The sequence below is a fragment of the Lactuca serriola genome, chromosome 9, assembly GCF_051521515.1.
Source record: "Lactuca serriola cultivar US96UC23 chromosome 9, Lser_US96UC23_V15, whole genome shotgun sequence".
In the NCBI taxonomy this organism is placed as follows: domain Eukaryota; kingdom Viridiplantae; phylum Streptophyta; class Magnoliopsida; order Asterales; family Asteraceae; genus Lactuca; species Lactuca serriola.
This window is the reverse complement of record NC_136416.1, coordinates 13,870,233-13,942,321: the sequence shown is the minus strand read 5'-3', so window position 1 is coordinate 13,942,321 and position 72,089 is coordinate 13,870,233. Positions and strand designations below refer to the sequence as shown.

The following is a 72,089-nucleotide window of genomic DNA, read 5'->3' as shown; positions in this document are numbered from 1 at the left end:
ATGAATCTAGGAAATGTGTAGTGTGTGAGATCCCTCGATTTATGATGAGTATTATGATGATTGTGATGGTATATTATTGATTATAGTGATGCTACATGGTAGACCAGATGGTAGTTCTAGTGCCGGCAAGGGATCAGGTTCGAACTCTCGAGTCGGGAAGCTCGATGATCAGATGAGGGAGTTCAATCCATCTGAGAATACGCACAATATCATTGATCAGACTCCTGTGATCTTCGGTATGATTAAGGAGGGCATTTTAGAGATTTGTGATGAGAGGCTAAGTGCGTTCTGCACTGAGATAGCAGCCATGATATGGACGCGTACGTTGATATTTCAAGAGTTCAGAGATTGTGAAGCTCCAGATTATCATGGGGCTAAGGACCCCATTGCTAGCAGCAGATGGTTGGCAGATGTCACCAACACTTTTCGTACCAGTCGTAGTCTTGACATGGGACAAGGTATGACTTACTTGTTGACTCTTGAAGGATAGGGTACATGATTGATGGGAAGAGGTTGGTAGTGAGTTAGGTGATGATGTGGTCGGTGCTATGTCATGGGATGACTTTTCGACCAGATTTGGGGCAGAGTGCCCAGGCGATTGACGCGCAACAGTTGGCGCAAGAGTTGTTAGATCTCCGCCAGACTACTGAGACTGTGGTAGAGATCGCTGCCAAGTCTTGGGAGAGAGCTTAGTTGGTACCACTGTATGCAGCAGATGAGGAAATGAAGAAGGTAAGGTATTAGGACATACTTCAGAATGATAGCAGGGGGATCGTGAATATCTCGGGGTGTGAGACCCTAAATGATATGACTTCTAGAGCTCGAGAACGAGATATTGACTTGGAGCACATTGAAAAGAGGGAACCATATCATTTGCTTATATTGAAGGGTCTCAGGAGGAGACCCATGATTTTAGACCAGCTTTTTTAAAAGGCCAGCAGGGCCAAATTCGGTGTAGCACTTGCGTGAAACTGCATAGTGGAGCCTTTCGTTCCAAGAGTTTGAGTAAGTGTAACTATGGGTTATCCTCTATTTGTGTTTGAATTACATTTCCAAGAGATGTCATATGCCAATTTCATGTCGAGAATTATTAGTGGGTATTAGAAGGTCATTTCCCTAATTGTGGATTTGGGAAGTTGTCATCGGGTTCTTAGGAGTTGTGTGATCTTTTGGATTGGATAGTATTGGAACACTAGCAATGGTAAGCGTTGGTTTCCAACAGATTGGTCATGGGATGGTAAGAAGAATTGAAAATCCTTCTAGTATTGTGTGATGTAAGATGTTTGATGAGTTCAAAACTCTTAGATCGTTTAGATCTTTCACAAGTAAGACAAAAGAATTCTAACAGTTTAAGAATAAATTAAGAACGAACACAGAATAGAATCAAAATGAGCTTATGATTCAAAACTGAGTCACGCCTCAGCAGAGCTCGATGAAGAACTTCCGCTATAGAGGCGAGCTAGGGTTTACAAAATAGTGAATATGAAAACAATCAAAGCGCTAACTTCTAAGTCTGAATGCATGCAACTTATATACTAAACCCTAATGCAAAATAATGCATGGCTGGATAGGCCCAATACCGACAACTAAACTAGGCTATGGACCGAGCCCATGACGCAATCCACTAGACTCTACAATCTCCCCCTTTGCGTCAAATGAGGCGAGAGATTATTTCTTCTAAGCAGGTCTCACCGTCTTTATAACTTTAAACAGTTTAGGAATAATGGCGAGAAGAGTCTGTCGGAATAGAATGTACCACCTCAGCATGTCGACGAACAACTTTTTATCAGCAGCACTGTTCTGGTCGCACCTTTATATGATCTCCAATATATGCTCGATACAGGACGTCGAGAAAACGTGTTTGTCAACAAGAGTGAACATACACTTTTGACCTTCGCCCCTGAGAAACATTACTGTGTGATACATGGAATCAATCTTCCCCTTGATCATGGAATTAACATTGCCAGCTCTACCCACTGGTTTGATCGTTGGTCGCTTGTGTATGGCAGATGCAATTTCCTGGTCCATCTTTGCTACCTCATGTATGTAGCAAACGAGCATACGCTTGACATGATCGATAATTGTCTGATACTCCTGAGGATTTAACAAAAAAATATTTTTGAGGAGTATCCAGTCATGGGGGTTGAGGTTCGGTAGATCAGCAAGGGAAAAATGGTGAACTGAGCCTTCGGTTCCTCTAGTCACCTTGAATTTGAAATTGATGAATTTCCCTGCTGAATAGGGCTTCATCACCTTGATGGTGGTTATCTTCTTTGAGCTCCAAGTCTGATATTGAGGTTGAGAAAACTCCAAGTAAAACTCTAACAGATCCCTATCTACCTTCGGGTCTGGAGATGGAATGGCAGCAGTGGAGTTGAAACAATGGAAGATGAATGCCTTTCTAGTGATTGGCATATCGAACTGTGCATCCTTGGAGTTGTCAAGGCTGAATGACATTATCGGCTCGAGCCATAGCACAGCTGGCTCGTCAATCGCACACCTCTGAATCGAATCTTTAGTCCATTCAGGGAACATGGCCTTTTTCTTTTCTAGGATCTCTTCCTCCTTTCGCTTCTGTTCTATCTCAGCTAGCTCCTTCATAGAAATTTCTTCAGTTTGTTTTTCTGAAGAATCAACCTTTGGGACAGGCTTCTTGGGAACTTCAACGTAGACATCATCTTCGTTGTCTGTATCATGTTCACCGATTTTCTTCTTTTTCTTATCCTTATTACTGACCGAAGCTTCATTACCCTTCGGTTCAGCAGTTGGCTTGGAGGTAGAAGGAGGAGGTTGATTCGTCTCTTGCTTTTCTTGCTTCAAGTCTTTCTCTCCCCCTTGTTTCGGTTGGACAGAGGAACACCCTCGATACGGCTGAGAACGTCCAGTGCCGGTCGAAGCTTGTCTGCCAAATGCCTACGGATGGTGATAGTGACAAGTGGGTCATGACCTTCAATAAGATGAAGAAGGATGGAGTGAACGTCTGCAGCAGAACTCCGTATAACCTCCCTCTCTGACTTGAGGTCATCAATCTCAGTAAGAGCAGTTTGCAGCTTGAGTGATTGCAGTTTGAGCTTATTTGTGCATCTGGAAAGCTCATCCATAACACCATTTTCCATAGCTAAGTCCGCTTATAGTTGAGATAAGCGTTCGTTGACATTAGCATTGAACGCGTCATTTTCCTGTTCAATACCAAGGCGTGCTGCTTCAACCTTCGAGCATTCAGACTGAAGAGTCTGTTGAAGAGTCCGTACAGAAGAAGTAATTGTAGCAGCATTCTTAGCAGCATCAGCCTGCAAAGAATCTAAAAACAGGTGAGCATGGTAAACTAGTTTATCGACTTTCGTGGTCGCTTCCTTGCACTCCTTTGTAGAGGCATCAACAGCATGAGAGGCCTGTTGACAATGGGAAGTGGAGGCTTCAATACCCTTGGCTGCAACAGATAAGGAGGCTGAATGTTCAGCAACAACTGAAGAGAACAGGGCCTTCAATGCAACATTTGAATAAGCTCCAGAGGAAGAGGAGGAAAGCAGTTGATCTAGCTTGTCGTTTACCGCTTTGAGATTACGTTTGGTGATAGGCTCATCGTCATCATCCTCACTCTATACTCGATAAGGACTGAAGTATGTGGAGTCAAACTCCAAGTCCTCACCGCCCAAAATTGGGGTTGTTTCTGTAGAAGGTGTTGGAGATAAGGGTTTGGAAGAAGTTGGAGGTTCGGTTGTTGGTGGAGGTTCGGTTGTAAAAGTAGGTTCGGTTACTGGTGGTTTGGGAATAGTGAAGGTAGGTTTTATGGAGGTGGTAGAGGTTGTATCTGTGAAAATGGGAGTGGGAATGGGTATGGAAGTGAATGGCTGAGAGGTTGATATGGGAGGGATAGAAACGGGAATTGTAACAGGTGGAGGTGAAGGAGGCAAAGAACGAACCATAATTTCTGGAGTAGGGGAGCGAGGTGGAGTATCCCCTCGGCCCGAAGCCTTTTCATCAGAACTTTCGTTCTTAGAGTCTGAAGATGGAGCGTTCTTCTGCATAGGAGGAACATATTCTGAATCTGAATCGCTTGAGGATTGAAGAATAAGTTTCCTAGCAGGCTTCTTCTGCTTTTTGGGTTGTGGTTGAGAAGGAGCAGCTTTATCAGTTTTCCTCTTCTTGGGGGTCTGCGCCTTGGATGGTTTTGTTACCGATCTCTCCTTCTGTGATTCAGGTTTCTTGCCCCTTTTGGCTGGTTTGTCAGCTTCTTCAACTGAGCGAAGCATCGCAGGCGTAAGTTCATGTGGACCAACAGCTTTACGTTTCCTGTACTGTTGAAGTACGTTACTTGTTGCGGAGATACAACCAAGCATGGTTTCAGGAATAGAGCCGATGTACGAAAACTTTGTGGGGTCAGTGACGATGATCTTCGTCGTATGAAAAGTGGCGATTAAAGAAAGCAAGGAATCCGCCATAACTGGGACACGATTGCGATCCATTGCCCACTTGGTGATAATGGTCCAGAAACGTCCGCATGAAATTTCCGAATGCTTGGACAAAGAGAGTAGGCTTTGAACCAGCTGTTGCCAAATGATGGACCCATAGTCAAGGTTGAGCCCGCTGTACAACCCATACAGCACCGTCATGAAGGCTTTGCTAGCACCGTCAGAACCAGCACTCCGCTCAGACAAACCCTTGAATAAGAGTGTGAAAAGGCCATTCCATTGAGGAGGAAGGCAGGACTTCTTGAACTTGGCGACTTTTGTTAGGGTTTCAGTATACCCCATTTGATAAAACATGGTAAACAGTTGGCCAGTTGTAATAGAATCAGGGTTTACCAGAGACGGATCTTGAGAAAGACCGATTAGGGCACAAAATCGGCTCTTGGAGATAGAACCTTCTCATCGTGAAGCTCGAAGTGGATACGTTCATTGGCCTTGTCATAGAACGCCGTAGAGTAGACATGGGACAAGAACAACATTGGCACAATTTCAACCTTTGTCAGTGCATTGACAAGTGGAGAGTGTTTGAGACACTCAACCACATACAACATGTACGACTCATAAACGAAGGGAGTGAGATCGATGATTAGGTTTTGTTGGGGTTTTATAGTGAGTAGTGGTTGACGAACTGAGGTATCATGAACAGATGAAGATTCTGCCATTGTAGGAGCTTGAGAATGACGATGAACAGTTGCAGAAAATAGCTAGGTTTCTTTGAGAGCTTTTTGGAAGTGATAAAGGTTGAGAGAGTACCGTTCCAATTCCTTTTATACGTACAAGTAAGAGAGAGAAAAATCCGGCTGAAATCTTGGATTATCTCTAAAATCACGCCTGAGTTGATGTGTGAACAGTTGACGTGCCGAAGATGACGCAGGAGAGAGAAAAACGTTTCCCCTTTTTCATGCCTTTTCATAAAATCACCTTTTTCAAATCGTCAAACCGTTTGAATTTCTGCTGAGTCAGCTACCTTTTCACCCTAATCGTTTCACCTGATGACGCTTGAGTGTTTGTGCCTTAATAATCTGTGTAAAATTTAGAGTTTTGGAAAATTGAAAATTTTCGTGCAAAGGGTGTAAAAGATAAAGAAATAAAACAAATATTTTGGGATTATATGTGATGTCGTATTTAGACATAAACCAATTGATTCTGGGCAAAAATCACTTCCTTCAACTTCAAGAGAGACATTGAAGTGCTTGCTTGGTTTCCCATGAAATAACGATCAAAAACTTGCTGAGAAGTTTTGAAAGGCATCTTTTAAAGGTTAAAGTGGGTGGCTTTCGCTTCAATTCATAATTTTGATACTTAACATAAGATCAAAAGAGAATGAAGTACTTGTGAGATCATTGTGATCTGTTGAACAAGTAGGTGAGAAATAATTTATAGTGACGAGAGAATTTAAGAAATCTAAAAAAAATAAACTAGATCTTTTAGGGTTAGAGAAACCTTGGTGAAAGGCAATCTCATAAAGATCACTCAAAAAGAAAAAGAGATTCCATTGGGTAACAAGTAAGATCTTGAATTGTTGAATTCACCGTTAATTCATTAGTGGTGTTGAATTTTGGGTTTCACTTAGTACATAGTGACATGAAACTAAGATCATGAACACAGATTTTGTATAACCATAAACCTCAGTGGTTAAAACTGAGAGTCTTAGGGGTTATAGTGATGAAACGAAATATAATGGAGAAAGATGATGGAGATGCTATAAGAAGCGAATGTACCTCTGCTTATAAAAGAAAAGATGGTCAAAGCAGACAACTCTAAACTCAGTTTGAGTAGAGTAAGGTAGCTCATGATTAGAGTGAACTTGATAGCCTGTATTGGGAAACATGATTGGTGTAGATCATGTTATTAAGGCTTCACTCAGAATCAGTTGAGGCTTGAGTCTACATACAACAGCATGCTTCTAGGGACATCTAACTAACGAAAAAAAATTACCTGCCGTAGAGGTGCCATCGAGAATCACACTTAGATAAACAGAAAAACGTTAGAAATATGGAAAATAGTAAAAACATAGAAAATATTTTTGGGTTTTTGTGAAAATTGACCAATTGAACAGAAAAAAAATATTTTTGGGATTTTAGAAGTGGAAAAGAAGTAATAATAAAAAATATACAAAAGAATAGATTTGAAACGCCTTAAAAAATGAGCAAGTTTAGAAGGACCGAACCCGAAATAGACCGAGCGCTCGGTTCATTTCGGTTCATGGACCAACTTCACCCGAAATAGACCGAACCCGAAATGGACCGAACCCGAAATAGACCGAACGCTCGGTTCATTTCGGTTCATGGACCAACTTCACCTGAAATAGACCGAACCCGAAATGGACCGAACCCGAAATAGACCGAACGCTCGGTTCAGTTCGGTTCATATAGGTTCGCTCTATTTCGCTTGTTACCTTTATGGGAGCGAAGGCGATTTCGGTACTGAATCGGCTTGCATCATTCCTAGGCCTTGTAAGATCTTATTGAAGCTTGCTTCAGGTAAGGCCTTTGTGAATATGTCTGCCAGTTGATCAGTCGTTTTCGACGTTGCCATCTTCGACGTGATCCTTGATGAAATGGTACCTAAGTGTGATATGCTTAGTCTTCGAGTGTTGCACTGGGTTGTGACAAATTCTGATTGCGCTTTCAGAGTCACAGTATAAGGGGATTTTCTACATGTTTAAGCCATAATCCAGGAGTTGACTCTGTATCCATACGACTTGAGATGTACAAGATGCTGCAGCAATGTATTCGACTTCTGAAGTGGATAACGACACGCAAGTTTGTTTCTTTGATTGCCAACTGCCTAATTTTCCATCCAGAAATTGACATCCTCCTATGGTGCTTTTACAATCTAATCCACAGCCACCTAGATCAGCATCTGAAAAGGCTTGCACAAAAAATCCGAAATTGGCTGGATACCATAGACCGAGAGAGGAGGTTCGCTTCAGATAGCGAAAGATGTTCTTCGCTGCTTGAAGATGAGGTTCTCGAGGGTTGGCTTGAAATCGAGCACAATAACAGACAGAGAACATGATATCAGATCTACTGGCTGTAAGATACATCAAAGACCCGATCATCTGTCGATAAAGCGTTGTATCAGCTGTTGGTTTCTCCAATGATGGTGTGAGTTTCATTCCAAAAGCCATCGGCACTTTTACTTTGGAGTCTCCTATCATTCCAAACTTGGTGAGAAAAGTCTTGGTATATGCTTCCTGATTAATAAAAATGCCTTCGGGTCCCTGTCTAATGTTCAATCCAAGAAAGAAATTAATAGGACCCATTGAGCTCATCTCAAACTTAGTTTCCATCAACTTTCGGAATTCAGCTGTTAAGCTAGGATTCGTGGAGCCAAAGATGATGTCATCAACGTAAATTTGGACTATCATAAGGTGGTTACCTTCTCGCTTACGAAAGAAGGTTGGGTCAACCGAACCTTGTTTGAATTTAGACAATTTTAAGAAACGAGTAAGAGTTTCATACCATGCTCTGGGAGCTTGTTTCAAGCCATATACAGCTTTGTCGAGGATATAGCAATGATCAGGATACTTTTCGTTTACAAATCCCGGTGGTTGCTCAACATATACGGTTTCTTCAAGTTCACCGTTGAGGAAGACACATTTGACGTCCATTTAATAGACTTCAAAGTTCTTGTAAGCAGTGTACGCTAGAAAGATCCGAACAAATTCCAATCTAGCCACTGGAGCGAAGGTTTCTTCATAATCAATTCCCTCTTCTTGACAATATCCTTTGACCACCAGCCTTGCTTTATTACGAATGACATCCCCTTCTTTGTCCATCTTGTTTCTGAATACCCATTTGAGACCAACAACCGAAGCATCCTTTGGTGTTGGAATAAGACGCCATACCTTGTTTCGTTCAAACTCATTTAGCTCATCCTGCATAGCTTGAACCCAGTCTGAATGATCAAGAGCTGAATTAACAGTCTTTGGCTCAATCTTGGACACGAATGAATTGAACAAGCAAAACTCGACTTTTGAAAATAGAGCAGCCTGTTTCGCTTTGATTTGAGAGCGAGTCAACACCTTTTCAGAGGATTCCCCAATGATTTGAGTCTGGGGATGATCTTTGGTCCATTTCACAAGTGGAGGAAATTTTGGATCATAGATGGGATCCAATTCAGCATTAATTTCTTCTTTGAGTTCAGACAAATTGTCATCTTTACTAACTGTTTTCTCCCCCTCGAAGAAAGATTCTTGTTCAGAACCAGCATTTGTACGTTCTTCATTGGTTGGAATTTTAGTGGAGACTGTTGTATTTGGCGATGATTTCTCCCCCTAGAAAGAAGAACCTTGCTCATGATGAGGAGAAGAACCCTCCCTCTCGACAGTAGGATGGTCATCAGAAGGTTCACTTCCAGCTGTATCTTTGGTTCCTTTGGATTGATCATCAACTATTTTTCTAGCAGCATCATCTATAACTTGTTTCATATTGTCAACTTTGTTGTCTTTAGCAGTTGACTCTGAGTCAATCGCTTTCTGAGGTTCATCAAACAAGAGCATGAATTGGTCGAAAAGATTTGAGATGGAGACAGTAACCTGACCATTCTTTTGAAAAATTTCTTGTGATGCATCTTCGGTTGCTCTTAAATTCTTAACATAGCTATCGTCAAAAGTGACATAGTATCTTTCTTCAATTTTCTTCGAGCGTTTATTGAGAACTCTATATGCCTTGGAGTTCAAGGAGTAGCCTAAGAAAATTCCTTCATCCGCCTTAGCATCGAACTTGTTGCGATTCTCTTTGGAGTTGAAAATGAAGCATCTAGAACCGAACACATGAAAGAATTTCACGTTTGGCTTTCGATTGTTCAGGATCTTGTAAGGAGTAATGGAGAATCGTTTATTCAAATAAGATCGATTCTGAGTATAACATGCAGCTGCAATTGCATCAACCCAGAAGTATAATGGCAAGGATGCGAAGCATAACATGGTGCGAGCAGCTTCACACAGGGATCGATTTCTCCTTTCGACAATGCCGTTTTGTTGTGGAGTATAAGGAGCTGAGAAATTGTGAGTCGTCCCCTTTTCAGCGAGAAAACTTTCAAAATCTTTGTTTTTGAATTCCAGGCCATTATCGCTCCGTATATTACGAACAATCTTTCTGAGTTGCGTCTCTATCTGTTTAATGAAGAGCTTGAGCTTTGTTACAGGTTCAGACTTTTGCTTGAGAAAGAAGGTCCATGTGAACCTTGAGAAATCGTCTACTATAACCATAATATATTTGTTTCCTCCAATGCTTTCGATGGACGATGGGCCACATAAATCAATATGTAGTAACTCCAATGGTTCTATTACCTTAGTGTTGATTATTGAAGGATGGCTCTGCTGACTCTGCTTTCCCATTTCACACGCTGCACAAAGATGTTCTTTATCGAATTTTAGAACTGGCAGCCCTCGAACATGATCACCTAAAACTAATTTGTTGATGTCCTTGAAGTTCAGATGAGAGAGTCTCCTGTTCCATAACCAGCTTTCATCGGAGTGAGCCTTTGTGAGTAAACAGATTGCTGGTTTTCCCTTTATCGGATTGAGGTTCAGTGGATACATTTCTCCTTTTCGCTTAGACTTTAACAGAACGTTGCTTGACTTCTTCTCGACTATTTCTGAGCCTTCATCGTCAAATGATACTTTTAACCCGGTACCAACCACCAGCTGTGATACACTGATGAGATTGTGTTGGAGCCCTTCAACATATGCAACCTTCCTTATGGAGAATTCGCCGTTAGTGATCATTCCGTAGCCTTTAATAGTTCCAAAAGAGTTGTTGCCATACTTTACAATATTGCCATCTTTTAGAGAGCGAAACTCCCTTAGTTCCTCCTTCCTTCCTGTCATGTGACGCGAGCAACCACTGTCAATGTACCATTCTTCGTCAAACTGCTCGTCACGTATAGTAAGAGAAATGTGAATCATATATGTGCATTTAATTAAAGTGGTTTCATCTTTTCTTTTAATGGTGAAAACTTTAATTTTTGTTGACTTAGGAGAACTAGGGTTTTTGACAGAAGGACTAGAATTTTGAGATTGGAATTAGGAGAGACGTTAGGTTCTTGATTTTTGAGATCAGACTTGTAGGCTTGAGGACCGAAACTTTTCTTTCGGTTGGAGTTGGATGAGGGACCGAAACTCTCCTTTCGGTTGTTCAAGGATGAAGAACCAAAACTTCCCTTTCGGTTGTTTAGGGATGAGGGACCGAAACACTCCTTACGGTTGTAGTTGGAAGATGAACCGAAACCACCCTTTCGGTTGTAGTTGGAAGATGGACCGAAACTGCTCTTTCGGTTGTATTCACTTGAGGGACCAAAACTACCCTTTCGGTTCCAATCTTTTAAAGGACCGAAACCGCTCTTTTGGTTCCTATCTTAACTGTGCTTCTGGTTCTTTGAGTTTTCCTCCAATTTAGACTTTCTTTCAATCCTTACAAAATCAGGATTTTGAGAGTTCCAAAATTGTTTTCTTTCGGAGAGATTCTTCTTGTATCTTACGTTCCGTTGATGCTTTCGATCGGCGACCTATTTGGGATTTCTATGAATGTTGGCCTTTCTTTTAGAAGCATGAGCACAACATTCACTCTTTGTTGAAGAAGTGTCACTCGTAGTTTGCATCGGTTCATCCACATATGCTTTAGTTCCACTTGTGCTCGGCACCTCGTACTTTGTAGGCTCATTTAGTGGTTCAGGTATATATCTACCTTTCACTCTCCATGAGGTTTTCTGAGAGAGACCCTTTGTCTTGTCTGTGTTGTCGATTGGGGTTGACCAAAAGTATTCATCACATCCACCAACATTGACTTCTTCTACCATCGCAGTTAACTCTGCAGTTTGTTGTGGAGTGACTCCCGGCACAGTGTAAACTTGATTTGGGGTAGTTTGAACCTTTTGGTACACAACAGCTTTAGCTTTGAGAGTTTTGGACTTGTCGGTAGTGGAGCGAGCAAACTCAACAGAGTTTTCAGAAATGAGGTTCTTATTGGACTTTGGTTCATTCTTGGCTAATTCGGAACAATCTACCAAATCTTCTACAGAAATTTCACTCATATCATCGTCTTCATTAAGTTCAGATGTATTTTCAACATCAATTTTGTTATATGAACTTAAGTTGGCATTCAATGAGTCAAATTTTTGTATAGTTTCGGCTCTCAGTTTTAATCCGTCATTTTCATCTAGTAGATTTTTGAGCATGTCCTTGTGGTCCTTGGACTTTATGTAAGATTCAATTTTGTCCAGACCAATCTTATATGCTGGAGACACTTCGTTTGAAGATACAACGCTTTCACAGTTGTATGCTTCTACATCGATTTCATCTTCCTTTAATTCAAGGAAAGGTAAAATCATACGATGAATTTTCTTCCCTATTTCACAATCAAGATGCAACTGAGTAATGTTAAAATAAAGCCTCTTAGCAATTAAACAAAAAACATTTCTCTGTTTAAGAAGTTTAAGATTGTCTCTTTGCAAATAAATAGAATCATCTTTTGATCTAATTAATTCATTTTCCTTTTGCTCGATCCACATTCTTCGTTCCTCACTCTTTGATGAAATCCTGCTGATTTGATCAGTTAGGTTAGAATTCGTGACACGGGTTTGGGTGAGACTGCTACTTATGCTAGAGAATTTTGACTTCAAATTATTTAATTCCTTTTCATAGTTATTAGCAGGTAATTTTAGAGAAGCAAGAATATCTTGTACCTTTTTGATCAACTCATCACATTCGTTGATCTGAGTACTGACAGGCTTGGCAGCAAAACATTTGTCCTCTCGCTCTCTTTCTTCTTCAACTCCCCCATCAGTTGTGTATCCTCTCATTTGGGACACACCCTTGGTCACTGCAAAGCATCTTCCCATAATTGACTTCTCTGCCTTTGCCATCATAGATTTTCCGTGAGTAGGCTTCCTAACTTCATCATCCTCCGAATCTGTGGACCAGACTTCCACACCTCCAAACTCATCACTGTTGGTTGAACCCTGCACAATTAAAGCATTCATAGTAGAGTTATTAACAACAGACTTTCTTTTCTTTATCTCCTCCAATCTTCTCAGGAGGCTCGCTTCGTCATCATCTTCGCCTGTCTTCTCTTCTTTCTTTCTCAGCATGCAGTCTTTGGCAAAATAATTTTTGCCTCCATAGTAATGACAGTCAAATCTTGAGTCGCCTCCAGTCTTAGTCTTCTTATTTGACTCTTCAGATTTTGATCCCATCTTCGGTTCCTCCTTGACCCGTTCGACGCTATAACTTCCCTGCCAATTTTGGTTTTTGTTGGTTGGGAATTTCTTCTTGATGAATTTTCTGGGGTTTGACACCATCATTGCATATTTTTTGCCGGTTAGATCAAAATCAGCAAGATCTAATTCCTCTTCTTCTTCGATCGAACTCTTTCCTTTAGAGACAAGAGCTAGAGAACCAAGACCCGAAACAACATTTGTTTCCTTCGATAAGGCATTCTTATGGGATTTTAAAATACCCACAAGTTTTGCCAAAGAGTATGACTTGAACTGTTCATGAGCTATGACAATTGACACAACGGCCATCCATTCAGATCTGAGACCATTCATGAAAGTGACCTTTTGTTTAACCACCTTTCTTTCAATCCCATGCTTTATCATCTTGCTCATAAGATGATTGAAACGATCAAAAGTTTGGACAAGCTTTTCTTCAGGCTTTTGCTTAAAATCACCAAACTTTGATAATAGGAGCGTTTGAATAGAATGTTCCAGATCTTCATATGTGGAATATAATTCCTTCAATCTATCCCAGATCTCCTTAGCTGTAGCAAGGAACTTACCAGACGAAACGTATCCGATTGCAACACAAACCTTATCATCCTTAGAGCTTTGATGTTGCACTGAAACTTCTCTTTTTCATCCTGAGGAATGTCTTTGACATCATTAAAAGACTGATTGTATTCCTTCTGCGTAACAATCTTTGATGTGCTAGAATGAGCGAATGGGCCTGAAGTGATTGCTTCCCAGATTAGATGCCCATTGGCCTCCGATCCAATCACGTAGTCTTCAAAGTGATGCGTCCAGACTTCATAGTCTTGCGTATAAAAGATCGGTATTCTTGTTGTAGACCCTATGATGTTGGAGATATTGATCGGATTGGTTTGAGAATCGTCCATAGACATCGTGAATACTTTTGATCGAAAACCTATAAAAGATCAGACTTGTAATTTTTCAATTAGGGTCGGATTAACAATTAATGAGATACGTCAATAAAGAGTGACGGCTCAATAAATATCAATCAATGCGGAATAAAATCCTACGAACTTCTTCGATAGAAGAGGTGTGTATAGATTATACAGTCTCCTGCTCTGATACCAATTGATGAGTTCAAAACTCTTAGATCGTTTAGATCTTTCACAAGTACGACAAAAGAATTCTAACAGTTTAAGAATAAATTAAGAACGAACACAGAACATAATCAAATATGAGCTTATGATTCAAAACTGAGTCACGCCTTAGCAGAGCTCGATGAAGAACTTCCGTTGTAGAGGTGAGCTAGGGTTTACAAAACAGTGAATACGAAAACAATCAAAGCGCTAACTTCTAAGTCTGCATGCATGCAACTTATATACTAAACCCTAATGCAAAATAATGCACGGCTGGACAGTCCCAATACCGGCAACTAAACTAGGCTATGGACCGAGCCCATGATGCAATCCACTAGACTCTACAATGTTATTTGAATCAAAGTGGGGGGGGGGGAGAATCGTCTAGGGATTCAGAAGCAGGAGCAATTTTGACACTAGGATAAGTTTCGCGTCCTTGTCAGGAAGAAAGACAGCCCTAGAGGCTGTATAGAATGAGAGTAGTGTGAGTTGGAAGTTCGGAAAACTTGCCAATGATGAGATCGCGTTCTCGGACTATTTGATAGCCGACTTCAGGGAATCAGGTTGGGGATTCCAGTCAGGACATGGGTTCAGTTTTGGATGTTAGTCTGTATGTATGCTTGACGTTGGATGTGTTTGGATTAGTAATCAGTGATTGAGACAACATGGAAAGTGTTGTAAGTATGTGGGGTGTAGCCGTAGCATTCATATGGTTAGCAGATAGTGCTAGAAGTGTTGTAAGTCTGCAGGTGTAGGCGTAGCATTCAAAAGGTTGGCAGATAGTGCTAAAGTGTCGTAAGTCTGCGGGTGTAGTCGTAGCATTCAATAGGTTAGTAGATAGCATGAGCGTGTTGTTAGAATGCGGAATGAACAACAATACCCACTAGTTTGGGTACAGCAGTGAGGGCGTGGCGAATCCACAGATTGGTTTACAGATTTCCCCGGATGAATTAGACATGGTTGAGCTAGTGATACGATCGTAAGAATGCCACTACAGTTACAAGATCAAGGAAACAATGGATCTTTAGGGTTATTTGTGATATAAGGCTACCCTTATTCAGGTAGCAATTATTTTTAGCCTTGGATTTGGTGATGTCGGGATTCGATGTATGGACTTGATCGGTTGGAGCAGGAGGTCGTTATAGCCACAATGGCAAAATAACTAAGGATACCTATTGATAGAAAAGGATTTCGTTCGGAAGTCGTGTGGGGCGACTGTATGAGAGCCTTTGGCTTAGCAACTGGGTCGAACCCAGTATTGCAGGTGACTGGCAAACCAATTGAGACCAGGGAGGTCTTGATAGATTTTGGAAACCAGCCATGTGGCAGCATGCGGTTTCGGGCAGTTTCAATGTTTTGGAAATATTAGTATTTGTGTTTTAGAATTTCAGGTATGGATGGGTAATAGATTGCTTGGGTTATGCTAAGTCACTCACAACGGGACTATCTGAGCCTTGGCCAAGTATAAGTGATTTGCAGGGACAATTGGGTATGTGATTTTGTTTTCTAGTGGGAAGCTCGAGTCATCAAAAGCGGAGTAGTCAGTAAAGAGATAAGTGGACTAGGTTCAACAATAATGATTCAGTATGGGCGGTCTGTCAGGGAGTCAAGTCATATCAAGACTTTGGATTTTAGATTAAGTAAACGTGATCATGATACAAGAATTCATTCATCTTCAGGTAGTAGGGCCCTGCAAGGGTTGGTACCAGTTACCTGGGGAAGAATGGGGTATACTCGGGATTATGGCCATGACGCTCAAGTTGTTTGGCGTGACAGGAAAGGGTAAGGAATGATTTCGAGGACAAAATCTTATTCAAGTGGGGGAGAGTTGTAACGTCCCGTTTATTAATAAATAAATAGATAAAATTAATAAATGAATAGTGGCCCTAAATGTGGAATAATTTAGCAAAGTGTTGTTTTGGGGGGTTAAAAAGTCATAATTGAGAATTTGAGGGTTAAAATGTAATTCCAGATTAGTTTGTAAAGAATTTTGGAGGTTGGTGGTGGTTTGAAAATTTCTGGATTTAAATTGAAATAAAATCTTGAAGAGAGGGTTGAATGGTAAATATTGGATTGAAGTTGAAAAGATTTTCTAGAGGCGGGGGCTAAAGTGTAAGTTTTGGGTTTAAATTGAAAGCAAATATTGTGGGGGAGGGACTTATCTTGGATAAACGAATTGAAGTTTGAAAGATCACGGGATATACCTGGTGACCCTTCTTTCCCGTCACCTTATTACTCCCAAACCCTAACCCTAACGTTCAATACAACCGCCACCACCTCATGTGAGCATCTCAGCCGCCATGCATGACTCTCCAGCCGCCATTGCCATTTGTTCACGTTTCTCCGACCAGTCATGCCTCCGAGCGATCGCCACTATCAGCCGACGCCCTTGACATCACAGTGAAACGTCATTCAACTCCTTTGATGCTCTGTTGCCGACGATAGCGAGGACCCGAGAGGACATTCATTAGGCTGCTACTATCACTCGCAGTCTTAGCCTCATCTCTGATCGTTGGTGCAACGTTCTAACCCACGATTCCATCGTCACCACCATTCAGAAGGTTGTTCCATTACCGTTCTTTTCTCTAACTGCCTTATGCTGCCACCCAAAGTGACCGAGGTGGGTGCGTGATTTACGGTTGGGCTTGTGTTCATGTGTGTGTGTTGCTGCTGCAACCGAGCAATGTTGGTGGGTGTTTGTTGGCTAGAAAACGAGAAAAACCACCATGGATGCTAACCATGGTCGCTGTCGCCACTCTTTTCCTTTCTGTCACCACCAGCCACCATGGAAGGTGGCTGATTGTGTGTTTTATGGCGTATTCAAGTGTATATTATATGATGTGAAGTTGTATATTCAATGTTTCGCCGCAACACCCACCACCACCACTGTGAGGTGGTGGTTGCTGCCACCAACCGTCGTGTTCGGTGGCGGTGTGCATTTAAGTGTGTATGGATTGTTATTTGACATATGCTTATACATGTTTTCGATTTAGAATCATAACCACCACCACCACGAGGTGGTGGCTGCCGCCGTTGACTATCACTACCTAAGGTGGTAGTGGGTGGTGCTCGACTTAATGAAACCCTAATTGACCCAATGAAGCCCTAATGGACCTAAAAACTTAATCTTGGACTTGGTTGGTTTGTGTTTGGGCTGGAAACCCTAATTAGGGTTTAGAAAACCCTAATTTTGGAAGATCTTACTTTTGGATTGTCGGGACCTGCGTTTGGACTGTTAGACTGGAATTTTGGTTTTTGTGTTCAACTACATTGTACGAATAGCTTAATGGAGTAATGGACTTAATGGATTTAGTCCTTAATGGGTTAAGTAAGAACACTTAACCCTAATCGTTATTTCATGTGAGAAACCCTTATTTTGGTTGGGCCTTCCTATTGGGTTTTAGTGATTGGTGTGACATCCCCATTTTCATGGCCAAAAAAGACCGATTTTGTTTATGCTTTATTTAAAAATCAGAATAACATTTTAAATAAAAGTGTTGCGGAATTTGTCCCAAAACAAAATATGATAAAGATTTATCAAAAGCATTTCCATAAAAATGTATTTCATTAAAAAGACTCGGGATGTCATGTTCGATACAGATCATAAGCATAAACAATACAGCATAGGCCTTACTACATTATTCCGTATTTACAGGCCTAAAATCCCATAATCTCTCATCCCAAGACATCACATCTATGCTCATGCGCCACTACCTGTAATACAAGAAACTGAGTGGGTCAGGCTTGCGAGCCTGGTGAGCACATAGGGTTTTCAACCCACAATAAATAAGTTTATTAATTTCATTAATCAACAATAACCCGATTACCCGTTCCCGTTATCCTCACTCTACGTCCCTAAACACCTATCATAAGGGACCTAGCCTAAGGATCATCATCAGGATGGACACTACTGCTAAGGGGATTCCTCAGCAATAAATGTCCTTAAGGCAACCATGTGTGGGATGGAGTACACCAGTGAACACATCGTTCACAAATATCTACAGGTTGCGAGCCTGCTAACGTTCCACTGGAGTGTCTAGAAGAGTCTGTGGTTATCATCCATACTCCGCTAGATGACAGAATCAACAACATCAACATCGAGGTCTCTCATCATTTTATCACACATCACCTATTACATCTACCCATATTTTACCCCAACATTTTCGTAGATATAAAATACATATACAGTTTAAATCATTGAAAACATGTATAAAAACGTTCATCCGGCATAGATAGCAAGTATTTAGGTAATATGCACACATAGCACGTAATTTATATAAAATACTTCATATCTATGAGTAAGCTGAAAGTGACTATGCACTCACCTGAAAGGTGGTGACTCAGCACTCGGACAGCGCTTCGATACTCTCATTTTCCTTCGATAAAACCTAGTATCAATACCACTAGGGTTTAATCTAACGATAACCGCGACAAATTAATAGTCTGACTAATATTACTATTATATAAGCATTAAATAACACTCAATATAACTCATAATAATAGCCCAAATAATTATTTTAAGGACCTAATAACATTACTATAATTATTTGAAAACTATATTAAAAATTGCATAAGCGTAGCTCACTTACAGCGGATTTTAAAGAAAACCGGGCTTTGCTCGGAGCAGCGTTTCCCGAAAGACCCTTTTCTCGGGACTCCGGGAGCCTCGGGGCTTCCTTCGGGTGCTTGGGGATCACCTAGGCTTAGGGGAGGGTTCAAAACCCTAGAGAGAGGAAGTTTAGAGAGAAGAAATGAAGAAAGGTGTGAAATTTTCGGAAGAGTTCGGACCCCTTTTATAGGCGCCAACAGCCTCGGACTACGCTGCGCGTCCAGCAGCTACGCTGGGCGTAGTTCGGATAAGGTGCCAAGAGGATCCAGCTGGCTCGCACTTGGTCTCGGATGGATAAGGGCGAGGGTACGCGGGGCGTATGCAAGGGCAACGTGTCTCCATCCGGTGCGACTTCAGCGATCATCATCGGACGACTGGGAAAGCGCCACGTCAGCACTTTCACATCAGGTCTCGCAAATTCGACTACAAACTTTAAAAATTCGTAACTTTTGTGTACGAGCTCCGTTTTCGACGTTCTTTATATCCACACGAAGGCAGGAACGTACTCTACAACTTTCTTTTAGACTCTATCGGCTAATTTAGACATTATTTTAAAAGTTATATTCTTAACAGGACGAGATTGGATTGGTCCGTTAAATTCTCATAACTTCTTCATCCGACATCCGTTTTCGTCCAATTTTTTTCTCGTTATCCTACAATTAACGACATCTTCGATTCTCGTTTAGGTTATGTCGGCTATAAACCGCTCGATCTAATATTCAAACTTCGGGTTGTACACTGCTAAGCCGAAACTTCAAAAAATCATAGCTTCCTCATACGAAGTCAGATTTGGGCATTTTTTATGGAAGCTCTCGGTTTAACGTTATCTACGACTTTCGTTTAGATCGCGAAGGCTAAAACTCGCTTCATCGTAAATTCACTATTTATGCTTCCCGGTATCGTGCCGGTTCCGTCGCGAAACTTCGACGGGTCATAACTTCTTCGTTATAACTCGGATTTCAGCGTTCTTTATATCCTCGGAATCCTTGTTTCAACCACTACAAATTTATGTAAATATATCGGGCATATCTCACACTTTAATTTTGACGCTTATTTTTATCTTTTGTTAATTATACATTTATAAATAAGCACACAAATACACATAATTCATAAAATATTTCATCTTTATTACTTCAAAAAGAGTTACAATAGTTGACCTAGACTATTACATCGTCTAAAATGCTTAGCCCCGAAACCCGGTCGTTACAATTGGGCTTTGGATGGTCCATCCAAGAACCAATATATGGACTAGAATATTTGAATTGGGCTTTAGGATAAGGCCCATTAGACATGCTTGGGCCCAATTTGGAAAATAAGGCCATAGATGGGTCGTAACTGGGCCTTGATGATTATGAGATATTGGACCATTGGACTGCCAAGTGTTTGGACCATAATAAATGGTTGGGCCTTAAGGTAAGACCATGTAGGGGTTTGGGCGCAATTTGGAAAATTGGGCCATATGTTGGGCTTTGGTTCATTATTAGACTTTTGGGCCTTTGGATTCGGCTTTGGGCTTGAATCAAGCTAAGTTAGGGAAAAATTAGTCTTTTACCCCAAGCATGGACTTATGGATATGTGTTGGGACCCAATTATTAATTTGGTGTTATTTTGATGTTGACAGATTTGGGAATCTGTCATCCAGCAGCTAGGGTTTTGTCCGCGGGACTTCAGCAGTGTGAGGTGAGTCCTCTTCAAGTAGGAACGAGTCTAAGACACCAATGTTGGCCCGTTTATGTATGCTAGCGTATGTCAGGGTTAGCCCAATGTAGATTATAAGATTCTGGGCTTCGGTCCGATGTCGGGGCAAGCCCGAGGAATGTTTATATGCTTGATGTCTTTGTGATTCTTGCATGTGTTTGTTATGTGTTTTGGACTACGGTCCAATGTTGGGGCTGGCTCGAGGAATGTTTAGCTTATATGTTATATGTTATGTGTTCCGGACTTCGGTTCGATGCCGGGGCAAGCCCCGAGGAATGTTTATTTGTTTATGATATACGCTTACTGATATGTTATATGTATACCAGACTTCGGACCGATGTCGGGTGGGGCCTGATGTCGGGCGGGCCCCGATGTAGTGGGCTAGGCCCAAGTTATTTTTATGTTATACACATTGTTGATATGTTTATATGTATACCGGATTTCAGTCCGATGTCGGGCGGGGACCGATGCCGAACTTGTCCGATGTCGGGCGGGTACCGATGTAGCGAGCAAGGCCCAAGTTATGTGATTATGTGTGTGGTATGTGGTAGTTTTGGGAGACTCACTAAGCTTCGTGCTTACAATTTTCAGTTTTGGTTTCAGGTACTTTCGGTAGCAAAGGGAAGAGCTCGGGATGATTGCAGTGCACACACCATTTATTCAGCCTGGGATGTTTATACTTTGATATATTTGACAGATGTTATGATATCTTGAGATACACGATTTATGATTTTTATATGTTGAATGATGATTATGGTTTTATTAATGATTTAAAATGAAATTTTTAGACTATATTTTTGGGATGTTTCACCATCGTTCTTCTTGACGAATAAAATGATGGGTTATGTGCATATCATCAATCCTATGGTGTTCATGCAAACCTAATTGCTTGGATCTAGTTTTTCTACTTTAAACATGCAATAAACTTCCAAGACTTACAAACCCTAGATCTAGCATGCTAGTAATCAAATTAACATATGAATTAGGGTTTAGATCTTACCTTGATTGTTATGTAACAATAACAATCAATTCCTTGGCTTCAGAAATCTTAGTGCCTTAAGTGTTACACCTCTAATTGAGTCACAAACACCACTAAGCCACTTGGATGAAGAGGGAAGAGAAGAGAGGCACCAAAAATGGTTGGAAACCCTAAAGGAAGTGTTCACCATGTTTATTGGTCTCTAGGGGTCTTTATATAGGTAGGCAATTAGGGTTATCTAACAAGGAAACCCTAATTTGACTGCTTAAGCCCTAAGCAGCCCATGGACCCCTTCTGGAACATGCCTTGGACGATTTCTAATGGGCTTCCCCATAGAATTCGTCCAACCTATTATTCCAAGGTGATCCATAGCCCAATTGTAATTATCTTATAATTACAATTCCAGTCCCCTAAGTTTAATTAATCTCTCTTAGCCACAAAATTAATTCTTAATTAATTATTGACTAATATTAATTAAACAATATGATTTCTCCTTTAATATATTATTATCATAATATATTAATAAATCATAATTAAACATTTCTCTCCTTAATTCATCCTATATATTGCAATGGTGAAGGCAACCCAAAAGGATCATGCTCATAATCGGGTCAAGTACATACCAAAATAGTTATGGACTTAGACACCAATCCAACAGTCTCCCACTTGGATAAGTCTAATAACTATTTTGTATAACTTCAGAACCTGATCAGCAATCGTAGCTTTCAAAAGTCGTTGTCAACTCTGATCTAATCAGATACGCGTGTCCTTTAAATAAGGGATCATATATTCCTCCATTCTTAAGATATCGTATAGACATAAGACATGAATTTTAATCATTCTCTTTATACTATTTCCCGACTTCCGATTTATGACGACTGACAACAGACTACAATTAAACACATCAACTTAGTCTCGGCTTGGCCAAGCGCTTAGGTGTCATTACTAAATCATTGAAAGGCCCACAGATATCACTTTTATCCCGCTTTGGGTAAAAGGAATGTATAAAATTCGACTCAAATGCTCGTTTGTACTCACTAATCGAATCACACACAACAATAAGTTTTATAACACCAAGTTACTGGTGCGTTTACTTATCATCAATGTGCAACCGACCAACAAATAACAACTCACACGTCTCGGTTTCAAAATATACAATATTATCGACTCACAATCACTCGTGATAAAATCCATGAAGTGATTCTTGTGAACGTGGGTTTAATTCAATACTCTAATCTTATCAAAGCACTCATGAACCCTGCAGCAAACTTGTGCTATGTCTAAACTCTTAAGACAATCTACAAACTATTCATGACAGTCTTCCTTCATACCTACTTCCAACGTATGATCGACTGTGGAGGTTCTAATAACCCAGTTATTCTGGAAGTCAAAACATGCAAACTGAAACACAACAATAATACTTAATCCTATATGGCCCCAAACTTGTCGGAGTAAATAAAACACTTTTGTTTAAACACCATATTGATTACTCATTATTTATCGATTACTGTTTCAGAAAATCAACTTATTACTCAAATTACAACAATAGTTGTCCCATGCACAAAGCATGCACACTATGTTTCCTATGGTCCTTACTTTGTGAAATAGATCAATTGAAAAACTTTTCCAATGATGCTCATTTCACAATTCCCAATCCTTATCATTAGTGTTAGAACACAAGGTTCTTGCCACTACTAGAATATGCTAGATTCTAACATTTTATACAACGATCCTTTCGTAAAGTCATAGCACAAAAGTCACCAAGACTTGGCCAATGAAATTACAAAGTACTCTATCGGAAATTGTTACAATACAATTCCATAGACTTGAAGTCTCATATTCAAAGTACATTCTTTTGAACATCCTTCTTGCATAAAATTTTCTAATCTAGACATAGACTCTCAATATCCAACTCCCAATATGGAAACATTTCCATATTTGCCATATGACAACTCATTCTTAATAGAATCTTGTCTATTCATAATAATGTCGATATGGTCCATCCAATACCATACTTCCAACTACTCACAAGCGACCAATCCTCAGCGAACTTTGGATCATCCTTTGATAGTTGTTTAATTATTTTAGTCAAAACCGATTCTAGTCCTTTTTCCCTCTTAATGCGCTAGACATTTGGAAAATTTTAGAATGGTCAAATATTATAGCATTTGCAATCGATCATATACCCGAAGCGTATGGGACACGATGCAGAATGTCTTACATAAAGATATGATACTTTATCAATCTTCTGCCATAATATTTTATGTGTCACGTTCTCACAATTCGAACTATGAAGAGGGATGCGGTAATCATAATCGAAATTTGAGAACACAGTATGTATCCTTTGACTATATTTATTAAAATTTCTCAATCTAAGCTTTAGATTTTTAAATGAAGTATAATATTCTCTCCCTTAATTATAGCAAAACAACTTTTCAACCTTTGCGACTTTGCAAAGTGAATCTTTGTTTTCTATAATTAATATTGCTAACTTGCAATACTTGCCATAATAATCATACAAGCATAACACTTATGCTCCCACTATCATGATGATTATTATCATATAAGCATAACACTTATGCTCCCACTAGCTTTGACATGTATTCAGAAAATAGCTGAACTTCCAGAAAACAATACCTATTGAATTTCTGAAGTTCATATTTCTAATACCAGATGCTTCGATAAGCCTTTATCTAAGCTTCTTAAACTTATACACCTTTTCCCTAGATAGCTCATATGTGTGTCTTAACTAATTCATAACTTATATTAATAGGTCCCAAATGTTAGACTAATTGCCAAATCTCACAATTCGAACTATGGAAAGGGATGTCGTAACCATAATCGAATTTGAGAATACAATTTTCACAATTGCTATCTTCTTAAAATCTCTCTTAGTGAAAGCATTTCCTCACAGTCATTTTCATGAAGGAGAGAATCTTATGACACTTAGATTTTATGGTGTATGTGTTCCTATCCATGTGAATTTTCCAAAACCAAGTTTGTGAAAAATCCAAACTCATATGGACTGAACTTTCTTGATTTCTAGCCTTATGGTAACACGAGTGCCCACCATGTCTTCCAAGTAGTTTAGAAACCTATCCTTACATATCAATGTACTTTCCATCGATCAAGGCGCTTTATCTTTATGCATTCAAATGAGAACTCATAGAACTCGCATGCATAATTAACTCAATTGGAATGGCACAGAAACAAAATAATGTCAACACGATAGGTTGTAAACCTCAAGTCATGTGCTAGTGATGATCGATAAGGTTTATTATTGATTTGTTCTTGAAACCCTTTTCAAGATCATTAAGACTCCCACCGACTCCTTGACATATAAGATTCTCTTGTCAAGAAACATTCCTTGACAAAACAAATATTCAAGAGTTAGTGTAGTTTTATCAAGACTATCACTTCACATAATTGGTTCTAGTTTGTCTTTGTCTTATCCAAGACATCACAACTTACCAATCTCAAATGTGCAGGAATAAGAAGACTTTTTCCAATTCCACATTTGTTGAGTGTTATTAACCTACTAAAGACGTGTCACACAATTCACAATCTTGGAGTATAACTCTAAGACTTGATATTGGAATGAAGTATGATTGACTTCTTGATTTAACCATTTCTACAATTCTCGATCCCTCTTCTTAGACATACAAATGAACTAAGACTCACTTAGAGGATCAATTGAGATATGGTTCTTAATCATTAAGAATTATCATAAAACACAATAAAAGGTACTCTCCCTTCTTCTTAGAATGGAGAAACTTTTATCTTTCTGCCTACTTGATTCTTCTTTATTCGTTCTGCTATTCATTGAAACTCTTTCAACCAACTCAGAATTACACTTAAGTATAATCATATTTACTAAACTTTAGTAAATCATGACGAATATCTTTATCACTTTTGTGGTGGACTTGATCAACGCACAACCTAGTGTACTCGATCTCCTAGTCCTTCACTTGACACTTTGTCAAAGAATTAGTCTAATTTCCAAATATGAAAGTTTTCCATTTATCATACAATACATGTCGCATGATTCCAAGTTTCTGTCCAACATAAACTTTGTCGATGAGAAACTCTCTCTATTTGGTAAATTCTCGACATTTCAAAAATAACAAAATCAAGAATCACATCCAATTCAACATTGATAAAATTAGAAATACATAAACATCCATTTTCACATATGCCATTGCAAGGATAAATAAATAAGACGAAATTAAACTTCATTTTATTACGGAAAAACTTGTCCTTACAATGAAGTTCAAATGAAAAAAAAAATTATGCTATTTCAATTTCTAAGCAATCTATTCTAACTCTAAAGTAGTAGCTCAAAAATTTGATCTTCAAGCATTGCGATCGAAATCCATTTCTTCACGATCAGATTCAGCTTACTTCTTCCCTTAAGCTTCCTCTCTTTTCTTCATTCCTACAAAACATCAAAATGTAATCTTATCACATCATGTATTGAAAATCAAAGAATAGGAACTTATAGAGTTAGTTATTGGATTTTACCTGAAGTAGAGCCATACATCTTGACTCTCCCATCTCTTAGATCTTTCAGGTAGTTTGCGTAGCTTCGTCTCCAATGCCCCTTCTCTTGGCAATAAAAGAAAATGGACTCATTTGGCACAGCACATGGGAAAATCTTATACTTAGTCCTTTCAAGACTTCCAATGTTGCCAGTGTCCATTGAAGTTTGGGAGTTTGATTCACCAGACAAATTTGCTTGACCAACACGCCAAATCATTGCTGATTCAGCAGCTATAAGCAAATAGGTGAGATCAATGAGGGTCACGTCATGATCCATCATATAGTACTCTCTAACGAACTCACTATATGATTCAGGAAGCGACTGAAGAACCCAGTCAACAACCAATTCACCTGAAATCTCGACGCCCAATATCCTTAACCTATCAATGTGTGACTTCATCTCTAAGACATGTGCACACACAGGTTTCCCATCTTCGTGTTTACTTGCCAAAAGGGCTTGAGTGATCTTGAACTTTTCAAGCCTTCGAACTTGTGGGTTAGAGAGAATAATTGGAGGAGGTGGAGGAAGTGAAGCATGATTTCTTGTTCCTCGATCATATCGTGGAACATCATCTTCATTTGGAAAGCTTGTTCCATGGGATTTGGGAAGACCATGATTGTCATAACTAGACATCTACAAAACGGGAGAAAATTCAAGTTAAGTTGATTAGAATCCTTGATGTAACACCCAAATGAAACATCGAGGCTAGGATCCAACACAATACTCGACAACCTAGAATAGGGATGTCGTAATCTAGTTGCAGAATATTTGAAGGTAGGTAAATGACGATTTACCAATTTCCACCATGAAAAACGAAAACGAAATTTAAGTTTTAAATGAATTGAAACTCCCAGATCTTTTGAGATTCATTGAACTTTTCAATGGCATGTTTAAATCTCGATTATACCCTTCATTTGTGACTGGGATGCCGAGGATCACAAATAAGGTGTGAATAACCATGCGAATCACGTGGTGCACTCAATGCTACTATCACCTAATCAATGTTCCGGTTAGCCACACACGCTCCATTGATCTATGATAAACATCAAGCCACCCTTCGCCACCAATGTCAATCCCAAATTAGTGTGATGGTTAACCACACACGCTCCACTAATGTTTGACAAAGGTACGGAGTGTAACTCCATGGATTAGCATACAATTTCACATTTTTCCAAAAGTAACTATGATTTGGGAATTTGTAAAAGCATTTAGTTACTTTGTACTTCATTATACTTATAATGGAAGGTTTCTGTCATATCCTACCCGTTCAGCTAACGACCCTCCACTAGTCAAGAGTGCGGTGGGTAAGAGTGGATACCCATTCAATCGTCATTTTATAGGCAATTTCCTTAAATACCCCTTATAGACCAGCTTTGTGAATGAGGCCTACTAATGGTAAGACTGACTCTTTACTCATATATATATATATATATATATATATATATATATATATAGTATAGGGTGTATTTTACACTTTTAAAATACTAGATGGTTTTATTAACTCTCTCTTTTAATTAAACTTTTAATTAACTTAACAAAATCATGATGGTGTAATTTGAACCTTTTCAAAATACTAGGATTTTAGAATTTAACATTTCAAAATTAAACTTTTAATCAACTTTTAAATTCCAAAACTTGAGGGCAAGTTTTGAAACTTTTCAAAACATTAGGGTTTAACTATTTAAATTTCAAAAACAAAACTTTTAAGTTCAAATTTAAACTATAAAACCTAAAGGGTGCAAATTAAAACTTTTCAAACTTACTGTAAGGTCAAACCTTGAAATATGATAATGTTTAAAACAGACCTCAGCATCAGCGCATATCTCAGTGTCAGCATCAGCGTTTCAGTAGCTCAGTTTGTAATAGTTTAGTCAGTACATTGTAACAGATCTTGTATTTATCTTGTTTCCATAGTTAGCCTAATTAGTTAGCTGGCGTAACCCTGATTTATAGGGATTGTCTAGAATTATAGTATATAATCTTTTGTATAGGTTTGTGAAAACATACTTTTCACAAACCCTAATCGTTGCTTTGTGCACACGATAATCTCTTTGTGAGATTATTCTTCTTAGTGAAAGCTTTTCTTCGTGAATTCCTCTTATTCTTATTCTCATTCACTGTTACTGTTTGATAAATTGATTGATCTAAAGGCCTCTTCAATTGGTATCAGAGCGGGTTTCTCTTATCAAACAAATGGCTTCATCTTCTTCTTCGTCGAACTCATCAAATCATCCTTCTGCTAAAATTCCTCCTTTTGATGAAACAAACTTTGCTATGTGGAAAATAAAGGCTCTATATGCTTTAGAGTCAGTAGATGAAGACATGTTGGACATTGTCGAAAAAGGTCCATATGTCCCAATGTATCAGCCTCTGAAAAACAACGTTCTTGATGGTGCTATGAAGAAAACACCTAGAGAAAACTGGACAGTAGATGACAAAAGGAAAAATGGTCTAGACGTTCGTGCTCGTGCCGCAATCAGCTACGCTCTGCCATACAACATTTTTGGGCTAGTTCAAAATTGCATCTCAGCAAAAGAGATGATGGATACTCTGACTGTATCTTTTGAAGGCACTGAAGAAGTCAAGGCTACTCAAATAAATGATCTTAACCGAAGGTATGAACATTTTTTTGCTAAGAAAGGTGAAACCTTGACTCAAACCTTTAACAGATTCAATACTCTTGTTAATGATCTTCGGAGATTAGATCAGTTGAATCATAGAACTGTTCTAGTGCAGAAGTTTTTGGATTCTCTGGGTGCAGGTTGGGAGAACCATGTTGATGTGCTGAAAAATAGTGAGAAGATCAACTCTATGGACTTACAAAGTCTGTATGGAAATCTTCGATACTATGAGGAATCCAAGCTTCAAAGAAAGGAGCTGATGAAAGATTCTCAGCGTGAATCATCTGTAGCCTTGTTCTCAAACAAAAAGCTAGTGTCAGATTCAGACACTGATAGCCATTCAGATACTGATTCCTCTAAAACTGACGCTGATGATCTTGAAAAGGTTGTGGCTAGTGCAACTTTGATTGTAAAGACCTTTGAGAAATCAGGTCAAAACTTCTCAAAGTTTCAGAAGAAGATGGGTGGAAAGGTTTCAAAAAGATAAGAAGCTGATAAAAAGCATGGTGCTGATAAGAAAGAGAAGGCTTAGTGCTTTAACTGTGGGAGCACTGATCATTTTGCAAAGGAATGTAAACACAAAAAACAAGGCTCGGATGAATACTGGAAGCAGAAGTACAACAAGCTGATTGAGAAGCTGAAAGCAGAGAACTTGGAACATAAAGTTCTTGTTGCTGAAGAAGAAAAATGGAAGACTGATGAGGAGTCATCAGATGATGAAGTCAAGTGTCTAATGGTAAAGATAGAAGACACGGATGTTTCTGAAAAAGGAAAAAGTACATTTGATGCTGATATGTCTGATGCTGTTGAAAATTTCAGGAAGCACAACACTGACTCTTCTTCAATGTACCAGGTTAAAAACTTTGTTTCCTATTCAATGAATGAAAAAATCAAAATGTTTGAGTATTTGGGTGTCATTAATTCTAAAAAGAATCAAACAATAAGGGATTTACAAAATCAACTTGATCTTCTTAAAACTGAAATATCCATGAAAAATAACCTTATTGATTCCACTCAGGAAAATCTTAGAATCACTAGTTTGTCAAATTCATCTTTGTCTGCTGAAATTGACAATGTTAAAAATCTTTTGATCAAAGAACAAACTATGCTTCATACTTGGGCAAAATCTCATAAGAATGCCAATTATATTATTTCTGCTCAAATTCCACATTCATGTGAGAAAATTCTTGGGGGTAATTTTACAGAAGCTGAAAAAGTGTTTAAATCACAAGAAAAGGAATCTGAGTTTTATTCCATGAATGAGATGAAAAACAATTTCAAAAATAAGTTTGTCAGTAACTCTTTTATTAATCAGAGTTTAATTGATGAATATTGTATTACTAATTCTGATGGTATTACTGAGTGTAATGTTGAAATTACCGGAATTGATCCAACCTCTTACCCAGCACATCTTGTAAGACCAACTCCACTCACTGAGAATATTATTGCCTTTCCTATCTCAAATGGAGTGTTTCATGCTGTTCATGAACAACTTAAGCATTTTCCTGACTGCAATGCAATTGTGAACAGGTCCAAACTAGACACTGATGATAGCTCATCGTCTATCACTGATCATAATCTGTCTGACACTGAATTCAGTTGTGATTCTATAATGAACAAAAGGACACAAAGCTCTCTTGGTGAATCTTACAAGTCAAAATGTGTTAATTCAAAAAAATTGCTCACCAAGAGAAACTTTGGTACTAGAGTTTGTTACAGATGTGGTGATACCTCTCATAAGATTAGTGAATGTTCATTTGATAAATCATCTTTAAGAGATGATAATATTAAAGTTAGAAATGAAAAATGGACTCTTAAGTCAAATTCTTTAAACTGTCTTCCTAAGGAGTGTTATAATCTATTATCAAATAACTTTGTGAATGACCCATCCTCGAATGGGTCAGTGTGTTCTAACTAGTTTCTCAGCACTGCAGGGTCAGGAGCATCTTTGGTACTTAGATAGTGGTTGCTCAAGGCATATGACAGGATCAAAGTCTCTCCTGGAAGATTATGTCAAGAAAACTGGTCCTGTAGTAACTTATGGAGACAATGGAAAGGGGTTCACTAAAGGATATGGAAATATCACATGCAATAACGTGGTTTTTCAAAATGTTTCATATGTAAAGGGTATCAAACACAACCTTGTCTCCATTAGTCAATTGTGTTATGCTGACTATGAAGTTCACTTTACAAAGAAGGAAGGCAGAGTTGTCAACACTGACAAGAACATCGTACTTTCAGCAAGTAGAAAAGATGATATATATGTTCTTGACATGTTCTCGAGTGACAAGGCACTGATGCAATGCTTCTTTACAAAGTCTCAGACGAATCTTAGCTGGATTTGGCACAAAAGGTTCTCTCATCTGAACTTCAAGAACCTATCCAAAATATCCAATCAAGATCTAGTTAGAGGGCTCCCAAAATTCAGCGTTGTGTAAGACAAGATGTGCTCAGCTTGTGAACAAGGAAAACAAACCAAGTCCTCTTTCAAACCCAATTCATGTTCCAGTATATCAGTCCCTCTTCATTTACTTCACATGGACTTGTTTGAACCTATTCCTGTCCGTTCTCTAGGTGGAAATAAGTATACTCTAGTGGTTGTGGATGAGTTCACTCGATTTACATGGGTGGTTTTCCTGAAGAAGAAAAGTCATGCTGCACAGGAAATCATTTCACTGATTCGTAAAAATGAGACACTGACAGGTCTCAAAGTTAAGCAACTAAGAAGTGATCATGGTACTGAGTTCCGAAATTCAACTCTTGAAGAATTTTGTGATCATAAAGGCATTGGGAAAAACTTCTCAGCTCCTCGTACTCCTCAACAAAATGGAGTTGCTGAACGAAGAAATAGAACACTGATTGAGGCAGGAAGGACCCTGATGATCCATGCTGGTCTTCCTATGTCATTTTGGGCTGAAGCTGTCAATACAGCATGCTTTACTCAGAATCGATCTCTAATTCACAGGATTCACAAGAAGACTCCATATGAAATGCTGAAAGATCGAAAGCCAGACGTATCCTTTTTTCACGTGTTTGGATGTATTTGTTATATTCTAAATCAGCGTGACCCAAGATCCAAGTTTGAACCAAAGGCTGATAAAGGTATTTTTGTTGGATATTCATCTATTTCAAAGGCTTTTCATGTTTTTCATGTGAACAGGCAATGCATTGAAGAATCCATTCATGTGAAGTTTGATGAGGAATCATGCACTGATGAGAAAGTCATTCACTCTTCCTCTATTTTTCAAGAGCTTCTCTCTTGCCCATTTGACAAAGTTCCTCCTGCTGGAGATGAAGCTGATTCTTCTGATTCTATCGTTCCAGTTCCATGTTCCTTGAATCAAGATACTGCAGCCAGATCAGCAGATAATTCATTAGGTGCTGATGAAATCCTTGAAGCTGAAGACTCTCCTGCAACTGATAACCTGTCAGTGTCAAATTCTCCGGAATCAGCATCAGTTTCTGAACATCGATATCATTCAGTTGATCAAATTATTGGGAACATTCATGATGGTGTCCGAACCAGATCTCGTGTATCTAATAACTTTTGCATGTATGTTAATTTCGTTTCAATGATCTTACCTGACAAGATACACACAGCTCTTCAAGATGCTGATTGGATCAAAGCCATGCAAAAAGAACTGAATGAGTTTGAAAGGCACAAAGTTTGGACTCTTGTCCCAAGACCATCAGGAAAGACTATCACCGGAACTCGTTGGGTTTATCGCAACAAGGTTGATAAAGATGGAATCATTATTCGCAATAAGGCAAGGCTTGTTGCTCAAGGGTTTACTCAAACTGAATCCATCGACTACGTGGAAACCTTTGCTCCAGTTGCTCGCATTGAAGCAATTAGACTGTTTCTCGCATATGCATCCTACATGAATTTCATTGTCTATCAGATGGATGTGAAAACAGCCTTTCTTCATGGTGTGTTAGAAGAAGAAGTTTTCCTCAATCAGCCCCCAGGCTTTGTTGACAAAGATCACCCTGATTATGTGTATCGATTAGACAAAGTTGTTTATGGACTGAAGCAAGCACCCAGGGCTTGGTATGAGACGCTGACATCGTATCTTCTTGAAAATGGATACAGACGAGGAGCAATCGACAATACTCTTTTCATCAAAAACAAAGGCTCAGATATGGTTCTTGTTCAAATTTATGTTGATGACATCATTTTTGGCTCTCCAAATGAGAAACTGAGCAAAGAATTTGCAGAGATCATGTCTCAAAGGTTCGAAATGAGCATGATGGGGAAGATGACCTTTTTCTTAGGTCTTGAAGTTCAGCAACAAAAGTCAGGTATTTCTATTTGCCAAAGTAAATATATTTCTGACTTGCTTGTTAAGTATTCTCTCAGTGACTGCAAACCAGCCTCTACACCAGTGTCCAAGACTGATAAGATACACGCTGATCCAACTGGAACTGATGTAAATCATTCTCTGTATCGAGGAATGATTGGATATCTTTTATATCTCGCGGCAAGTCGTCCTGATATCATGTTTGGAACCATTCTCTGTGCTCGATTCCAAGCTAATCCCAAGGAATCCCATCTCATGGCCGTCAAACGTATCTTTTGATACTTGAAAGGACTCAAAACCTAGCACTGTGGTATCCTCGCGACTAAGCATTTGAACTTTTTGGATACACTGACTCAGACTATGCAGGATGCAATTTAGACAAAAAGAGTACGTATGGTGGATGTCACTTCCTTGGAAATCGTCTCATCAGCTGGTCTAGCATGAAGCAAACATCAGTAGCCATCTCGACTGCAGAAGCTGAGTATGTTGCAGTTGGAAGATGTTGTGCTCAGCTCTTATGGATTCAAAATCAGCTTCTCGACTATGGGATCAAGTTCTCAAAGACTCCCATATATTGTGATAACACCAGTGCCATTCAAATCACACAAAACCCTGTTCAGCACTCAAAGACGAAGCATATCGAAATCAGACATCATTTCATCAGAGATAATGTTGAAAAGGGAAAGGTTGTTCTTGAACATGTCAAGACTTCAGAGCAACTTGCTGATATCTTCACTAAGGCACTGGATTCTCAAACAACTGCTTACATTATTGGAGAACTTGGAATGATTACCTTGTAATTAATTTTGCTGATTAATTGTGCTAATGTTTGGTATTGTCTTATAAGCTGATGTACATTGTGCTGATGATGACATGCTGGTGATATTTGCATACTGAGTACTTGGTTTGATCTCCTATCTTTCTCTCTTCTTCAAGTCTTCTAAAATAAAGTTGAATGATTCATTGTACTAAAAACCGTACACTGATAACAACTTGAAGCTCTTTGCCGATGGTTAGATCAAAACACCAAGATCTATCACACGCAACTATCTCTTCTTACCCATCTTACACTGATTCTGTGATTCAGTGTGACAAAACACACGCTGATGAGAGTCTAAAAATCTTTGCCGATGGTTAGATCAAAACACCAAGATCTATCACACGCAACTATCTCTTCTTACCAATCTTACACTGATTCTGTGATTCAGTGTGCCAAAACACACGTTGATGAGATTCTGAAAATCTTTGCCGATGGTTAGACCAAAACACCAAGGTCTATCACATGCAACAATCCTTTCTTTACCTTCTTCTCATTCAGTGTCTAATGATTCAGTAAGATAAACCACTCACTGATAAAGTCACAACACTCTGTGCCGATGGTTAGATAATGCAACTAGTATCTATCACACGCACCAATATCCTTGCTAGCCTCAATTAAGCAAGTTGTATCTTGAATTGACGGAGAAATATCTTCAGCATGTAACTTTTTGTGACTCTGATCTCAGCGCTTCCGCGAACACTGATTGACGTTTCAACTTCAGTCAACGGCTCTTTTACCCAACGACTATTTTTATCTGACAGGTTGTTACGATACGCCGTTATTTTTAATGAAGATAATCATTACCTTTTTAAAGGCCCGTTTCATTCCATATATAAACCTCTTTCACCCTTGTTTTAAACTTTCCTTCCACAATTTTAAACTTCCTTCACTTATATTCAAAACCCTAGCACCCTAAAAACTCTCTAATGGCGGCATCTCTGTTCACTTACTCCTCCACTTCACGAAGGGTAGTTCCTACCCCAAACCCTCCTCCTCTTCCCATATACATCAAAGCCACCAACGTTGTTTTCAACCCTGATATTCCCGAGGTTCATCGAGGTCTTGGACTCGATGATTTTGTTAATTTCTTAGCCTCCTGCCGCCTACGATACGCAATCAATGACATTCCATCAGAGTTCTTCCCTGCACAAGTCTGTGAGTTCTACTACACTGCAACTGTCAACGACGACAACAATGCCATTACCGGGACCATTGGCCGTGGAAGACATTCTATCTTTATCACCGCAGAACTTCTTAGTGCTGCACTAAGGTTACCCATCTTTGAACCTTTCTCAGAGCTTCCTTCTATTGAACGGTGTAGACGTATGTTTGATCAACTGGGATATGATCACTCAAAGGCTGGTACTCGATCGGCTCTTATTTTGCGCCAATGTATGACTCCAGGATGGAAATTTTTCACCGGTGCTCTGTGCAAGTGTGTGGGTCATAAGTCTTGAAGTGGTGATCAATTGAGTAATTATGAGCAACAAGTCGTCTGCTCACTTCTTCTCAACAAAAGACTTGATTATGGGGCCCTATTCTTTGATCAACTTGTTCAGCTTCTTCGTGCAAATGTACGCGCTGATCACGTTCATTTTCCACGCTGGATTGCTCTTGTGCTCGATAAATTTTTCGCTGCAGACTACTTCTCGCATTCTGGAAATCCCATCCAATGCCCTCGCATGTCTATTCGAATGTATCAAGATGATCCCCTAGATACTGACATTGGAATCTCTGATAGAATGAGAGAATGGATTGCAAATCCATACACTGTTCCCTCTTTCACTGCTGATACTGATGAAGGAGGCGCTGATGGTATCCATGAAGATCCTGCCGGTCAAGAAGATGAACCACATGAAGGTGGTCAATTCTCTCCTCAACTTTTTCATCATATCGTCTCTAATAATGAGAAAGTTCCCTCAGCCCTAAAGGATTCAATGAGTCAGGGGGAGCAACAATTTCAGGGGGAGCAACCATCTCATGGGGAGCATCCCTCGCAGGGGGAGAATCCACCTAGCTCTCCAGCCGCTCCAGCTACTTCACTAATTCAAATTTCGGCCTCAACATTTATTGAACTTCTGACACTGACTCGGGACATGAGTCAGCGTCTTCTACACATTGAGGTTGATGTTCATCAGCTAAAGGAAGTTCTCCTGCATACTCCTCCCTCCAGTCCCCAATTTGATGATGCTCAAAAAGGGGGAGATACTGATGATGATGCTGATGCTGATGATAATGCTGATGATGAACCGAATGAGAGAGACACCGAACCTGTTGACAACACCATTGTTCAGCCTGAATCACTAAAGCCAATGCATGAGTCTGACTCTGCGGGGCCTAATAGTCCAGCAGCCACTGAAAAGCTGGTTGAAGATAGTGAGCATGATGATGAACCAGATGATGAATGTCAAATACTGGATATGAACTTCATTAATCCTCTTATTCCAGTTCAAGAAGAAAGTTCAGATGACCTTGATAATGAATCTCAAAGGTCAGACATGAAATTAGTCGATTCTGTTGCTGATCCCATTTTTCCGGTTCAAGGAGAAGATTCAAACGTTGCCAGTGAAGACTCTCATCCACTTTCTCGAAAGCGTAAGGTAGCAGATACTGACTTGGCTCATTCTCAAACTAATACTTCTTTGCCTGCCAAGAAACCCAAGTCCATAGTCAGTATATCAAATTTGGCGGCTGAGTGGAACATGTCTCCTGATCAAGTTAAGCAAATTCTTGATGAAGCTAATCAAGATCAGCTTCTAAAGAACATTGCTTAAGCTGATGAAACTCTTATTCAGCACAAACTTCAGGCCAAAGGATCTTTTGAAGCTTAGATGCAGAAATTCCTGGAATTTCAGTCCAAATCTCAATCTTCTCAGCCTTCTCCCAGCAGTAGTAAGCCTAAGACTGATAGTGTTCTTGACATGATTGATCGAAAGAGGTTTGAAGACGTTCTTAAACGACGAGTGTGTGGTGATAAGATCATCAAAGTTAAAGCTTCCAAGCCACGAAATGAGAAAATTCTTACGTTGCTGATCACTCGTCAAGATCCTCAACATTCATACACTGAAGTTGTCAAGAGGGATGAGCTGATCAAGTATGGATATTCTGAATAGATGGAACTACTCGAACTAGCATCCAAGCAAACCTCAGCTCACTCTTCGGAACTGACTTGTGCTCTTCATCTGCTGATCAAGAAAGTTCAGCGTTTGGATCTTGTTCCTAAAGAACGACCTCAGCATCAAGGCCAAAGGTTATCTATTCCTAGAACTCGAAGAACCAAGTTTCAAGTTGATGGTGAAGATGTATTGGTTCTGGACTTTGGTGCTGGTGGAATAAACAATTCTCTTCCTATCAGTGTTGACCCGGTTCAGCATAAGTTTATCTCAGCTCCTGAACACGGGATGTTCTATCTTGATAAAAACAGAAAGATGTGTTTTCAGTGAACTGCTGAGATCCCAAAGGCTCCAACCACTCATCTCGTTGGCTTAAGGCAAATGTGCATGAGTCATCAAGATCTCTCCGGAGAGTTTCACATCCTTATTGCCATGAAGCTGCTGAATAGAAGACAGGAGTTGCTGGATAGTCCTTACTGGCCAGTAAAAATAGAAGCTGAAGCTGAGTATGAAGAGTTCCTGTCCAGAGGTGTTTTACTTTAGTTTGTTTTGAACATCATCATATTGGGGGAGATTGTAAGGTCAAACCTTGAAATATGATAATGTTTAAAACAGACCTCAACATCAGCGCATATCTCAGTGTCAGCATCAACGTTTCAGCAGCTCAGTTTGTAATAGTTTAGTCAGTACATTGTAACAGATCTTGTATTTATCTTGTTTCCATAGTTAGCCTAATTAGTTAGCTGGCGTATCCCTGATTTATAGGGATTGTCTAGAATTGTAGTATATAATCTTTTGTATAGGTTTGTGAAAACATACTTTTCACAAACCCTAATCGTTGCTTTGTGCACACGATAATCTCTTTGTGAGATTATTCTTCTTAGTGAAAGCTTTTCTTCGTGAATTCCTCTTATTCTTATTCTCATTCACTGTTACTGTTTGATAAATTGATTAATCTAAAGGCCTCTTCACTTACTAGGTCAAATATTTATCTAATAATAATCCTATATTATCCATATTTAACCAAATCCATTAAATTTGATAAGGATAAACATTCCAAACATAAAAAATCGATTTTAGGCAATAAAAACGAGTTTTGGTAATTATCCTTAACAAAATCTGCTCAAAAAATCGAAAATCCCGTCAACAGCACCCTGGACTCGCCGAGTCGGCGGTGCAGACAGCAAAAATTTCAACTTTTTGATCATTTGGCAGTTCACTTTTGCATCTATTCAACTAGAAAAAACAACCTAGGCTCTGATACCACTAATGGGTTATGTGCATATCATGAATCCTATGGTGTTCATGCAACCCTAATTACTTGGATCTAGTTTTTCTACTTTGAACATGCAATAAACTTCCAAGACTTACAAACCCTAGATCTAGCATGCTAGTAATCAATATAACATATGAATTAGGTTTTAGATCTTACCTTGATTGTTATGTAGCAATAATAATCAATTCCTTGGCTTCAGAAAGCTTAGTGCCTCAAGTGTTACACCTCTAATGGAGTCACAAACACCACTAAGCCACTTGGATGAAGAGGAAAGAGAAGAGAGGCACCAAAAACGGTTGGAAACCCTAAAGGAAGTGTTCACCACGTTTTTGGGTCTCTAGGGGTCTTTATATAGGTAGGCAATAAGGGTTATCTAACAAGGAAACCCTAATTTGACTGCTTAAGCCCTAAGCAGCCCATGGACCCCTTCTGGAACATGCCTTGGACGATTTCTAATGGGCTTCCCCATAGAATTCGTCCAACCTATTATTCCAAGGTGATCCATAGCCCAATTATAGTTATCTTATAATTACAATTCCAATCCCTTAAGTTTAATTAATCTCTTTTACCCACAAAATTTATTCTTGACTAATATTAATTAAACAATATGATTTCTCCTTTAATATATTATTCTCATAATATATTAATAAATCATAATTAAACCTTTCTCTCCTTAATTCATCATACATATTGTTATGGTGAAGGCAACCCAAAAGGACCATGCTCATAATCGGGTCAAGTACATACCAAAATAGTTATGGACTTAGACACTAATCCAACATAAAATCGGTGCTCCCCACGGAGAACTACTCGGTCTGATGAACTGCTTGCCTAGCAGCTCCTGCAACTAAGATGACAACTCCTACATCTTACGCAGTGTCAGGCGGTACAACGCCTTGGCAATCAGGGCCGCACCTGGCATGAGGTCAATCCTGAACTCGACTTGTCTCTTAAGAGGCACACCGGGTAACTCCTCCGGAAATACATTGGCAAACTGCTTGTCAACCGGGACCTCCGAAACTAAAATCTGATCCCTAACATGCATATCCACCACATATGCCAATAACCTGCACACCCGTGCTGAATATACTTGTAACACCCGCGTTTCCAGGCTAGGCATTATTGTTGATGTAATAGTCTAGGTTAACCTTTGTAATTATTTTGAAGTATTAATGATGAAATATTTGAGTATTATGTGTTTTATGCTTAGTTGTGTGGCTTAATTGAATTAAGAATAAAATAAGCGTTAAAATTAAAGTGTGAGATAATCCCGATATCTTTTCATAAAGTTGTAGGGGTCGAAACAAGGATTCCGGAGATATAAGGAATACCGAAATCCGAGTTATAACGAAGAAGTTATGACCTGTCGAAGTTTCGCGACAGAACCGGCACGACGCCAAATGACGTAGAATATGAATTTAAGATAGAGCGATATCTAGCCTTATTGATCTAAACGAAATTCGTAGGGTTCGTTAAACCGAGACGCCCAAATCTAACTTTGTATGAAGAAGTTATGATTTTCCGAAGTTTCGACTTAGCAATATGAAGCCCGAATACTCAAATATGAGATCGAGTGATTCTTAACCGAAACAATCTAAATGAGAGTCGAAGATCTCGTCAACAGTAGTCCAACGATAAAAAGACACACGAAAACGGAGTTCAGATGAAGGAGTTATGAATTTCGAACGCAGTTTTCCTGTCCCGGCCTACTAAAAATAATATATAAGTAATATATTTATAATATATTAAAAATAAAGTCAAAATTAGCCAACGGAGTCTAAACGAGACTTGTAGAGCATAATCTCACCTTCGCGTCGATATAAAGAACGTCGAAAACGGAGTTCGTATGCGAAAGTTATGAATTTCTGAAGTTTGGGGCGCGAACCCCAAAGCTGTGTCAGAGACCACGACGTGGCAAGCAGTGCCACGACGTGGCAGGTCTTCTGACACCTCCGGGAGTCCCCCAGACGCAACTTGCGATGACGCATGCAGTGACGATCAAGCCCACGACGTGGACAAAGGTGCCACGACGTGGCAAGGGCAGATTTTGCCCTATAAATAGATTTGAAGGGCTAGCCATTTAGGGTTGCTATTTTCTCTCCTCTCTCTCTCTCTCTCTCTCTCTCTCTCGTTTTACCTCGATTTACATGCAAGAAATATCTCGAAGCCCCGGTATCATCCCAAGACCCGAAGCGAGTCCCGAAGCCCGAAGATCCCGAGAAGAAAAGAGTTTCCGAGCCGAAGCTCTGCCCGCGAGGAGTCCGGTTTTTGTGAAGATCTTCCAGATCTACCGAAGAATACTACTTCTACAAACCGTAGTGCTGTCTGATCATCTTCTGATCAAGTGAGTGTGGAGTTACTTTCTTCTAACGCATAATTATGAAGTATTTTATACGAAATACGTGTTATGTGTATATTTTGTTGTTATATGTGTGAATGTATATTCACTTTCTTCTATCTCATGGATATGATTTATTCTCTATGAAATACGTGTTATGTGTATGTGTCTCATCTTTTATCTGGAATGTGTTTTGAATGAACATACTATACAGGTTTTAAACTATGTATAAAATGTATATTTTATCTACTAAAATGTTGGGTAGAACATGGGTAGATAGTTGTCTTGTGATAAAAAGATGAGAGGCCTTGATGTTTTTTGATTTAGTCATCTAGCGGAGTTTAGATGACGACCACAGACTTTTCTAGACAGTCCTGTGGAACGCTAGCAGGCTCGCTACCTGTAGGTGTTAATGAACTTGGGTGTTCATTCGATGTACTCCATCCCCCTCATGGTTGCCTTATTTGACTTATATTGCTGAGGAACCCCCGAAGCATGTGTTGTCGCCCCGAAGAAATATTCTTAGACTAGGTCCCTTATGTTAGTTGTCTTAGGGACGTAAAGTGAGAATAACGGGAGTGGGTAATTGGGTTATTGTTGGTTGGTGGAATTAAATATAATTATTTATTCTGGGTTGAAAACCTTATATGCTCACCAGGCTCCCAAGCCTGACCCACTCAGTTTCTTTGTATTACAAGTAGTGGCGCCAGAGCATAAGTTGGATGACTTGTCAAGTTATTTTTGGATTATAGACCTGTTGTTGTAAATAACTGTTGTAAGGTCTGTATTGAAATGTTTATGCTTTTGGTCTGTTTATCGGAACATGACATCCCGAGTATTGTAATATAATGAAAAATACATTTCTTTAAGAAATGCTTTGGTAAATCTTATTTTATCATATTTTGTTTTGGGAACGAATTCCGCAACTCTTTAAATCAAAGGATTACTCTTAAATCATTTTAAAAGCATAAATTAAATCGGTCTTTTCAGGCCGTGATTTTAGGGATGTCACAATACTGCCTAGCCCTGGTTGCAGAACAAAACCTTGAACCCATCCTGCTGCCCTCTCCATAGATAACTAGTTCTCCCCTACTTGGGGTTCGAACTACCACGCGTTGGCCCTCACAATCAATCATAGCACCGAAACGGCTCAGCCAATCGATACCCACAATCAGGAAGACATCCTCCATGGGGATAGGGATCAAATCGATCAGATAAGGCACCCCGAAAATCTCCACAATACAACCATGATATACCGATGATGCAAAAACCTCGTGTTCGTTGGCGATAGAGACTCGCAACGGACACTCTAACTCCCCAATAGGCATATTAAACTCCCTACTGAACGATCGAGAAAAAAGACCGACTCACACCCAAGTCAAACAACACTAGAGCAGGCAAAGAGTTCACTAGGAACGTACCTATCAAAGGTACAAACATAAGCATAACACAAAACATAATCAACAAAAATAAGGGATAGAAACATACCAATCACAATGTTTGGAGCTGCTCTGGCCTCCTCTGCAGTAAGCTGGAAAGCGTGACCTCGAGCCCTCAGGGGCTCTACCTTACCTTGACCCCCATCCATAATCCTCAAAGTAGCCGGCGCTGGAGCCTGCGTCGGCTTAGCAGCAAGCGATGGGCAGTGGGCCTTCACATGGCCCACCTGGTTGCAATGCTAGCAAATCCTGGAACTGAGTGTTGGAGCCTGCTGGCGGCAATCCCTTGCCATATGGCCCTGTCGGCCACAATTGTGGCATCCAGACGATGATCGGCAAGCACCCTCATGCACCTTGCCGCACTTCCCATAAGTGCGGCCTTTCTAGCTCCTATATCTGACATCAGCAGCCTTAAACCGCTTTGGCGTAGGCTGCGACTACGCCGATGCCAACCTCTGCTCCCTCTTCTGCAAATCAATCTTAATCTCACGTCGCCTGGCGGCCTCCTGCATCTCCAACAATGCACCATAACGTTGAGTAGAAACAAACTGGATTGTTCCATACTAGCACTTCCACACAATAATTCTACCAAAGGTGATCCTATTACAAGAATAGCTTCAGGTACACATGTTATAATTTTTACTGCCTAATAACCAATTTGGTCATGGGGTAATGAATAACAAGTTACACCAAAAGATGTAGTCAATACACCCAAAACCGCACATGTAACCCAAGTTAATTCGCAAGGTTTTTTAAATCCACCGATGAGATATACACGATACATGTAGGATCGTCATTAGGACCATCATACTTGTTGTCCATCGATGAACTACTCAGATTAACCAACAAAAATTAGCTTCAATCATTATGTATTGAACAAAGCAAAACATCAGTAACGATAGGACGATGGTAAAATGTCATAGCAAATCCTATAACCACACGGACTAAAAAACAAGTAAGCGTAATTCCATTTATACGATAAAATATGTATTACTACGACTGTTGACATAGAGTAGTAGATACTCATTCCTAGATGCAGTCATTGCTTCTTCTTCGGGACAAGAAGTTCATGACCTGTGGGCATTCTACCTCCAGGTGGCATTACTCTGTCAGACTTTCGCCTATTGTGGAAAATTCCTCATTGCTGCCTTCCGTGGGAGTCTAGGTCGTGTCTCAATCCCAGTGTGGTTGTGTGGTTGATCATCCTCTCAGACCAACTACTAATCATTGAATTGGTAAATTATTACATCCCAACTAGCTAATCAAACGCGAGTACCTCCTCCGACAGATACCTTCTTTTTCTCCTCAACTTGTTGGGGGGGGGGGGGTATTAGACTTTTAATATATGTACTTTTTAATTTGAAAGAAGGAAATAAGAAAAAAAAAACATTTTTGGCACCTATAGTTTTAAATTTCATGAATTATATTTAGTTTGCATGAATTACATTTTTGATCCTCTAGTTTTAAGTTTTCAAAATTACATTTTTTGCCAGTCTAGTTTTTAATTTCCAAAAAATAGTGCCTTACACTTTTAGTCCTTATAGTTTGCAATATTTTGCATATTAGATCCATATATTGATATTTTTACAAAAAATACTACATTATAATTTAGATACCTATAGTTTCTATAATTATTTGTTTTAATAAATATGCCATCTCTTAAAATACAATATTATTTATCCGATTCGTAAATTAGGTTAGTGATATAAGTAGGAGACGAGTCACGTATTAGAACACCTCATTAATGATTGTCTCATGTAAGATGTCGTGAGCAGAACTTGAAGAACCCAGTCATAAAGATTGAATGTGTACAAAAACATTAAAAACTAAATGTATACAAACTGAAATTATATTAACCTATTAAGTTTTTTTTGTTTAACTTAAAATAGCTGGTTATAAAGACTAAATGTATAAAAAAAAATTAACGGTCAAATATAGATAAAAGAATTCAATGACTAAATATATCAAAGCAAAAAGATATATTACCACTCATTTTTTTTTCTTTAAAAAAAGAAAAAAAAAAGAAATAAAAAAAAAAAAACAAGAAAAACGGTTCAATAAGCCTGGAAGGCCTGGAAAAGAAGCAAGTATTTCGAAATGAAAGCCCACAACCCGAAAAATAATCGGTAGGATGAAAACCGACCCGAATTTTACACAATCGTCACTCGTGAGTGGATCTACATATACCATTAGACGGTGATTTCCCATTCTCTCTGCTTTCTTGCAAAGAAAGACGTTGAAGAACCTTCAGAAACCCAATTTCCGATCCGTATTTCCCTATCGGTGACGAGCAAACCACCATGGGTCAAGGAACTCCAGGCGGTTTAAACCGACAAGGCTTGCCAGGTGATCGCAAGAACGACGGCGACAAAAAGGAGAAGAAATTCGAACCGGCAGCGCCGCCTGCTCGAGTTGGCCGGAAACAACGTAAGCAGAAGGGACCTGAGGCAGCCGCTCGGTTACCGACGGTTACGCCACATTCAAAATGTAGGCTACGGCTCTTAAAGCTCGAGCGCATCAAAGATTATTTGTTAATGGAAGAGGAGTTCGTGGCCAATCAGGAAAGGTTGAAGCCTCAGGAAGAGAAGACTGAAGAAGACAGGTCTAAGGTTGATGATCTTCGTGGAACACCAATGAGCGTTGGTAATCTAGAGGAGCTTATTGATGAGAATCACGCCATCGTGTCATCGTCGGTCGGACCGGAGTATTACGTTGGTATTTTATCGTTTGTTGACAAGGATCAATTGGAGCCTGGATGTGCGATTTTGATGCACAATAAGGTAACATTCTTCTTTTCAAGCATTAGCTTTTCAATTGATTCCAGTTATAGACAGCCTTCATTTTAATTGAATTGGGTTTGAGTTGATTGGAATTGAAAGCGATTGATGTGATCGCAACAGGAATAGTGTTCTGATCAGAAGTAATAGATCAAATATTGATAATTGACGAGTGCATAAGTAGTTTTTACTATAGCATTTGATAATGAAACGATTACATTGCATGATTGATTGCGATCCCATATATGGAAATGGAATGAAAGGATCTTTCAGCTACCTGTGATTACCCCAAAGCAAATAAAGCTGTATGAATGTGGTAATGGGGTCTTTTTATACATTGTCAGGTTCTTTCTGTTGTTGGGCTCCTACAAGATGATGTTGACCCCATGGTGTCAGTGATGAAGGTTGAGAAGGCTCCTTTGGAATCATATGCTGATATTGGTGGATTAGATGCCCAGATACAAGAAATAAAAGAGGCAGTAGAGCTCCCATTGACTCACCCAGAACTATATGAAGACATTGGAATCAAACCTCCTAAAGGGGTTATATTGTATGGTGAGCCTGGAACAGGCAAGACTTTGCTTGCAAAGGTTTGCTCTTCAACTTATCTTATTGTGTCAATCTAAGATACTGTTTCTTTTTTACTTACACCTTAATCCCGTAACCACTAGTCGGATTTATTTATTTATTAATTTTTTTTTTCAGGCAGTGGCAAACTCCACGTCCGCAACTTTCTTACGTGTTGTTGGAAGCGAGTTGATTCAAAAGTACCTTGGAGAAGGTCCTAAATTGGTGAGAGAACTCTTCCGAGTTGCGGACGATCTCTCCCCATCTATCGTATTCATCGATGAAATTGATGCCGTTGGTACAAAAAGGTATTTAACAAACTTTCTAGGGTTATTTTCAATGACCAGGAGGGCATTCACGTCTTTTACGCAGACAAGAGATTAGGAGTCTCTGTTTTGTCCTATTGACATCAGTCTCAGTCAAACACAGTGGTACCTACCTGTTGGTTTGCTATGCAGGTATGATGCACACTCTGGAGGGGAACGTGAAATCCAAAGGACAATGTTGGAATTATTGAACCAATTGGATGGTTTTGATTCAAGAGGTGATGTCAAAGTCATTTTGGCGACTAATAAAATCGAAAGCCTTGACCCGGCTTTGCTTAGGCCGGGTCGGATCGATCGAAAGATAGAGTTCCCCCTTCCCGACACTAAAACCAGGAGGCGAATTTTTCAGGTAAATTTGGACAAAAATTGGGTGTTTTAATATTTTTTTTAGTTTATGTGTTTTAATGATTTTGTTACTTTAGATACACACATCAAGAATGACTTTGGCGGATGATGTTAATTTGGAAGAATTTGTTATGACGAAAGATGAGTTCTCGGGGGCTGATATCAAGGCTATATGTACTGAGGCTGGATTACTTGCTTTAAGAGAACGTAGAATGAAGGTTAGTGTGAATGGGTTTAAAATGGTATATGTTTTTATATGGACTAAATTTCTGGTGATGGTGTTTTGGTTAAACTAGGTGACACATGGGGATTTTAAGAAGGCAAAGGATAAGGTTATGTTCAAGAAGAAAGAGGGTGTACCTGAAGGATTATATATGTGAAAATGCTCGACACCATATTCTTTTTTGATTGTTTATGTTTATTTGATGATAACTCATATTGCTCTCGTTACAGCCTCTCGCTTAATAATTGTTTTTGTATGTGGTTGCGTTATGTATATTATTTGATCATTATAAAAACCTAGGGGATGAACAAAACCGAAAAACCGATAAAAACGAAACCGAACCCATTAAGAGCCAAGCCAATTGTTTAAAACCGACCTAAATCCATGGGTTAAAACCCAAAATCCATCAACTAGTTTAACTTTAATCGTTTTTATTTTTTTTAAACTAGTTGACTTTTAATCTTTATCGGGTTTTTTTTGAAGTGGTTGACTCTTAAGTTTTGTTAGTTTCTTTAAATTAGTTGGTTGATTTTAAAGCATCTCCTCCAATAGTAAAAATACACTATGACATTATATTTTTGTCATCTTACTATTCTAATAATTTTGATCTCAAATTAAATAGTTGAACTTATTGATTATAATCTATTTAAAATGTTACGTAAAACTTTTTGGTTGTTTTTTAAACATATTAAATTTTAATATAAATATTTTAAATTAAGGTTATCATTATAAATTAATATATAAACACATCATAAATAAAAAACAAAAACTATGGTAGAAATAATTAAGTAGTTATAGAAATGTAAAGTATTTAAAACTAAAACATAATAAAGGGATAAAAATAAAATATAATAAAAAATATAAAGGGTTCCATGTTCAAAGTTTTATAGTATATTGTTTATTCAATATATATTTGAATGGTCAATAAAAACACAAATAAAAATAAGTGGTGAATTAGATAATAAAAAAACTTTAAAATAGGTCTGTACGTTTTACCTGTTATATCCAATAAGGCTCCAAAAACATGGTAGATGATGTCGTTTGGTTCATGGATTCTTAAGGAATTTGAAGGAAAAGAAATTTAAAATCCATAGCAAAGTGTGTTTGGCTTACCAAAGAAAAGGAATTTGTTTTCCTTAATTAAAATTATATTCCATATTTGAGTGAATTACAATTCTCTAGTAAATCATCAAGAAAATAGATTCCATGAGATATCTTTCATAAAAAAGATAAAATTGACCTTCCTTCCATGTACAAATCATCCACGCCATCTTCTCTCAAAACACAATCAAATACTTGATTAAATTATCTCTCCTTTGACAAATCAACAAACTAAACAAAAATCACATTCATTTTCATGTCAGCAAACACATATCAAATTCCAATTCATTTCCTTTGTATTCCAATTTCTTTGTAAGATTTAATTCCTTTAAAAAAAATTCTACGAACCAAACGCCACCTAATTCTTATAACCCAATATTTTATCTGTTATATCACATACGTTTTTAACATGTTTTTTTACTCAATTTGATCAAATTCGTCTCAAATAAAATAAACATTCGGCTCGTTTGCCTATTTGGCTATTTTTATTGCAGAAAATTTTAAATTACAATGTTTCGTTATCTTTTTATATTATTCGTAATTATTATTTATCCTAAACACGCTAAAACCACAGACAAACCTTCTGTTCTTCATATACATGTTCCCGGCTCAATCGGCGGCGCCTACTACTATATATCATTCTCCCCCTGGTTTGCCTTGCCACCAACTGCCGCTGCCACTGCCGGAGTCCGGACTATCGATATAGAATAGATATAGAGTCATCTGCTTAGGTCTGATCGGAATGGGGAAGCCAAAGAAAGGACCTTCACCTAAAGAGTCAGCTACACCACCTAAAAAAAACTGTAAAGTATGTGAGAAAGCAGTATCCAAATACAAGTGTCCTTCCTGTCTCATTCCCTAGTAAGTTCATCGTTACCTTCAACTTCAACTTTATGTTCCTACGATTTAGGGTTTTTATGCGTATTCGATCATATTCTCTCACTTGATTTCTTTTACAGTTGTTCTCTCGTCTGTTTTAAGAAACATAAAGGTACTCAATCTCTTCTACCTGCCAATTGCGATTCCCTTCGTTTCTGGATTGTTCTAGTGTTCAGTCTCAAACTTGTTTTCTCGCTAAATCAGTTATTGTTTAGGTTCTGAAGAAATTTATGTTTTTGCAGAAACTCCATGTGTTAAACAAGTTCCTGCTCCTGAGACCGATACAAGTATGGTTACTTGTATTTCCTTTACTCGATTTAGTAACACACAGAGTGATCTCAACTCTATAAACATATTTGTGTGTAGTAAGTGCAAGTTTAAAAACTAATCTTTAGGAGGAGGGAATCTTGCAACTCATACTTCAAATATGTAGAATTTAAAAAGGGCAAAGTGCAGGAAATAGCAATATACTGCACTTTTCATTTACTCATACTAACAATGTACTTACATAGTTACATTTCTTTAGCCACCATATAGCAACATAATTCAATTTTCTTTACCCATTGTAACAATGTACATAATAGCAATGTAGTTACAATTCTCCACCTTGTATTTATAAATACAGGCACAAGTACTTCACCAATTGATGTGGATAGACCATGTTATGTTGATGTTGATGATGATGTTTTACCACAATCCCAACTAGAGTGCATAGGTATGCATGCTTTCTTCTGTGTATATTTTGACTGGAAAGTTGACCATGTTACTCGGTGTCAGTTTACATCTCTCTTAATTCGATTTGCATATTAACCTTATTAATTCCACTAAAAGACACTCATTGTTTACAAGTATAAGATTTTTGACTTCAGCTTCTTGTACTGAAATCCGTGATGCTCTGAAAGATGAAGATCTGCAGAAACTCATACGCAAAATAGATTGTTCTGCAGACACTCGAACTGTAAGTGATATATATTATTTGCTCTCCTTATTTTTTTAGTTTTAAATTGATAAATTAACAACACAACAAATCAAAGCAACACTGATTGTTGTTTTTCAAATCTTTTAGGAACTTGATAAAGCAATGGAACAAGAAGTGTTTCGCCTGTTCACTGAAAAGGTGTCATCTTTTATCATCGTTTAGTTAAGGGAAAAAAAGGCCCTTGTATTTTGAAAATTCATCATTCTATCGATTTAGCCACTGAACTATTATCTTTTCTATGATTCTAATCTTAATAATTATGAAGTAGCTAAATCGACAAATAAATAATAGTTCACTAGCTAAATCGATAAAATGGTGCGAATATGTTTTTGTTTTAGAATTAATATGTTTCTCGTTGTTCTCTATTGCTAGATTTTGTCAATGGTAAATAGATCTGGGGATCAACAGCTATAGGTGTATGAGTTTACCTTGATAGGAGCTTTGACTCGTTAGCTTAAACATGTTGGCTTATGTAATCTTTTTTTGGTCTTGTAGTTTCAACCAATCATATAATATTTTTGGTAGTGATTATAAGTTATTTTGTTTAATTTATAACTTTAAACTATTAGTCGTAGCTCTGCGTTTAAAACCCCACAAACATAAGTCTTGACATGGACCCGTATTTTTTCATTTACGACTTTGAATTCGGCGTTTTTATTTTATTTATTTCTGTTCCATGAGTAAATCGCTTAAAATCATCTATCAGTGACATGATATTTCAGGCGGCAACTCGGTTATTTTGGTTTGAAAATAACTGAAACAATTACTAAAACCAAAACAAGATTGGTTAAACAATTAGAACATTTCAAGACATTTCTTCCATCATAATATACACAAAGGTATAATGACATAATAGGATAACAAACTATCTATATTTTCATATATACCAATGTACTAAAAATATATTATATGAAGGTAATGCACTTTGAGTTTTGTTTTTAAAATACCATGGATTAACCCGTTTCCCATGATTGATTCAACTTATATAAGTATTCTGAAAATACCATTCTCTAACCTTTCGTAAACTGTTTTGACCCCTACTGATATTAGCCTCTAAAAAAAAGAAATGCAGCCTCTTCAAAGGCCATACAAGCGTGGACGATTTTTCAGATTTGTAGCAGGCAAGAAAACAACTTCAGCGAAGAATGTCATCAATTTCCTATTCTTTCCGATCCAATTGTGGAGGTTCAAGCCCAGTACAACTCATATATTCGTTGTGATTCTTGTTTAAATAAAAAAACATTATGAACAATATTGTAGGTTTTCAAGTTGTCCAAATTCTCTTTCGCAAGGAAGAAGAAAAAAAAAATTTCTAGTGGATCGACCCTGAGGAGATTCAGTTGTACAAAATTCTCATTTTTAAACATTTAAGACGTTGAAGAAAAATAAATAAATAAATAAACCCGTGGAAAATAATATTGTAGTAACCATAAAACTCTGAAAATCAAACTTAATGGTTTTGTTATTAAATCATATGCATATGAGTAATAACGATCATGATACTTTACACAAAAAGTTTTAAGAAAATTCATATTTTTTTTTCAAACTGGAGTACTTTAACTATAACCAAGAACATGAAGAACGTTATCAAGAAGGGTCAAAATAATTATACTGGTGTGATCAAATAACAGTTTTAAAATTTTGTTACCCATAAAGTTGGATCCAGTTAGAACTAAGATAATTATACGCCAGTGAGAAGCTGGAAATCCCTCCGGTGGAAGAAGTGGGATGCACCGGTGGTTTCTGCGACGGAAATTACAAAGTAGTCGGAAAAACGCTTCACTAATTGTCACCGGAAAATGAGAGACAAATGGAAGAGTAATTAGGTTCTGCGACCTGGTGAGGAACAAAAGGTGGAACCCTTTAGGGGGGACGCCTTTTGAATCTTTAGAGATGACAATTTGGAGGGAAATTCACGCGCCCATTTTTCGCGACCTTTAGCAGTGACAATGCCGTCACAAATGGTGTCATCCATATTGGTGTGAACAAAGCTAATCCCAGCCGTTGGATCAAGATGCAATCGTAGGGACAAAAATTGATCTAGACCCATTCATATGGATCACCGATCAAACCCTTTAGCGACACCTTTGTACGACATGATTCTTTAGCGATGACAAAAACGCATATTCTCAAGTGTCGTCCCTAGAGCGTGTATTTCTTGTTGTGACACGAAACATCAATGTTTTACGTAATACGAACACGACACAACACGATGTCGTGTTTTTTTACTAAGATGAAAACGAACAAATTAAAGATGACAAACATAACACAACACGACAAAGATAACATAACATAATAATTAGTTCATTTAATTGATACTCAATCATACATAACACGAAAAACATGACAAGCAAATGCTAAATTGTGTCAATTTTATGTATAATTTTGCACCGAATACGATTTTGTATTTCAATTTTGTCCCAATTTTATTTCGTGTTCGTGTCACAAATTGTCATCCCTATTTATCACAATGTCTTGACAAAATAATCAACAACCTATGACATTTTGGCTAAATAGTCAAGCTCAAATTCTTTAGTTCGACTCTGTTTCCAACATTTTTGGTTTTTAAGATTTCTAATATTTAGCTATTTTTAGTTTTAGGTAAATAACATGATTCTAAGTTTTCTGTAACTCATATAATAATTTGGATAATAATTATAGGGATAATAATAATAATAATGACCGTAAGAAACGTGACACCATGTGAAAATAAGTTATTTTTTCGGATTTGTTAAAATGTGCTTGAAACAAAACATTTTAGACTAATTTCATACCAACCTTATGTCACTGATAACACTTTTCTATAAATAAATATATTTCAGATTCAAGTTCGGATTGCGGATATTGGATTTCGAACAAAGTATTGCAGACATAAAAAAGTTAATCAAAAATTTCAAGAACATATCCGAAATATGGTGATCAACATTCGAAACGTAGAGAAAATGTTTTTTTTACTAAAATTCGACAAAAAGTTAAAGAACATAAGAAAAGTAAAATAAATTATGAATACAAGAATATAAAACATGTCATTTAGTTGAAGAAATAGTGTTCGGATTTGAGGTGGTATTTTTTGTTTGTTTTAATAAGTGTTTGGTAAAAATTATAAAAAAGTACTATGTTATCTAAATCTGAAATACTAGTTTCGGAAATAGTGATCATTTCGGTAAATCCCCAAAAATTAGTTTATTTCTCTGTAGTTCTCAATTTCTTGTAATCCTATTTTCGTGATTATTTTTAAAGTTATTTTGTTTGATTTTAAACTTGAAAATATTAGTTGCCCCTATAAAAAAGTAGAAGCACACTTCTATAAAGAATTAAAGATATAGTAACCCTTTATTTAAAACTTAATAATGTTATTTTTTTAGAACGACCGAGTTAGTATATGTTTTTATTATTTGTCACACTTTGTGTGTATATTTACATTCTAAAACATGTTTATGATCTTCTTAACCCAAAATGGGTAGTCCTAGGTCCAAATCAAGTTGCCAACTTGCTGGTACACCTTTGCTATCGAATGATATAAAAGGGATATATTCCGGGATTTAAAGTGAACACAGATTCTTAAATCACATGCATGTAATACCACCCACAAGAAAAAAGGCTACATTCTTAAGAACAAAGAAGTCGTCTTTCACAGGAATAGACAACAAAAATGAATGTAAAAGAGCAATCGAACCTCATTAGAATCCAACTTTTAATCTATTAATAGCATCCACACTATAAGCTTTTTCCACAACTTATTTACACAAATAAACTATATAAAGTCAAAATAAGTTTCTGTGTAAGCTTTTCAAATTTAAAAAGTGTTTGGATAAATTAGTTTATAGCTTATTAGTTTATTGTTTATTAACTTATTAAAATAAGCAATAAGTAATAAGCAAGGGGAAGATACTTAATCAGTTTATTTAGATCCCTACCACAATAAGATGATTTTTAATGATTCCTATCTAAACACTTAAAGTTAGCTTATTGTGATATGATTAAACGATAAACACCATTTTTTTCTCTATCTAAACACCCTCTTAATTCAAAGAGCTTTTTCACATTGTTTGTAAATTTACAAGCTTAACAGATAAATTTTTTTTCATTTTTTTCCATACTATTTTATTCATTTACTCTATAAATTGATATTAGTATAAGCATTAAACTTTTTATTTTTATTTTACTGTATTAGAGGTTTGTTAAGCTTTTTGGTTTATTGATGAACCGAAAGGTTACGGCAAAACCTAAAGACGGAGTTCATACCCAAATTCCTTTATTTAGGCCTTGGAAATCAGCTTTTTCATTTATATGAGAAATTTGATTTAAATTATTTCTGTTCCAAGAAAAATCGTGTAAAATCATCTATCAGTACGTTGTTCTTGGCTTACGGATTCCTGTTAAAAAATTACTAAAATCAAAAGAGAGCAGTTAAATAATTAGAGCATTTCAAAACATTTCTTCCATCATAAATAATATAAATATACACAATGTTCTTCTTAGAGAAATTGGTCTTTAATTGCATCTATCTCAATGACTCAATTGTTGGAAGTGGGGAATCACTCTGATTGGTTCCTTGATGCATATACTAGATAGAACAGAAAAAACATGTCTATCATCGTATAATTTACACGTCAACTATATATGTTACATATATATCACATATATATGCATTAATATGCATGCATCATCTGGCCTTTTTAATTAACTACAAAATTTAGTCGGCTAATTAGAGCCTGTGATTTCCCAAACTGACCTCTCCACTAATTAGGCAAATAGCCCACGACCACGTACATACATCTTCAAATGGCAATCTTACACCACAAAAGGCTCATCGGCTTATTAATTACCGCTTCACTGACGGCTCGGCTCCCTAACATCTTTGTTGCTGTTTGGCGTGCATGTAAGATTCTGCACAAACACCGTTTGCTCAATTAATATTTTATTGATTTCGCTAACTATTTTTTAAAGTGATTAAACCATTAACGGTTTGAAAGAGATTAAGATACAGGAAAACAATTGTTAGCGTTTTAAATGACATGCATACAATGGAAAAAAAGAACAGAATAATGTATATGATTCCTATGATTGGAGTAATCGTGCTTAGTAGAATTATTAATTCTTTAATGAAGTATACAAATTACATCAAAATCTGTGTATAGCGCGGGACCCATTCCTAAGTTTTAGTAGCAGTCTATATCAGACTCCATAACTCAAACGTATGATTAATCCACTTAACTAAATTTTGGCTGAACCGATTAGAAAAACAATAGATGAATGAGTAGCAAAATCGATATTTTGGCCTAATTTCAAAGTTGGTAACTAGGAAAAACAGGTCAAAATAAGTATAATGTCTTTTTTTTTTTTTCCAACAACAAATTTACTCGACGACTTGGACCCTCGACCTCAAAAAAGGAGAGCTGGATACTATTGGGTTAGAAGCCCTTTGGTTAAGTGGGTGAACTGAAAGTGGTAATGTTATTTGTGTAATTTGGTGAAAATTAAGTGGATGGATTACAGTTACACGTGTTGTTTTTTGATTGAATGGTAATTGTAATTGTACCTGAGGAGGTTGTGGTAATTGTGTTTGGGGGAGACCGATGTACTGTTGATATGGATCTACAGGGAATGGAAAGCGTGGTTGGTTTGGAGGAAATGAGTTCATGATGGGGTTAACGTTAGCCATTTGACTTGATCTTGCAGCTGCGGGACCCATGACAGGGACAGGGACCTGCTGTGGCATTTGAAACCCTCGTGGTGGAATTGGAAAACGTGGACCACCCACATGAACCCCTGCTGCTGCTGCTGCACCTTGATGATTTGGTTGCATTGTTGGACATGGAATCATGGGGCGGTTCATTCCGACTTGGGCTTGATCCATTCCCATTCCGATTCCCATTCCCATTCCCATTCCCATTCCCATGGGGGCCATTGTTGGCATGTATCGCTGCACACCTGGGAACATCATTGGAACCATGTTGTATCCCATCGACATCATCTGCATTATATATAATTATATGTCATCTATCTTATATGAAAATTATTTGTAAACACAGATATAGATTACAAAAAAATTGGAACTTTCAGAGACTTAGATTGTACAAGTATAGAGTATGAAAGGAACCAATAATATATATGATGGAAGAAATAAAAAAACAAATGGAATCTTTTATATACATATAATATACCTGCACTTGCATTTGAAGTGATTTCAGATACTCGATGGCCTCATCCAACATTGAAGCTTTATCAGACTAGCATTCAGAAATGATAAACAAGTATTATATAGGTCGTCAGTTGATGTGTCATGTGTACATGAATAAATGATGTTTAAAAAATATTTTAGATTAAGTCGATTAAGGCTGTGTTTGGCGCATAAGCCATGCACTTTAATTAGCCTATTGCAATTTAGTGTTTGTTGAGACACCAAAAATAGCTTTTTGATAGACTATTTGAGATGGCTTATAACTAATTGTATAAGCTAAAAGCTTACTTTTCAGCTAGAGCGTCAAAGTAAAAAACTAACAAAATTAACCAGTATTTAATAGACAATTAAACTCAAAGAAAACATGTGTAAGCTTAGGATGGGTACCTTGTTGCAGCGGGGTATTAGTTCTTGCAAGGCCTTCATCTTTTCATTAATTCTATCTCGACGTCTCTATATTTTAAAAGAATTTGCTCACGTAAAATACCATGAATTAACAAACCAGAGAGACTCTAAAATGCAACTAACAGAAACACAATTAATTACAAACCCTTTCTGAGAGATTGTGTACTTCCGCAGCACGTGACCTCTTGGTAGACATATTTGATCCACGTGACTGCTTCTTTGTATCATGATACTCAAACTCGGCATCCTGCAAATAAAAAAAAATACCACCAAAACACACATTAATTACTCACGTGCTGTAATTAAATTAAATGCACGCAGCATTTGTACCATATGTATTGTATATTATATATATATATATATATATGTGCATGCAGCAACAAGATGGACAAATCAAGTGTGTGTGAATCGTGCATCTTAATCTGAAAAAGGTGACTTGACATTCAAGATCCCAAATTCAAGCATACAAAATGGAACATGCATGATAGCACCGAGGACAAAAAGGATCGAACTATAAAGCATGTATGTACTCAAGTACATGGTACTCGTAAGACTAGAATGTTAAAACATGTAGCACTTGTACTATACATATCCATAATTAGAAACGTACAACCTGCACAAGCTAGACCATTGAATTGAATGGTGTTCTTAATCCGTGCGTGACGTGAAAAATGATTATGCGTATAGTAAGTAATAAAGAAAGACTATTGTATTGTTCGTTTTAAACATTAATGATATAATTTAACCATAAAAAGTTATATATAAAAAAAGATATCTCATTGATGAAAGATGATAATGATCATGCTTGTATGTTGTAGCAATTATTGTAAAGGAACAAACAGCCACTGCTGAATGTTTTTTTATGTTGTAGCACATATAATTGTTCATGCCTAAAATAGATAAGGCAAATAAGTGAAACAGAATAATGCGTGATGGACTTTTTTAATAGTCTGTAAAACGCATCTTTTATTTATTTTATTTTTTTATAAAGAAAAAAAAAACAGTTAAATGGGGAAAAATTCTTACACATATTGCAGAAAATTTTGATGGATGAAAATAAAAGATCGTGATTCATGATGTTATCTCTAAAAAATGTATGAAAGTGATTTAAAGTTTGTGGTGGCCCACATGGCACACGTGTCAATATTAAAGACCACGTGTGAAGACGGCGTTATTTTGCAGCAAGCCCGAAGGTGCATCGAAACTTGCATTCCATGGATTCGTCTGGGCGCTGTTGCTAAACGACGCAATAACACTCGAGTAACAAGAAATTCAAATTACACGAACCGGAATTTTATTGGCCTAACCAAATATGGTAAATTACTTTAATTCATAACACTCGAGTGACAAGCATATATCGGAAATGCAATTCTTTACGCTTTCTGCAACATAATTTATAGAGATCAAAGAAGTGAGATGTTGATTGTTGAGCAAAACTTATAATTTTTCTTTCTTTCCAAAGAAAAAAAATTGCTATTTTTATTTAATATAGTTTAATTTTAGTATCTGATTAACAAGTTCGAATTATTGGATCTTCTCCAAAAAAGTTAGCAAAACGGTTTTCCATTTTAAGTAAGATTTTAATGCATAATTAGATCTTCAATCATTGATACATATTAGAAGATACTGATAGACGATAGTTGACTTAAAATATCTTATTTTATATTTATAAATATTCTAAACACCTTTTACTAATCAAATTTAGTGGTTAATAACTGATTTTATGTATACAACTAATTTTATTTGTTTGATTGTTAATTTATAGCAACAGATAGATATTAGTTACTGTTAGAGATTGCATCATTAATGCTAATAATGTACAAGTCTATGATTGCACAAGGGTAATTGTCGTTTACCTCGCTGTAGCATTCTGTGTCGTCAGTGTCTCTGCCCTTGCGTTTCCGATTATCCGTCGCCGGCGGTGGCTTCCGAGACGACGGCTCCACGCTCGCACTTGCTCCTGAGCCGCCTGTAACCGGAGATGAGGACTCGCTGAGATCACACGTCTCTGGTTCCTGTCCGGCGATCGATGTACCTGCTGCACCACCAAAACTGCGGCACTCTACGTTCGCGCCGGAGACAAACGCGGCACTCTCCGTTACGTGTGAAGCCCTAGATTGGAGAGCTTCAGCCGCCGACCGATTGTTTGACTCCACAACCGTCGCCTGCGATATCTTGTTCGAACTCGATGGAGCTGATCCGGTTAAATTTCCTTTACTAGGCCTCGAGAAATGCAAGAAATTTGCAAACTTAGGTTGGCTTGGTTCCTCTTCCACGCGCTTCAAGGGAGGAATCGGAGGCCGAGATGATGGAATAGTAACTACCGGTGGCGGCGGTGGTAAGGAGGTAGACGCGGTGGTGACCGGAGCCGACGAAGGAAGAACAGGATACATGATCTCGTTATTATGAAGGTAGAGGTCTAAAGAGTTGTCATCGTTTGGGTAATGAAGCCAAGAGACCATCTCGTCTTCTTGCATGAACAGATTGCACGGCGTCGGTTCTTCCTCGATAACACCGGATCTGATCTCTCGAGTGGCGGCAGACGGCATCGTTTCCGACTTTTTGTTGCCGACGACGGATCTCTGGCTTTGGCTCTGCATTACGACCTGACCGTTTTGCCATAGTAACTCCATTATATCTTCATCGCCCCTACAATTCAAAATTTAAATCAACCTTTAATTAATACAGAATCTTAATTTCAATTTTATATCACCATGAACAGAGAAATCATCAATTCGAATCGAACAAATGAAATTACATTGCTGATTTCTTGTGCCTTTTCAAACTTGAAGAAGCCGGAAGCAAGTAATCTTCGTCCACTTCAAAATCAGGAACACAATGATTCATCCTCTGAAACGCCGGCGCTAATCAAAAATCGAAAGAAAAAAAAATACAAACTCAATTGAGTTTGTACTATAAATCTATAATCAACACAAAATATCTCAGTCTAACGATACTTCGCGAACACCAAAAACGAAACAAGTCTTCTGATCTTGTTCCTGTAACAGTATTGGATTTAAAGCCTAGGACCATGAACAACCTTCACTGAAATCTCAACAACTATCCGACTTTGACTTGCACCTGTAAAAGCTTCAGAAGTTTATGAAGTACAGAAAGGACATGAAGCTATTTTCTTGGGTGGGAGTTGTTTGCAGCTCAACACGAAGGAAGAAGATAAGGTGCTCTCTCTCTCTCTCTCTCTCTCTCTCTCTCTCTCTCTCTCATTCGTTCATTTTATCATCGGAGAGGAGGCCACCATTGACTTTCTGTTTTCACTTATATCGATTTTACATGTCAATTTTAGCTATAGGTACGGTTATCCTCTTTAATCATATTAGATTATCAATCATAAATAAGGTTTTTTTTTTTTTTATTTCGAGCAATTTAGCTATAAATGTGATTATTTGTAGGGATAATAACCAATCATTTTTCATAAACAAATACAATAAGTTCCCATTAAAACTTAAAAGTTAAAACTGCTCAAGTTACAAACTTAGCCTTGCCCACATGATTTTTGTTAGGAAAAACAACTGCACAATTTGTTCGTGATAACAGCTTCGATTTCAAACTCTATTATAAGTATTAAAGATGTTTTTCCCTCAAAACAAATGTTTTTAGAATTTTGAATTAGATAGATAATTTTTTAATTCAAATGTTTCGCTAGGTCTATTTGTTGTTGTTTCTATTGTACCATTTGCAAAATCTCATAAATTGTTCGTATATTATGTGGAAGGTAATATATCCATGTGGGATGCCATGTATATTTCATATTACGAAGTACAAAATGTGGAATGATTAAAAGCAAACTGTTCATGTCTTGGTTCTTATCAAACTAAGAGTTTCCATCCGACAAAGAGGATGGTTATGTATGTGTTGTAGGCCAATGACATGAAACGTATGGCCCTAAACCGCTTAACAATTTAGTGACATGTAGTTGGAAGATAGTAAAAAGATCAAGTTACAACTCGTTAAGTTGCTATAATACTAAGAAGTAGTGCCCCTTAGTTGCTATAATACTAAGAAGTAGTGCCCCTTAACTTTGTCAGTTGTATGTAACGTTTCAATTTTCAAACCAAAATTTACTTTTAAAAACATAGCGTAAATAAACCAAAATATTTTTCATAAAAATTTAAGTAGAAAATTGTTTCGAACATCATCAAACCATATCATCAAAATGTATAAAATCATCATCAAACCTTGGAAGTCTATGTCTTAAATAAAAAGCAATGTGCATAAGGTATAGTCAAACTAGAGCATTCTCATGATTAGAGAAACTACTTGAAAAACATTTAATCAATAACTCTAAGCACAAAGCTTAGTGAGTTTTCAAAATATCACATACTGAAATACACATACAATGCATATAAATAAAGGCTCTCACTCCAATGCCGATCCACCTAAACAATGACAACTAACGACTCTCGTGCTGTCTACCCATCAACGACAACTAATGGCTACCATGCCATCTATGTTGGATTAGTGTCTAAGTCCATAACTATTTTAGTATGTACTTGACCCGATTATGAGCATGATCCTTTTGGGTTGCATTCACCATAGCAATATGTAGGATGAATTAAGGAGAAAAAGGTTTAATTATGATTTATTAATATATTATAAGAATAATATATTAAAGGAGAAATCATATTATTTAATTAATATTAGTCAAGAATTAATTTTGTGGCTAAAAGAGATTAATTAAACTTAAGGGTCTGGAATTGTAATTATAAGATAATTGCAATTGGGCTATGGATCACCTTGGAATAATAGGTTGGACGAAATATATGGGAAGCCCATATGATTTTCGTCCAAGGTATGTTCCAGAAGGAGTCCATGGGCTGCTTAGGGCTTAAGCAGTCAAATTAGGGTTTCCTTATTAGATAACCCTAATAGCCTACCTATTTAAGGAGCCCCTCAGCCCCAAAAACGTGGCTAACTAACCCTTAGGGAAGGCCATATGATTTTCTTCCAATGTATGTTCCAGAAGGAGTCCATGGGCTGCTTAGGGCTTAAGCAATCAACTTAGGGTTTCCTTATTAGATAACCCTAATAGCCTACCTATTTAAGGAGCCCCTAAGCCCCCAAAACGTGGCTAACTAACCCTTAGGGTTTCTGGACGATTTTGGTTGCTCCTTCCTCTTCTCTTCTTCATCTAGTTGCTTAGTGGTGTTTGTGACTCCATTAGAGGTGAGAGGCACTAAACTTTTTGAAGCCAATTAAAAGAAGGAATAGATTGTTATTGCTACATAACAATTAAAGGTAATATCTAAACCCTAATTTCGATTATAGTATATTAGATCTAGGGTTTGTAAGTCTTGGAAGTTTATTGCATGTTCAAAATAGAAAAACTAGATCCAAGCAATTATGATTTCATGAACACCATAGTGTTGATGTTATGCTTAAAGTCCATCAATCTAGTCATCAATATCGGGTAATTTAGTCTCTCGACTCCAGTATCAAACTATCAATCCACAATTTGTTGGATTAAGGTGTCTATACCAATAACTGGTATATTCTCGAATTAAAAGCAAGATCCTTTTGGGTAGCTCTAAAAAACTAATAACTGAAAGAAATAACATTTTAGAGAGAGAGAATAATTTTTTAGTTTATTATATGATTAACAAACTGTAATAAATAATTTGCTAATATATTATATGTTAATATATTAATTGGAAATAGATAATTGAGTTGTTAATTTATTATATGATTATTAAATTAATGTGAAATCAATTGGAAAATATTAATTAATTATTAATCAGAATTAATCTGGATTTAATTCGTGATTAATTGAAATTAATTAAATGTGCAAGAGGTGAATTGTAATTGTTCAATAGTTGAACAAAATAGGCAATTCTAGAATAGTCCATGGCATGGACAGTTTTGGATCCTTTCTTAGGGTTTCTAGAAGCCTCTTAATTGCTAATAAGGAAAGGATTTAATTTGGGATTAAATCCTTTATTTAATTATTCAAATATTGTTTTGTACCTAAGTTGCCTAAACTATAAATAGGACCCCTTGGGTATTAAATTTCGTGGTCATTCATTCCAAGGAGTATATGAACGAATTTTCTTTCTTCTCACTCTCCTCTTATGTTCTTGGTGTTAGGGTTTGGGTATGAGCCATTAGAGGCAGTCATACTTTTGGTGCTAAGCTTTCCAAGACCAACACTACAATGGAATTGAAGTGATTTGCTTACTACAACAAATCAAAGGTATGTAACCTCAACTTGATGAATTTGATATCACTAGGGATTAAGTTAAGTTTTGTTGTTCATTGTATGTTGTTATCAAAGCATATGACATAAATTTTTTATAGAATGCTTGTACTCTATTAAATATTAATTTTTTTCTGCATTGTACAATGTTTTGTATTCTATAAAACCCAACACCATTAACCCTTTAACATAACATATCAACATATCATATAGTTAAACAATTAGCATGCAAAAGTCTTTGCTAGCCTACTTGCATAATCAACATACGATAGTACATCTACATCCTGTCATATATGTAACATCCGATTATCAGGTATTATCATTTCTAGCTATTAACTTTATCAAAGTTCCATAATTGGTCCCTTTTGGAAAAAACTTTGCATTTTGGTTGTACGATGGGCATACCCGAGGGTATGCGCAACATACTCGTGTAAAGCGGGATCGCAGATGTCCTGCTAGTACGTTGGGCGTACGTGTGGTACACCGGTTGTACTAGCCCAACCACTAAACCCTAATTTTAAGAGTTTCTCCCTATTTAAACAACCTTATACCTCCCTTAGACTAACCTTATCAGTCATATTTCCCTCCTCAAACCCTAATCTCGAGTCTAAGATTGTTAGTGAGATTTTGGGAGCTTATTAAGTGATTTTGGTACATGTTGTGGAAGAACAAGGCTAGAGAAGAAGAAGTTGTTGTTTGCAAGCTTGAAGATACAAAAATCACTCCTCATTGTGCATCTTTTTCAGGTATAAAGTTTATACCTTGACGAGTTTCCTATTTGATCTCCATGGATGAGTTTTATGAGCTATTTGTCCCCAAGTGTGGACCTTTATAAGTTTGGAGCACTCTAGAGAATATTAGTTGTCCTTTCATGCATTTTAGGACTTGTAATTTCATAAAAATGGTTGCTTGATCATTTCCTATGGCCCATGCATAAGTAAAGTGACTTAGAGTGTGATGAAAGTTAGAGTTTGTTGCATTGGGTCCTTTCTAGCCATGCAAAGGCTTAAGGTCGACGACTTTATGTATTAAGACACCTTAAGATGGTTAGATCTGAAGTTAGGTTAGATGTATTAGCGGATTAAGTCACAAAAATTGGTGAAAGCTGAATCAGCGGAGTACGCCGGACGTACTCCTGGCTACACCCCACGTAGCTGGTTTCGTTGTCGATTGGTCGTTGTTCGAGTAGTACACCCCACATAAGAATGAGTATGCCCAGTGTACATGCTGGGCAGTTGGCTTTCGTTGACTTTTGAATTTTGGTTAAGATTTAGGGTTTTTGACCATGAGAAGGGAAAATGGTCTTTTTACCTTGAGCAGTCTGGAGCCTCCTTCAGACCTGCTGGATCATCTCGGTAGTCTTGAGTACCACCTCGGTACTCCTCATGACTCTTAGATCAACCTCGCCCCAACAGATTGGGGTCCGGCGTTTCCTCCCGTAGAGCATCTCGAAGGGAGGTCGGCCTATGCTAGCATGATAATTGTTATACGAAAATTCTGCTAACGGAATATACGTATCCCAACTCCCACTGAAATCCAATACACATGCGCGTAGCATATCATCCATTGTCTGAATCGTCCTCTCATTCTGCTCATCCGTCTAAGGATGAAAAGTTGTACTGAAATGGAGACGATTACCCAACTCGTCATGAAATTTCTTCCAGAATCTGGAAGTGAACCACACATCCCTATCAGAAATCACAGAAACTGGCACCTCATGCTGAGCTACTACCTCCCTGATGTAGATGTATGTCAGCTTCTCGGCTGAAATACTCTCCTGAATTGGTATGAAACGGGCGCTCTTGGTCAATCGATCCATGATGACCCATATCGTTGTTGGATTAGGTGTCTAAGCCCATAACTATAATTGGTATGTACTTGACCCGATAGTAGCATGGTCCATTTCGGGTTGCCTTCACCAGAACAATCTGATAGTTGGATGTTTGAGAAAGGGGTTATTTGTGATTTATTAATATATTATAAGAATAATATATTAATTGAGAAATCATATTATTTAATTAGTATTGATTAAGAATTAATTTGGAATTAATTTAGTGATCAAAAGAGACTAATTAAATTAACGGTGATTGATTATGTAAATCAATGATACATATGGTTTGGGCTAATGATCCATGATTGATTTGTGATGGGCTAAGCTTATGAGTTAGTCTATGAAGTGTTAGTCCAAATCAATTGATGGATCATAAGATTAAGTGTAAGAATTAGGTTTACATATGACTCTTGGAATTCTACACTATAAATGTATAGCCTAAGCCCTAAAATCGACCACCCTTGCATTCCAAGAAGAGCTAGCCGATTTTAGAGTCTCATAAACCTCTCTCATATTCATCTAATTATTTGTTGGTGTTTGTGACTTGTTTGAGGCATCACACTTGAGGTGCTAAGCTCTCTTAAGTCCAAGATTCTACAATCCACTACACAAGGTAATATTCTAACTAGTTTTTATGATTCATATATCACCTTCGCATGCTAGTTAGGCTTCATGCTTTGGAAAAAGAATATTGCATGTCTAATTAGAGAAAACTTAGATCCAAAGCATTAGGGTTGTATGTGCACCATAGGGATGTTAAAGTACATAAAACTCAACAATGGTATCGGAGCCTAGGGTGTTTTCTATTATATTGATGCAATTGTTTGATTTTCAAAGCTGAAAATTTGACATTCCTGGCCACTGACAGTTGGACTCGACGATTCCTATGATTGGACTCGACGAGTTGGATAATCTGGTGATTAACTCGACGAGTCCATTGCCTGACTCGACGAGTTGGATCATCAGATGGCGGTTTTTCTGAGTTTTTGGCATGTTTTGGATTAAGATCATTATCACAAACTGTTTTGGTTCATAAAATTCGATTATACTAATACGGTAATGATTATCTGATGGGTTTTGGTCCTAAGAACATCCTATGTGCTCATACAAACCCTAATGTTTGGATCTAGGTTCCTCTATTGTACATGTTTTGAATCCAAGACTATAAACCCTAATTCTAGCATATGGAAATTGATATTAACATATAATTAGGTTTAAGATATTACCTTGATTGTTATGTAGCAATAACAATCCCAATTCCTCCTTGAATTGACTTTGGAAGGCTTAGAATCACAAGTGTCACTCCTCTAATGGCTTACAAACACCAAGAGCAAATGGAGAAGGTATAAAGAGAGAGGAGAGGTATAAGAATTCGTCTCTAGGACCTCTTGGGAAGGCATAGACGAATTCATGAGCCTTGGGGTCTTTATATAGGTGTAGAGATTAGGGTTTTAGTCCTTATCCTTATCTAGTTACTTGCTCACCAAGTAACCATAAGATAAGCCTTGAAAACCCTTATCCTAGTCGAAGTCTAAGGCCTTATCACCTTAAATTCGTCCAACCTATTAATAAGATAATCCTTACCTTATTTTGTAACTATCACATAATTACAATTAAGCCCCTTTAGTTTAATTAATTATATTTGATCACAAAATTAATTCTTAATTAATTATTGACCAATATTAATTAAACAAATATGATTTCTCATTTAATATATTATTCTTATAACATATTAATAAATCATAATAACCTCTTTCTCTATTTATTTCTCCAATCAAGTTGCTTTGGTGAAGGCAACCCAAAAGGACCATGCACCATCGGGTCAAGTACATACCAAAATAGTTATGGACTTAGACACTAATCCAACAGTCTCCCACTTGGATAAGTCTAACAACTATTCTGCGTATGACTTCAGATCCTGATCTGCAATCGTAGCTTTCCAAAGCCGCTGTCAACTCTGATCATATCAGATACGCGTGTCCTTAGATAAGGGATCATATATTCCTCCATTCTAGATATCATATGAGACATGATTTCAAATCATTCTCTTTGTATTATATCTCGATTCCCGATTTATGACGACTGACTAATTGAACAAATCAAATTAGCCCTAGCCCGGCCGAGCATTTACGTTTTTCATCACTAAATCATCGAGGGGCCCAAAGATATCGCTTTTATCCTTCTTTGGATAAAAGGAACGGATAAACTTTGATACAATGCTTGCTTGCACTCACTTACCGAATTACACACAACAATATGTTTTATGACACCAAGTTACTAGTGCGTTTACATATTATCAATGTGCAACCGATTCACAAGATACAACTCACACATCTCGGTTTCAAGAATATAAGATGTTATCGTCTCACCAGGCACTCGTGATACAATTCATGGAGTGATCCAAGTGAGCGTGGGTTTAATCCAATGCTCAAATCATATTCATAAGCACTCATGAACGTTGCAGCAAACATTTGCTTATGTCTAGTACTCCTCTAGACAATCCACACACCAATTCACGATAGTCTGCATTCATATCTACTTCCAACATATGAACGACTGTGGCCTGTTTGAATAATTTGACTGTTCTTAACCAATTAAATTATTCTGGAAGTCAAAACATGCAAATGTGAAACACAAGAATAATACTAATCCCATATGGCCTCAAACCTTTGAGCATAAATAAAACACCTTTTATTTATCACCATATCGATTACTCATTATTTGTTGTTTCGGGTAATCAACTTCTTACTTGAATTATTACACTTGTCCCATGCTCTTAGCATGCACACAATGTTTACCTATGGTTCTTACTTTTGTGAAATAGATCAAATTGAACACATTTCCAATCATTCTCATTTCACAACTCCAAATCCTTTTTCATAAGTGTAAGAATATCAAATTCTTGCTACTTATAGAATATGCTAGATTCTAACATTTTATGCAATTGTCCTTTTGTAATGTCACTGCACCAAAGTCATAAAGACTATTGCCAATGATATTACAAGTTCTCTATTGGAGATTGTTACAAGACAATTCCTTAGATATGATGTCTATCACTCAAAGTACATTCCTTTGAACATCCTTTGCATAAAAGTTCCTAATCTTAGACATAGATTTTTTTTTTCAATATTCAATTCCCAATATGGACACGCTTCCATATTTTCCATATGACAACTCATTCTTAATAGAATCTTATCTATTCGTAATGATGTCGATATGGTCCATCCAATACCATGCTTCCAACTACTCACAAGCGACCAATCCTCGTCAAACTTTGGATTGTCCTTTGATAGTTGTTTAATTATTTTAGTCAAAACCAATTATAGTCCCTTTTCCCTCTAAATGCGCTCGACATTTGGAAAATTTTAGAATGGTCAAACATTAAAGCATTTGCAATCGATCCTATACCCGAAGCGTATGGGACACGACGCATAATGTTTTATTTGCTATGTTCTCAAAATTCGAATTGTGAAGAGGAATGTCGTAATCATAATCGAAATTTTAAGAACACACTATGTACCCTTGACTAAATTTATTAACATTTCTCAACCTAATCCTTTAGATTTGAAATGAAGCATAATATTCTCTCCCTTAATTATAGCAAAACAACTTTACAACCCTTACGACTTTGCAAGGTATAACTCTTGTTTTCTATAATTAATATTGCCAACTTGCAATACGTGCCTTAATAATCATACAATCATAACATTTATGCTCCCACTATCATGATGATTATTATAAAACATAACACTTATGCTCCCACTACATGTATTCATAAACATTTTAACTTTCAGAAAAACAATGCTTATTGAATTTCTTAAGTTCATGTTGCTAATACTTAGTGCTTTGATAATCTTTTATCAAGGTTTCTTGAACTTATACACCTTTGACTTAGATAGTTCATATGTGTGTCTAAACAATTAAGACTAATTGCCAAACCTCACAATTCAAATTATGGAAAGGGATACCGTAACCATAATCGAATTCGAGAATGCAATTTTACAATCACTATCTTCTTAAAATCTTTCTTAGTGAAAGCATTTCCTCACAATCATTTTCATGAAGGAGGAAATCTTATGACACTTAGATTTAAATGGTGTATTTGTTCCTATCCATGTGAATTTGTCAAAACTAAAGTTTACGACAAATTCAAACTCATATGGATCGAACTTTCTTAATCTCGGTTTCTTGCCTTATGGTAGCACAGTTGCCCACCGTGTCTTCCAAGTTGTTAAGCAACTCACCTTTTCTTATCAATGTACTTTCCTTTGATCAAGGTCCTTGCCTTTTATGCATTCAAATGAGAACTCATAGGGCTCACATGCGTAATTAACTCGATTGGATTGGCACAGAAACAAAACAATGTCAACACGATAGGTTGTAAACCTCAACTCGTGTGTTAGTGATGATCGATAAGGTCTATTTGATTTGTTCTTGAAACTTTTCAAGACCATTAAGACTCCCACTGACTCGTTGACATATAAGATCCTTTTGTCAATAAACATTTCTTGACAAACAAATATTCAAGAGTTAGTGTAGCTTTTATCAAAACACTTCATAAATTGGTCCTAGTTGGTCTTTGTCTTATCCAAGACATCACAACTTTCCACATTTGATGAATGTTATAAACCTTCTTAATACTTATCACTCACTTTCACAATCTTAACTCTAAGACTTGTTTTTGGAACGAAGTATGATTGACTTCTTGATTTAACCATTTCTTCAATTCTTGATTCCTCTTCTTAGACATACAATTGTACTAAGACTCACTTAGAGGATCAATTGAGATATGGTTCTTAATCATTAATACCTATCATAAATCATAAAAGGTACTCTCCCTTCTTCTTAGAATGGAGAAACTTTTATCTTTCTGCCTACTTGATTCTTCTTATTCGTTTTGCTATTGATTTAAACATTTTTAATCAATTCCGAATTACACTTAATCTTATAAGTATAATCATATTTACTAAACCTTTAGTAAATCATGACGAATATCTTTGTTATTCTTGTGGTGGACTTGATCAACACACAACTTTGTGTACTTGATTTCCTAGTCCTTCACTTGACACTTTGTCAATGAATTAGTCAAATTTCCAAATATGAAATTTCTCATTCATCGATTCCAAGTTTCTGTCCAATTGAAACTTGGGCGATGAGAAACTTTCCTTATTCGGTAAATTTCCGACATTTTTCACAAATAACATAAATAAGAACCAAATCCATTATTGCTAATAATAGAAACATTCAAACATCAATTTTTCATATATGCCATTGCAAGGATACATAAATAATATAAAATGAAAATTTAGTTTAGTGCGGAAAAAATTGTCCTTACAGTGCAATTCATTGAAAAACTATGCTAATACATCTTTCTTAGTAATCTAATTATAACTCTAAGTAGTAGCTCAAGAATCTAATCTTCGAGAAATGCGATCGAAATCCATTCCTTCACGGTTAGATTCTGCTCACTTCTTCCCTTAAGCTTCCTTTCTTTTCTTCGATCCTACGAAATATCAATTGTAATCTTATCACATTATGTATTAAGAATCTAGAATAGAAGCTTAAAGAGTTATTTAATGGATTTTACCTATATTAGAGCCATACGTTTCGACTCTCCCATCTCTTAGATCTCTTAGGTAAATAGGGCAGCTTCGTCTCCAATGCCCTTACTCTTGGCAATAAAAGCAAATTGACTCTTTTGGAACACGACATGGAACTACTTCAGACATTGTCTTTCTCTTATGATCAAACTTTTCGATCATAGCATGTCTTTCGTTGCCATTATCTATATCCATAGAGGTCTTAAAGGCAGATTCACCAATCAACTTTGCTTTTCCATTGCGCCAAAACATTTCTGATTCAGCAACAATAAGCATATAGGTGAGATCTATAAGGGTCACGTCGCGGTTCATCATACAGTACTCTCTCATGAACTCACTATATGAGTTAGGAAGTGACTGAAGAACCCAATCAACAGCCATCTCCTCACCGACAACGGATCCCAACATTCTTAACCTATCAATGTGTGACTTCATCCCTAGGACGTGTGCACACACCGACTTTCCTTCTTTATGTTTACTTGCCAAAAGGGCTTGAGTGAGCTTGAACTTTTCAAGTCTTCGAACTTGTGGGTTAGGGAGAATAATTGGAGGAGGTGGAGGAAGTGAATCATGATTTCTTGTTCCTCGATCGAATCGTGGAATATCATCTTCATGTGGAAAGCTTGTTCCACTGGATTTGGGAAGACCATAGTTGTCAAACTTTGACATCTACAAAACGGGAGAAAAAAATTAAATTTAGATGATTGATTGAGTCCTTAGTAAATCACCCAAATGAGATACTAAGGGTAGGACCCAGCACAATATTCTACAACTCGGGAGAGGGATGCCGTAACCCTAATTGCAGAATATTTGAAGGTAAGTGAATAACGATTCACTAATTTCCACCACGAAAAACGAAAAGGAAATTTAAGTTTTTAAATCTATGAAAACTCTTAGATCCTTTGAGATTCATTGAACATTTCAATGGCATGTTTAAATCTCGATATGCCCCTCTTGTTTGTGACTGGGATGCCGAGGATCACAAAGCGGGTGTGAATAACCATGCAAACTTACATGGTGCCCTCACATGTTACAGTCACCTATTCGATGTGCCGGTAAACCACACACGCTCCACCGAACTATGACAAACATTGAGTCACCCTTTGCTACCTTTGCTTAGAACCATTTAGTGTGCCGGTAAACCACACACGCTCCACTAACGTCTTTGCAAGGGCACAAAGTGTAATTTCATGGAATTGCATCAATTCACTTTTGCCTAAGTAACTAAGATTGAGAATTTTATGAAAACGTTTAGTTACATTAATAATTCATTATACTTATAATGGAAGGTTTCGTCCTATCCTACCCGTTCGGCTAACGACCCTCCACTATTCAAGAGTGCGGTGGGTAAGAGTGGATACCCATTCAATCGCCATTTTATAGGCAATTTCCTTAAACACCCCTTATAGACCAGCTTCGTGAATGAGGCCTACTAACGGTAAGACTGACTTTTACTCATACATACATACATATATATATATATATATATATATATATATATATATATATATATATATATATATAATGTTAGACTTTTAATGTTATATATAATATAGGGTGTATTTTACACTTTTAAAATATTAGGTGGTCTAATTTAACAATTATACTTTTAATTCAATTAAATTGTAAACCTAAACTTTTATGGATTTATTAAACTTCTATTAATTATACACCTTAATTAATTAATAAAACCATAAGGGTGTGATTTGAACTTTTTCAAAACAATACTAGGGTTTTAGAACTTAATATTCCTAATTAAACTTTTAATCAACTTTTAAATTCCAAAACTTGAGGGCAAGTTTTGAAACATTTCAAAACATTAGGGTTTAGAATTCAAATATACATCAAAATTAAACTATTAATCAAAATTTAAATTCCAAAACTTGAGGGCAAGCTTTGAAACCTTTTTCAAAACATTAGGGTTTTAACTATTTAAATTTCAAAACAACAAAACTTTTGGGTTCAAATTTAAACTATAAAACCTAAGGGGAAAATATGAAACTTTTCATAACAACAAGGATCAAATAACAAATAATCTAAATTAACAATTAATCACATAATTATCCATATTTGATTTATTTAATGATTTCTTGCAAAACAATTTATCAATTTAGTCAAAATAATTAATCAATTATCACATAAGGAAACAATTATCTTATTAATTGATAAATATCTTCAATTAGATCAAGAATATAGTCAAATATATCATAAAATCGGATTTATATTGATCTAATATGATAAGGTAACTACCCATAAGCAAAAACAGCAAGAAATCGCGAAGATATCCCCATCTGATGAGTTGACTCGTCGAGGCAGGCTTGGACTCGTCGAGTCTGCATGGACTCGGCGAGTTCAGCTATGGACTCGGCGAGTCCAGCCTCCAGAAACCAAAAATCAAATTTTTTGAACATGTAATGCATCAATACAATTGAAACCAGTCTAGTCTCTGATACCACTGATGGGTTTTGGTCCTAAGAACATCCTATGTGCTCATACAAACCATAATGCTTGGATCTAGGTTCCTCTATTGTACATGTTTTGAATCCAAGACTATAAACCCTAATTCTAGCATATGGAAATTGATATTAACATATAATTAGGTTTAAGATATTACCTTGATTGTTATGTAGCAATAACAATCCCAATTCCTCCTTGAATTGACTTTGGAAGGCTTAGAATCACAAGTGTCACTCCTCTAATGGCTTACAAACACCAAGAGCAAATGGAGAAGGTATAAAGAGAGAGGAGAGGTATAAGAATTCGTCTCTAGGACCTCTTGGGAAGGCATAGACGAATTCATGAGCCTTGGGGTCTTTATATAGGTGTAGAGATTAGGGTTTTAGTCCTTATCCTTATCTAGTTACTTGCTCACCAAGTAACCATAAGATAAGCCTTGAAAACCCTTATCCTAGTCGAAGTCTAAGGCCTTATCACCTTAAATTCGTCCAACCTATTAATAAGATAATCCTTACCTTATTTTGTAACTATCACATAATTACAATTAAGCCCCTCTAGTTTAATTAATTATATTTGATCACAAAATTAATTCTTAATTAATTATTGACCAATATTAATTAAACAAATATGATTTCTCATTTAATATATTATTCTTATAACATATTAATA

General features: G+C 37.3%; 3 protein-coding genes across 4 annotated transcripts; 2 read left to right on the top strand and 1 right to left on the bottom strand.

The window, feature by feature from the left end:
• Positions 1–43,736: 43,736 nt before the first annotated feature.
• Positions 43,737–46,029, top strand: LOC145073300 (26S proteasome regulatory subunit 4 homolog A-like). Its single transcript, XM_079019848.1, has 6 exons — positions 43,737–44,315; positions 44,657–44,902; positions 45,018–45,187; positions 45,338–45,554; positions 45,628–45,768; positions 45,847–46,029. Exons 1-6 carry the CDS (start codon positions 43,836–43,838, stop codon positions 45,928–45,930), a joined length of 1,338 nt encoding a protein of 445 aa, XP_078875974.1. The 5' UTR covers positions 43,737–43,835; the 3' UTR covers positions 45,931–46,029.
• Positions 46,030–47,422: 1,393 nt separating this feature from the next.
• On the top strand, positions 47,423–50,082 carry LOC145076850 (HIT-type Zinc finger family protein). Of its 2 annotated transcripts, none has more exons than XM_079022655.1 (7): positions 47,423–47,735; positions 47,834–47,865; positions 47,996–48,040; positions 48,379–48,468; positions 48,623–48,711; positions 48,820–48,870; positions 49,797–50,082. In XM_079022655.1, the coding sequence occupies exons 1-7, from the start codon at positions 47,617–47,619 to the stop codon at positions 49,848–49,850; spliced, it is 480 nt and encodes a 159-aa protein (XP_078878781.1). In that variant the 5' UTR covers positions 47,423–47,616; the 3' UTR covers positions 49,851–50,082. The 2 variants fall into 2 exon arrangements, with proteins under 2 accessions (XP_078878781.1, XP_078878782.1); XM_079022656.1 differs by lacking the exon at positions 49,797–50,082 and adding an exon at positions 49,105–49,280 and having other exon boundaries at positions 47,427–47,735.
• A 3,076-nt stretch (positions 50,083–53,158) lies between these two features.
• Positions 53,159–58,561, bottom strand: LOC145072183 (transcription factor PIF1-like). Its single transcript, XM_079018566.1, has 7 exons — positions 58,080–58,561; positions 57,178–57,970; positions 55,467–55,568; positions 55,304–55,369; positions 54,900–54,965; positions 54,275–54,709; positions 53,159–53,622 (listed from the first exon to the last, which is right to left on the bottom strand). Exons 1-7 carry the CDS (start codon positions 58,166–58,168, stop codon positions 53,566–53,568), a joined length of 1,608 nt encoding a protein of 535 aa, XP_078874692.1. The 5' UTR covers positions 58,169–58,561; the 3' UTR covers positions 53,159–53,565.
• Positions 58,562–72,089: the final 13,528 nt, after the last annotated feature.

Coding starts and splice junctions, on each gene's coding strand:
- LOC145076850 (XM_079022655.1), top strand. CDS start 47,617: ATGGGGAAGCCAAAGAAAGGACCTTCACCTAAAGAGTCAGCTACACCA. Junction 48,041..48,378: donor TGCTCCTGAGACCGATACAA/GTATGGTTACTT, acceptor TTATAAATACAG/GCACAAGTACTTCACCAATT. Junction 48,871..49,796: donor TTCGCCTGTTCACTGAAAAG/GTGTCATCTTTT, acceptor TCTAAAAAAAAG/AAATGCAGCCTCTTCAAAGG.
- LOC145072183 (XM_079018566.1), bottom strand. CDS start 58,168: ATGAATCATTGTGTTCCTGATTTTGAAGTGGACGAAGATTACTTGCTT. Junction 57,971..58,079: donor AGGCACAAGAAATCAGCAAT/GTAATTTCATTT, acceptor TTTGAATTGTAG/GGGCGATGAAGATATAATGG. Junction 54,710..54,899: donor CACTTCAAATGCAAGTGCAG/GTATATTATATG, acceptor TATATAATGCAG/ATGATGTCGATGGGATACAA.
- LOC145073300 (XM_079019848.1), top strand. CDS start 43,836: ATGGGTCAAGGAACTCCAGGCGGTTTAAACCGACAAGGCTTGCCAGGT. Junction 44,316..44,656: donor CGATTTTGATGCACAATAAG/GTAACATTCTTC, acceptor ATACATTGTCAG/GTTCTTTCTGTTGTTGGGCT. Junction 45,769..45,846: donor TAAGAGAACGTAGAATGAAG/GTTAGTGTGAAT, acceptor TGGTTAAACTAG/GTGACACATGGGGATTTTAA.